Below are 72,089 nucleotides of genomic sequence, written 5' to 3' on the forward strand. Positions count from 1 at the left end.
CTCAAAGTTTTGCATATTGAACTGTATATCATTCAAAGATAAGAGGGAACTCTTACCCAAAGAAGATGAAACATGTCCAAGTTTTGCATTGAAAGTAATTGACACCTTGGAGGAATTGAACACGTTGCAGAATAATGCTGACAGGGAGAAAAAACGTTAATGGAGCAAAATTAAATTTGTGCAAAGACAAGATGAATTGTGGGTTTCAGAAGAGAGTCAATTGGTTTTGCCAAATAGTCTGTTGTCTCAAATGGCTAGGTATTACCATGGTCAAGCACATGTTGGGAGGGATGCCATGATTCGGTTGTTCAAACATGACTGGTTCAACCCAAGATTTAGCAGGTTGCTGAAGCAGTTTGCCATTGTTTTGTCATTTGCCAACAACTGAACGCGGGGAACAGGACAGTAGTTAATTTGAGCCACATTGGAGGAGCAGGAGGTCCATTCAGCAGAATGTAGATGGAGTTTATTGAGATGCCTGTGTGTGGAGGTTTGAGACATGCGTTGGTGATTGTTTGCATTGTTAGTCACTGGATTGAAGCTTACCCTACACGAAGAAATGATAGTCTCACAGTAGCAAAACTACTGCTCAGGGAACTGATACCGCATTTCGGGTTTCCAATCTCTTTAGAATCAGATAGGTGAAGTCACTTCAACAATGAAGTAATAAAATTACTGTGTGCAACATTGCACATTGAGCAGAAGTTGCATTGTAGTTACCACCCTGAAGCATCAGGACTAGTGGAACAGATGAATGGTACCTTGAAGTCAAGAGTTGCAGAGATCTGTGCATCCACAAATTTGAAATGGCCTTTAATTTTGATGTGCATGAGAACCACACCCGACAGGAAGTGGTTCAGAATTGTTACCGCATGAGATTGTTACCGCATGAGACCCTTATCGGCCGAGCCATGAGGTTGCCAGCGGTGCCCGCAAATGGACTTGTCAACATTACAGATGATATCGTGTTGGACTACTGCAAAGGTCTGGCTGATTTTGTTCGCTCTTTCTCTCAGCAAGTGGAAGCCACCCACTGCCACCGATCCATGACCCAGGGCACAACCTGAGAGCTGGAGACTGGTTTGTGGTCCCGAAACACGTGAGGAAAACATGTTTGAAACCTCATTGGAAAGGACCATTTGAGGTATTTCTAACAACTATTACAGCTGTTAAGTGCACTGGAATTCCGAATTGGATCAATGCTAGTCACACGAAAGAAAGTGGCATGTCCACTGGATCATGAGGAAAAAGAGTTGTTGAGAGTGCCAACAACAGTGAAACAAGTCTCAGGGTCGGAAAGAGAACAAAGAGGAACTGAGACCAGATCTAAGCCCTTTGAGGACGGTTCAGTCACTCCTGTGAGAGATGAAGGAGAAGACCTCCCAGAGGGTGATGGAGAGCCTTTCTCAATTGAGGCAGCAGTAGAGCCTAGTCAGAGGAGGTCTTTCCCAAATGCCGATGACCTTGAGAGACAAACAGAGCAAATGCCAGACCCAGGGGGGAAAGGAGTTGAGGTGGATCAAAGTCACTGTGATCTGACTCCTCCTCAACCTGTTGCAGGTCCGTCAAGAGAAAACACCGCAGAACAAGGGGAAGTTTCAAGTTCAACTCTGAAGAGAACACTGACAAAAGGTCCACTGAAAGGAGATAAGTGGCCAGAATTGCAAAAAAAAGGAAAGGAAGTGGTTGTTGAGACAACAATTTAGGAAGAAGTAAATACAACAAGGAGAGAAGATCTAAGTGAAGGAGAATTGAATAGTGATCAAAAGGTGAAGAGAAAGAGAATAGCAAGTCAAAGATGCACAGGTCCTGAATGGGCGTATGCAACTACAAGTGAATGGCAGCAAGAACGTTTGTCTTTTTGTTTTGATAGAGACATTCCGGGTCAGTTTTTTGGCCCTTGAAGGAAGCTGATGAACTGTTGAAACAATTTGAGAGAATTTATTTTTAGAAAGAGACTGTCGAAAGTAACTGGAAGAGACATTGATAACCTGATTTTACTTTTGAAACCTGATTTTGACAAGCTGGATTCTGGAAGTCAGACTGAAAGCTGTAAATTACTGCTGAAAGAAGAGTTGTTTGTTTTTGATTTGTCCTGCAGTTTTCCTAAATTTTCCTTCTGCTTTCTGATTCCTTACAGATCATGAGTAACATTAGCCAGCAGGGAAGGAATACTAGGCACTGTAAATATATGAGTATTGGTTTGGCGATTATGTGTGGGATATTGTTTGTGGTGTTGATTGTGGGTATGTCTGTTCTTGATAAGAGTGAAGCCAACCATACTTCTGCTTTTGAGGCAACTACTGCACTAACAGCAATAGAGAGGTTCAGGTTAGATGAGAAGGATTTGCATTGGAATACTAATGAGCAAGGAGAACTTTCCTCTAATGGCTTCTATCGCTTGTCGAGTGAGTATGTTGAGATGATGGCTGCGAGGCATTGTTATGTGCGTACGCAGATTCCTTCATCAGTTGAGGAAGGAGTTACATAGCATAATCTGTCTTTAACATCCGAAATAAGTTGTAGTCTGCTAATAACAAGATTTTTTAACCAGGAGTACATCCAGTACTTTTACTCTAATTATGATGTTGTGTTTTCGTTTGTCCCTATAATTAGGTATTTGAGTAGAGTAGCTAAGGATAATGACATAGTATTAGTTGGAGGTTTCTTTGAACCTAAATTGACATTTGGCACAGCTTATGCTCACAGGAATAATCTGACATGCTTGCTCACACCTTCAGAGAAAAGCTTCTTAGATCACACAGATGACAGGAGAAAGGCATTGAAGGAGAAGTTAGAAAAAGGCTTAGAGAAAAGGACTTACAGGAATGATTATGCTTATAGTGCAATTAAAACGCAAGGGAAACTTGCTTTAAATGGGCTACACACTGAGAAACTTTGTATATATAGGCCTAAATCATGCACTGACACTTTATTTGTGGGAACAAGTGAATGTAGACTTGTGTTTTTTGTTCAGGGTAACTGAACAGGACCCAGCTATTCCTGGTATTTATTACATCTGTGGTCTTAATGCTTATTACCGTCTTCCAAGAGGATGGCATGGGACAGGTTATTTGGGAATAGTTTTCCCAAAGATTTATCAAATGAAGGATTTGAAGAAGTTTATGAAAGTGACTGAATTACAACATATTAGACAGAGGAGGGGGTCTCCGTCTGGTATAGTGGGAGATATATTTGGAGCAATGATTCCTTCAGTGGGAGTCGTTCTGAATTTGAGAAAGATTCGAAAGTTGTCTACTATTGTGAATAACATGCTGAGAAGTTTTTCAGGAGCCATACTCCTGACAGATACTGAATTAGCTGCTGAAAGAGCAATGACTCTTCAGAATCATCTTGCTTTAGACATTCTTTTAGCGAAGGATGGTGGAGTTTGTAGAATTAATAATTCTATTCATTGCTGTTCGTATATTTCTAATATTAGTAAAGAAATTAGAGACTTAGGAGGTCATTACAACATTGACGGTAAAAGGCGCTTACCGCCGTGCAGAAAACCGCCAATACACCGCCGCGGCCGCGGAATTCCGACGCAGCTATTATGACACACATTCCGTGAAACGCCAAAATTCAGACACCCACACAAGTCCGCCACACCAAAGGTCAATGTTACACTGGCGAAAACAAAACCTCCACCGTCACACCATCATAAACATGCCCATGCTATCACGACCCACGAATCCACGCGGCGGTCTTTCAACCACGGTATTCCATTGGCGGTACACACCGCCGCTCTCAAAATACACACACATCTCCAAAACACCGCCACATTGGACAATTCAAAATACACACAACTGATACACATACAAACACCACTCCCACACACCCAACACAATATAAAACACACACCCACATCACCCACAAACCCCTATGACCCAAAATTTGGGACGAAGGTGACAGAGAGAGCACAGCAATAGACAACCGCACCACCCAGAGGCACACAACACCATCACCCACACAACATCCACGCACAAAACACCACACACCACTACACATCACCACACTCATCAACACATACATACATATCATCCGGGTTGAGCCACAGCTATTTGGCTCACAGGTGCAGCACACCTCCATAGCCAGGAAGATGGAGCTATGGCGCAGAATCGTGGACAGGGTCAACGCTGTGGGACAGCATCCAAGAAATCGGGAGGACATCAGGAAGAGGTGGAATGACCTACGGGGGAAGGTGTGTTCTGTGGTCTCCAGGCACAACATCGCGATTCAGCGGACTGGCGGCGGACCCGCACCTCCTCCCCCACAACTAACAACATTGGAGGAGCAAGTCTTGACCATCATGCATCCAGAGGGCCTCGGAGGAGTCAGTGGACGAATGGACACTGGTAAGTCAAATCTTAACTATCATATCCCCCACCCTACCTGCATGCTATCACACACACCCACCCTCACCCCCTCCCCATCACTCCAACTCCTCACTAATGTACTAATAACACAAACCACACATCCCAACACCAAGCCCTGCATGACACAACTAAGCATGGTCACCCTGTAGTGTGGTTAGTTTTACGTATACTTTGCGCATTAGCTTCAGGCTTTAGGCCTTTGTGCACTTTGCCCTGAATGTATTTTATTCATTTGCTGACAGCTTAGAGCCTCTGTGCACTTTGCTCTACATGCTTTTTATTAGGCTTCGTACTGTTATTTTTCAAATAGCCAGTTCTACAGTGTTGTTTTTTATTCATATCACACTGTTTTGCCTACTTCAGCACTGGAGTTCTTCATAACATATTCACTCTGTTCTTCAGTCAAGGATACAGTCTGGTACATTGCCGATAGACGTGGTAGGAGTTTAGATTTGGCATTCCTGCGTAGGGACATTTTGTGATCACGATGACATGTTAGTTATAAAATCACTTCCTTGTCCTAATACATGCAAGAGGGAGATTTCGACCAGAGACCCACAGCTAGACGCTGACTGCCTCGTTGCAGATGCTGAACCAGATCACAGGCCTTTGCTCAGGTATGAGGGCTTATGTCTCCCCGGTGATTCGGAAAGGCAAGCTAGAAGCTTAACATGCTGTGCTCTAAATAGAACAAGCAGAGGGAGAGTAGAAACTGTTAGGAAATATGATAGCTTTGTTCTTATGTTTTACTCTCCTGGTGACTATTTCAATCCTACTATGTTGTATTGGTCTGGTTATTGCGGCTCACGCCTTATTATCTAAAATACAGTCGTTTTATTAAAACATTATATAAAACCTATACTGTCTTTGTCATTTGTATATGAGACCATATTGTAAATGAGAGAGTTGGTTTGGATCTGAGTGACCACGATTTCCCTGAGAAGTTCCAAAGATGTCATGCGCTCGGCTGCCTAATCATTTCTTCCCCGTGGGAGAAATTAGGCACTGCTAGTTAGCCGGAGCAAAAACCGGATTTAGGGTGACAGAGTTCCTTACACGTGGGTCAGACTCAGTCCACCACACCGTTATCGATCCTGCTGCCTAGAAATCCAGTAGTCTCATTTACGATAATGAGAGCCCTCGCGACATGGCGCCGCCAACGATTGGTCTGGCTCTAATGTTTAGGTTCGACTGACTCTCTCGGTCTCATATATATTTTGACTCCTCGGTTCCGTACGCGGAGACGTCCGTGGGGCTGAGGGTTTCCGCCACCACAGGATAGGTACGTCCTATTGCTTAGTGGTTGGTTGTTCAAGCTTGAACTTTGAAAGGAAAAACCCCGATATTGGTGTGCCTTCTCTGACCTAGAGCTATTTTTTGCAAATGGCGAATCCTAATGTAGTGAATATAGCAATCAATATGCGTCACCCGCTCACAGGACATCTGATAGCACATGGACTGACAGTCCAGGGGGGTCCAGTCACTTTTGTGGTGGACGCCCATGCAGCCTATAGAACAGAACTTTTTTATTCTTGGGTCATATTTCCAGCAGCTGATGGGGGTACAAATACTTTTCACAAATACACTGTTGCGAATGTCCCTGGACAATACCAGGCTTACGCTTACTTAGAGATACCTCTATCTTATCAAGAACACCATAATTGGCTTGATGGCACCCTCCCACATACTGTAGCACAAGTGAGGTTAGGTCCGTTGAGTAATGATGGTCCGACCTGGCCTTTATTGGCTACTTACACACCATATTGCAAATTTGGCAGTGGCTGATGTGCTTCGTTTATATATAGACTTAGCTACAACATACAGAAGACTGGTTCAGTTTGTGATGCAGACATTAAATACTAATGCAGCGCGTGCTGCTCCGGCGCACCCACAAGCAGTGGTTCCGGGAATCAATCCTGCCACTGTACACTCAGTTATGGGCAAGGTACCGGCTAAACGTGAGGAGACTCCATTTTGGCTGTCGCAAAAAATTAATACGCTGGAAGCAGTATTTCCCCATACGGGACCTCAGGATAAACATAGAATTTTGACGATGTGTTTGCCGTATGGGATGGTTCCTCCGGTGGACCTTTATAATACCTGGGGCACGGTGTTTGCCACGCTCTACACTACAGCACACGGTACACCGACTTTAGCTAATTTACCGGAAATGCTTAAACAAATTCAAGATGAATATGGGGCTGCCCCTGCCTTAGATTTGGGCATGCAGTTAATGGGCAATTTTGCCGCAGTTTCTTCTATTATTTTGAGTAATCTCAAGGGAGAGGCAGTAGCACTAGCCGTGCGAATGCGTCTTCGGGATGTTCCGCAGATTAATCAAGAGCGGGAACTTCCGCGAATAATAGCTGAGTCATATTCAGGTATTGGTCACGATAGCCTAGGGGCTAGACCGCAGAAACCCCAATTGCAGGGTAAAAATAATAAAGATAATGCTAAGCAACAGCAACCTAAGGGTACAAAAAAGCGCTGGGAAAAGAAACAGCAAACACCTAAAAAAGATGGGGGACAGTCTCCGCAACCGGAGACCCCGCAAAATAGGTATAATCTCAGGAATAGGGATAATTTGAAGACGCCTGATAGATATCAATATACTGATACACGCCAATCTTGTTCCTTTCAGGACTCCTCAGAGAAGAGAAGTGAGAGAGGTGGGCGGTCAGAGCGGAGGACGGAGTACGTGAAACCGAGACAGGATTCACAACGCTCAGCGGAGGTTTCTGTTAAACAAGAAGAGAAACCGCTGCAACAAAACAGCAATTTGAAAAGAAAAAAGTGGCAGCAGTCTCAGTTAGACATGCCGCTCAAGAAGAGAGTTCTCTTGACGAACAAGACATGGGCGTTAGCACTGTTAGACAGCGCGACAGAGGTCACAATAGTTCGCCGGAGTCTTCTAGAGCATCTGGAGGTGAAAGCAACTGATGACTTCATACAAGTCGAAACGGCAGACATGCGCGTCTCTGATCCTGATAGAGTATATCAAGTGACTCTACGATTAGAAGGGGACATTGACCGCATTGTACACGCCATCTTTTGGGACCATGTGGTAAAATCATATGATGTTCTGTTGGCCGAACAAGATTGGCCACCTGACTTTGTTCGCGACTGTCCGGTTGGGAAGGATGTTATTGTACCTTCCTTCTCACCACTTGTTCCGAGAGAGCTAGCGGAGTCCTATGGTAAAACATGGGCTCTAGCACAGGCTCCCGCCCTATATAGAAATAATGTGGGGTGGGATAGACAATCACCTTATCATGTAATTCCAATAAAGGGCACTCCTCCGCCACAGCCGCTGTATCCTATTAAATTTGAGGCAAGGGCATCGGTTCGGAAAATTCTTAAACAATTGGAGTACCAGGGTGTAATTGAGCCCTGTGTCTCGCCGATGAATAATCCCTTATTTCCGGTTGCTAAACCGGACCATTCATATAGGATAGTGGTGGATTACAGACATTTGAATAGTCACACACGCACATATGCAATACAGAATTCACATAGCGCAGCGCTTATGAACAATACGTTGGATATCTCGAATGGATTTTTCTGCCAAAATATAGCGCCCGAAAGTCGGGACTATACCAGTTTCAGTGCGTTTGGCTCTCAGAAAAAATGTTGTTGTTTGCCTCAGGGATATAAGAATAGCCCAGGACTGTTTTCGGCTTGTGTGACTGAAATGCTGCACGAGTTGGACCCTGAAGCGTTATCATATGTTGATGACATATATCTGACAGACAATGAGATTCTGCAACATCTAAGGCACGTATCGCGCATTGTTGTGGGATTTGCTGATATTGGCTATAAGTTTAATTTTAAGAAATCAAAGATTGCCTTCCTCAGCGTCATTTTCCTGGGATATGAGTTGTTGAGTGAGGGCAAGACCTAGCGCCACATTTTTTGGAGAAATGTGCTTTATTGCAGCCTCCTAATACGGTTCGGAAGCTCCAGTCATTGTTGGGGTTTCTGAATTTTGGCAGAACTTACATTCCTGATTATGCTACGTGTATAAAACCCTTATACGAACTGATTCGCCCAAATTTTTCGAGTAGATTTTGGCCGATTGAGCATACACACATACTGCAAGAGTTACAGACTGATCTCTTAGCAGTTAAACACTTACACACACGGGACAATAAGACACATTTAGTCATCAGGGTGATACCTGGGGCTGTTGGGTTTACGTATGTCACCTTTAATGAGGGTGAGACAGTCCCGATTGCATACAAGTCCCACTTGTATTCTGCTGCAGAACAACGATTTGCACAGACTGAGAAAATACTCACTGCAGTACAGATGGCTGTGATTAAAGAAAGACCGCTTGCCCAGGGCCAACGCATCATTGTCGTTTCCCCGATTCCGGCCTTAGAGGCTGTTACAAAAGCGAGTGTTCCTAATTCGAAAGCTTTACACCCGCGATGGATACAATGGGCTACGTCTTTGACAGCCACTGATGTAGATTACATATTTGACCCTAAACTGCAGACTCAAGAATTTCTTCAATATGAAATAGAGTACCCAGTTCCGGCTGGCACATTGCCTATTGACCAATATCAAGTGGTCATGTATACCGATGGCTCTGTGCAACCAGCGGTTGGGACTAAACAACAGTATTCTGCTGCATGTGCGGTGGTGAGCGGCACTCTGGAGGGGGAAGTGTTCTGCCCTCGACATACTTATACTAAAACCTTGGGAGATTGCACGGCACAGCTGGCTGAGCTCAAAGCTCTATTGTTAGCGTTGGAGCACGCGGATCCGGCGATTTTGACCTTGCTGGTCTGTGACTCCTACTACTGTGTTCAGTCTTTCAATGAATATCTGCACTATTGGAAGTTGAATGGGTTCAGAGATTCTAAAGGCAACACCATTAAACATAAATTGTTGTGGGGTAAGGTTGCGGATCTGAAAGAAACGCTTCCTAAGGTCCATGTTGTGCATACACTTGGACACCAGCGCGTTGGAATACACGTTGCTGGGAATACTTTGGCTGATGAAGCCGCAAAGTCGGCAGTGGCTGTCGCCACTGTGGCCGCAGTGACTCGTTCGAGTTCCAAACCAGACACAGAGATTTCGGCTGCCATAAAAGCTACGGCTGATGGCACGCCGTTTCCTAAAGGATTTCCTTCTAAATATAGTTACTGCTTGAGTAGTGTGCTAAATGCTGTTGTTAATATTCCAGGCATTGGTGTACGTGAACTTCCCAATAGAATTGAGAGACCTCTATTAATTTCTGCAGCACATGAGGGGGTGGCATCTGCACATGCTGGTGTGGCTGCCACGATTTCACTTTTACAGGCTCGTTACTGGTGGCCTGGTCTCTATAAAGAGATGAAGCAGTATGTCCTTTGTTGGGACGTCTGTCAACAAATAAAAGCATTGTCGGCTAGACGCCCGCAGCAGACGCCCCTTCTGATTTCAAACAAACTGTTACAGTGTGTGTACTTGGATCATTGTGGTCCGCTGACACCAGATAGTGCATACAAATATATATTGGTTGCTGTAGATTCGTGCTCCAGATTTGTGTGGGTATGGCCTCAATGCTCGGCTGACGCTCAGACTGTTATTAAAGATTTGCGCATCTTTGTCGATACACTTGCAGTTGCGGCTTTTCATTCGGACCAGGGCCCTGCTTTCGCCTCTAAGGCATTCAGGGACACCATGGCTTTGTTGGGGGTCCAACTCCAATTCTTGTCTCCATTTCATCCCGAGGGAAATTCTGTCGTGGAGCATTTAAATCGTGATTTAAAGCAATCCTTAACGGCCAGGGTTATAGGTACGGGTCGTAGTTGGCTAGCCCACCTATATGGAGTACAGAGAGCACTTAATAACTTGCCTAGACGGTCACTGTGGGGTCGTACTTCATATGAGTGCCTGTTTGGAACACGAATGTATGTTCCTGATCTAGATGGTCCTGGTGTGGAGGCGGCAGTTACGCCCTTTGACATAAATGATCATGTCACTGTTTTGCAGGATTTACAACAATTCCGTGAAGATAACTCTTCTGCAAGTGCTGCCTCCTCAGGAATTAAGGATGAGCCAGTAACACCTACTGGTTGGATACCCAGGATTGGGGATCTAGTGCGTGAAAAGGTTGCAGTAAAGAAAGAATTTGGTCCTTCTTATCGAGCACCTGTCCCTGTGTTAGGGGTGAGCGGCACGAGAACTGTGATTTTACCGCCGCTGCAAGGGGCCAAAGGAAATCGCTTTGTTTCTATTGACAATGTCAAGTTACAACATGTGGCCGATTCTGCACAGCAGACCAAGAGGGACACCCAGTAGTTCCGGCATCCCTCTCACTACTGGGGAAGAAGTCCCGCTGCAGGTGAGTTACACCGACGCTGTTTCCTCTCCGAGCTTGGAGAGGGTGGAAGATGATCTTGCGATTGTTCCACAGACAACGATTAATATGGAATCTTTTGATCAAGTTGCTGTACGTTCTACTGATGTTTCTGAACATGTGGTTTATAGCGTGCCTAGGAGAGAGCCTCCATCTGCTTCTTTGTTCACAATTGTACCTTTTGCAAGAACTGCCTCTGGCTGCTTCAACGATGCTGATGAAGCAGTGTCCAGCTCCTCGTCCTCGATGTCTTCTGTCCGAGGTCCACGTAAGCTGCTGAGTTGGCTTAAACGCACATATTTTGTTTTTCCTTGGAACTATTTGTGGCTTTTTATGACTGTAATGACTCTTTTTTTATGGTTGGGATTTGTGGTTACTTTTTTTCTAGACATACATGGTCATTTTCTTCCTGATCAATCTGACATTGAGCACGTGGAGACTGTGTTGAGACCACATTTTTCGTCTCATCTGGTTCGAAGAGACTTGTCCAATATGAACATTTCTGCAATACCGATTCCGGATGGGATTGTGTGGGATAAAGTAATGTTTGATATATATGGTCCCACTGAATTGATTCAAATACCGTATGTCCTCAAGTTATCAATGAATGATATTGTTATACCAGGCATTGTTTCTGATGATTGGGATGTGAAGACAGTAGATTCTATGCTAACAGATTTGCAATATTATACTGTCTATGACGATGAAGATGCTTACCAATTTAGAGATAATCATGGTGACATGTTTTGCTACAACTATTAAGGACACCACTTTATTCATAAAGCTAGTAGCCCTAAGTCCATATTTAATTATGTGCAATGGGAACATTGCTCAACTCCTCCACAAGGGAGTTCGAAAACGTATTATGATAAATTTGCATATTTTTCTGGGCATGATCAGCAGAATGCTAAGTCTTACTATTTTAAAGTTGCACCGTATTCTAATAAGCAAATTTTATTGACCGATACTAAATTACTATATTCAAATTTGTTTGTATCTAAACTTTCGGTCGAGGGATATGAATACTGGTTAAAGACTGTTGACTTGAAAAGTGTTTGGGGTACGAAAAATTGGCAGATGCAAGGCAGGGATACATTATTTAGAGCATGTCTTATCCCTGTGCAGATGATTTTCCTCAATGACACGGTACAACAGACTAGCTGTTTGGGCTTGGCGACGATTAGAGAGTTGAATTTGGCTAGTATACCTGTCCCTTCCAAATTAAACAACTGGCAGCACTATGTGAATGCTACTTTTAGTGAATTTACGCATGGGGTCCAGAATGGTACGCTTAACACTTCATCGTTACATCCTGGCGGGTGGGTATTATGGCCTGTAGACACTAATCAGTGTCATCAACGTTTTGTCACCTCTTCAGGGGGGTTCAGGACTAGTAGGGCAGACCCTCGTTACATTTCACCAGAACATGCTGATATTATAACTACGTACAGCGTGGGGAAGCTTTGTCAACAATGGCTGAAGTCATCCATGCTGGATGCAGTTAAGTCACATCTCAAGTTACTGTCTAATGGTACTGATTTACAAGATTTTTTGTCAGGTCCCAAGGTACAACGGAAGAAAAGGTTTTTATATGAAGTTTATAATGAGATTTGGAAACTTTCACAACAGGAGGCTGCAGCCCGGTTGAGGCAGATTGATCAAGAAAATCTGATGCAGACTTTGGCCCTCATTCTGACCTTGGCGGGCGGCGGAGGCCGCCCGCCAAAGTCCCGCCGTCAGGTTACCGTTCCGCGGTCGAAAGACCGCGGCGGTAATTCTGACTTTCCCGCTGGGCTGGCGGGCGGTCGCCTTCAGACCGCCAGCCAGCCCAGCGGGAAAGAGGCTTCCACGATGAAGCCGGCTCGGAATCGAGCCGGCGGAGTGGAAGCTGTGCGACGGGTGCAGTTGCACCCGTCGCGTATTTCACTGTCTGCGCAGCAGATAGTGAAATACATGTAGGGGCCCTCTTACGGGGGGCCCTGCAATGCCCATGCCAGTGGCATGGGCACTGCAGGGGCCCCCAGGGGCCCCGCGACCCCCCCTACCGCCATCCGGATCTCGGCGGTCCGACCGCCGGGATCTGGATGGCGGTAGTGGGGGTCGGAATCCCCGCGGCGGTGCAGCAAGCTGCGCCGCCGCGGAGGATTCAATGGGGCCGCGGTACACTGGCGAGACCCCGCCAGTGGTGCCGGTCCGACCGCGGCTTTACCGCCGCGGTCGGAATCCCCATTGGAGCACCGCCGGCCTGTCGGCGGTGCTCCCGCGGTCCTCCGCCCTGGCGGTCAAAGACCGCCAGGGTCAGAATGAGGGCCTTTGTCTGTTGTTGATAATGGCATGCATACCCTTTCTGACCATGTTTACACGATTGACAGCATTGTTCCCTCTGCTATTGACATTATTAAATCGGACATGTCTTCTTTATATCATGGGCAGAGTCAGAGGCGGTCCATCATGCAGCTGGGTTGGACTCTTCAGACCTTGAAGGCAAGTCGCGTTCCATGGCAGCACATTCGTGCCAGAGAGATCTTTATCTCCTTTAATTTGACTCGTCAACAACAGTTGATGGCTAAAAGGGAAGCGACGTATGTTATGTAGAATATTGAGAAATTGGAGAAACTGCCTTTCACGGTGGCTGAGATTCCGTCAGCTGAGTGGTTGATTCATGGGGTTATTAATTTGCCTATCTCCACTCTGCAATTTACTTCTTGTTTGAAGCACATTCCGGTGGGTAGATATGAACTATTGGGAGACAGTTACATACACGAGGTGTGGGAGCTTCCCTTTCAATACAGATGTGTTAATGGTTTGAGGGACTTTTTTCTTAGCGGTAGCGAATGCGAAGCTTCTGTCAGCCATTCCAGGGTTTGTAAACAGCTGTCCTTGCACGGAGCGTGTAACGCTTCGATTGCTAACTTGGCTTGTTATTTAAAGGGTGTTCCAGTCCCGGTTATTAAAAACACTTTCCAGGTGCTTTCTAACGGCAGTTACGTTGTTCTTAACAGCGAACGCTGCTGTGGCATGCGTGCCGGAATAGTTTACGTTGTCGTTGTCAACAAGGCCGTTACGTGCTGCGGGAATGTGTTGTTTCCCCCCACTCAAATTAGGGAGGTAGCGGACATCTGGCCTCATATTGCTACTTCCAAGGTTGATTTCGACAAGTTGAGTCGGCTGAAAGCTTTATTGTTTCAAAAGCATGTGGCCCTTACATCTGCTAGCGAGACCTACGCACTTCAGGTGGCAAGGTCATCGGTGGAGATACAGTCCCTTTTGAATACTAACTTTCCAAGTCACTTCGGTGAACTTGTGGGACGTATATTTAATGCATCCAGCACTGCTGGTATTGCTAATTTTTTCAAAGCCGTTGGTGTTGGTTTCGCTCACACCTTCTCTTCCATATTCGGTTTGATACCTTCGGCTATACACTCTATTTTCGGAAGCATTTTTGGGGGTTTCCCGATAACTTTGGCTTTGTTGGCTGCTATTGTTGCTTTTTTTTCGCAATGGCTGTCCCGCCACGACGAGATCCTATATTGCTGCTCCTGTCAGCGCAGCTGTCTCGTGAACGCATGATGCAGCATTTTGGAGCTACACTCCTGGGCCATTTGGAGTGTGACTGGTCTCTGTCATTCAGACCGGTTTTGGATTGTGTGCAACCCGTGTTTCGGTGCCTTTGGTGCTCATTTGAACATGCACTGGCTTTCTGTTTCTCACTGCAGCGCCCTCCAGTAGTCGATCCTGATCTGTTGATGTTCCCGATTAGGGCTCATTCCCAGACTTGTGCACTACGGTTGCGTTTGCTTCGTGAGGTGGTTTATGAGATTCCCTTCCTGGAGGAAGATGGTATTGTCTCTTTCATTGGCCCTGCACGGGGTGCCGCCCTGAATGGTTTTGGGGCTTTCGAACACACCTGCTCCATGGTACTATGTGGCATGGATCTTCTGATATTAACATATATCGAAGTGGAGGAGCTCCTACGTTCTATTGCTTCTGTCTGACAATTGGATTTTTTTTTCTTCGGCAAAATTGACACTATATTGAATTTGGCCTTATCATCACATGTTTCCTAAATTTATGACTTTGTTGTCTTCTTACCTTGTCGAAATATATTGTTTATGTTTGGGGCATGTTTTTATGTTATTGGAACCACTTGCTACCGACAAGGGGAGGGTGTAGTGTGGTTAGTTTTACGTATACTTTGCGCATTAGCTTCAGGCATTAGGCCTTTGTGCACTTTGCCCTGAATGTATTTTATTCATTTGCTGACAGCTTAGAGCCTCTGTGCACTTTGCTCTACATGCTTTTTATTAGGCTTCGTACTGTTATTTTTCAAATAGCCAGTTCTACGGTGTTGTTTTTTATTCATATCACACTGTTTTGCCTACTTCAGCACTGGAGCTCTTCATAACATATTCACTCTGTTCTTCAGTCAAGGATACAGTCTGGTACATTGCCGATAGACGTGGTAGGAGTTTAGATTTGGCATTCCTGCGTAGGGACATTTTGTGATCACGATGACATGTTAGTTATAAAATCACTTCCTTGTCCCAATACATGCAAGAGGGAGATTCCGACCAGAGACCCACAGCTAGACGCTGACTGCCTCGTTGCAGATGTTGAACCAGATCACAGGCCTTTGCTCAGGTATGAGGGCTTAAGTCTCCCAGGTGATTCGGAAAGGCAAGCTAGAAGCTTAACATGCTGTGCTCTAAATAGAACAAGCAGAGGGAGAGTAGAAACTGTTAGGACATATGATAGCTTTGTTCTTATGTTTTACTCTCCTGGTGACTATTTCAATCCTACTATGTTGTATTGTTCTGGTTATTGCGGCTCACGCCTTATTATCTAAAATACAGTCATTTTATTAAAACATTATATAAAACCTATCCTGTCTTTGTCATTTGTATATGAGACCATATTGTAAATGAGAGAGTTGGTTTGGATCTGAGTGACCACGATTTCCCTGAGAAGTTCCAAAGATGTCATGTGCTCGGCTGCCTAATCATTTCTTCCCCGTGGGAGAAATGAGGCACTGCTAGTTAGCCGGAGCAAAAACCGATTTAGGGTGAAAGAGTTCCTTACACGTGGGTCAGACTCAGTCCCCCACACCGTTATCGATCCTGCTGCCTAGAAATCCAGTAGTCTCATTTAGGATAATGAGAGCCCACGCGACAACCCCTCACTAAAGCATGCTAACTGCACATACCCATAACAACCCCCCAACCATCATCATACAAACCCCCACACAGGAATGCTTGCACTGGGGTACACGCACACCCACCCATTGCACACCATGACACACACACATGCAATAATCATGCTCTTATACCCCTGCAGGACCACTATGGAACGTCACCACACAGGAGGGTCCAGATATCTCCACTCCACCCAAAGAAGAGGCCCACAGTGACGACAGCAGCTCTGGCCAACTGGATCCAGATGACCAGCCCAGACCATTGTGGGCCTCGGACAGTCGGTTCCCCTCGCACAGGCACAGCCCAACACTGACCTTCCACCCTCTGGTAACACCAGCACAGCAGCCACCCAGCGGGCCCATACCTCCGTACCCAAGACACGTCAATCAGCGGTGTGTCCACCACTACAGGGAACCCAGGTTAACCCACTACCCCAACAACAACAGGGACCTGGGGGCAGTGGTAGTGGGCACACGGTCCAGGGGACGGAGGAACAGGAACACAGGGGAGCTGGGAGGGCTGCTGTGCGACAGGGGGCGGACAGGCCAAGGGAACCCACCCTCCACGAGGCCCTCTCCTCCATCATGGTAGCATACCACCACTCCTAGGAGACGATGGCTACGGCCCTGGCCAAGTTTCAGGAGACCCAGCGCCTGCAGGAGGAACAGTATTTGGGGTTCAGGGAGGAGCTCAGAACCATCAGCTCCGCCCTGGGCACCATCGTAGGGGTGCTGAAGGACATACAAAAGACCATGAGGGACACCGTGGCACTCCAAGGGGCCCCTGACACTAGCATAGGGAAAAGTGTGGCTCAATGGTTAGAGCGGCAGACCCTGAAGCAGAGATCTGGCTCAAGACCAGGGTTCAAGTCCCGCTTTGGCAGGTCTTGGGCTCAATTCCCCTTGACCAGATAATTCTCGCCTCAGTGCCTAATCTAATTCATGGGTCCCACTCTGCAACTCTGGGCAATAGCTTGCTTAATCTCCACAACGGCCCCAACAGTGCTTGGATGCCTGGCTTCACCCTGGGGGTGCTCAGGAGTGGGCGCCTCACAGGGAAAAGCCAGGAGGGGTTCCATAGCGGTATGAGTACAGCGCCTTGAGACCCTAACGGGTGAGTAGTGCGCTATACAAGTGCTAATTTACATTTACATGGACGATGAACTGCCCACCACCTCCGCCGGCGCTAGTGGACAGGGCGCCCTGCCACAGGACCACCACACCAGCACCCCACCCCCTGCAGATGGACAACCACAAGCAGATGACACACATTGGTAACCACACCTGTGAAACCGTAATGGAAAGGTACAACTCAGTTACCAAATACTGCTACTAATTGACAGACAGGATAGAGGTAGAAGTGTGAAAGTGAATGTAATAGGAAATAAAAATTCTCACCTGTGTGTCACTGGAAATATTGCTGTATGACTTACTCCCTGTTGTCTATGTCTTCTTCCTCAGCTTCCTCCTCATCACTGTCCACAGACTCCACAGGCTCCACAGCTGCCACAACACCGTCATCTGGACCATCCTCCTGCAGAAAAGGCACCTGGCGTCGCAAAGCAAGATTGTGAAGCATTGAGCAGGCGATGATGATCTGGCATACCTTCCTTGGTGAGTAGAATAGTGAACCACCTGTCATATGGAGGCACCTGAACCTGGCCTTCAGGAGGCCAAAGGTGCGTTCGATCACCCTCCTAGTCCGCCCATGGGCCTCATTGTAGCGTTCCTCTGCCCTGGTCCTGGGATTCCTCACTGGGGTCAATAGCCATGACAGGTTGGGGTAACCAGAGTCCCCTAATAGCCACACACGGTGCCTCGGGAGTTGACCCATCATATAAGGGATGCTGCTATTCCGCAGGATGTAGGCGTCATGCACTGAGCCAGGGAACATAGCATTTACCTGGGAGATGTACTGGTCTGCCAAACATACCATCTCTACATTCATGGAATGATAACTCTTCTGGTTCCTGTACACCTGTTCACTCCTGTGGGGGGGGGGGGGGAGAGCTACATGGGTGCCATGAATAGCACCTATGATGTTGGGGATATGTCCAAGGACATAGAAGTCACCTTTCACTGTAGCCAAATCCTCCACCTGAGGGAAAACGATGTAGCTCCTTACGTGTTTCAGCAGGGCAGACAACACTCTGGACAACACGTTGGAAAACATAGGCTGGGACATCCCTGATGCCATGGCCACAGTTGTTTCAAATGATCCACTTGCAAGGAAATGGAGCACTGATAGCACCTGCACTTCAGGGGGTATTCCTGTGGGATGGCGGATTGGTGAGATCAGGTCTGGCTCCAACTGGGTACACAGTTCCTGGATTGTGGCACGGTCAAACCTGTAGGTGATGATTAAATGTCGCTCCTCCATTGTTAACAGGTCCACCAGCGGTCGGTACACCGGAGGATTCCGCCATTTCCTCAAATGTCCCAGCTGACGGTGCCTAAGAAGGACGACAGCGACCACAGAATCAACAAATTTCCAGGTATGTACCCACAGCTACACAGAACACGACACCAAATTCAAAACTCTTCCTGTATGTGTGTTGAGTTTCGGCCTAGGTATGTGTGACACAGTAGTAAATGAAGCCATGTGGGCCCCTGAAATGGCAGCTGCCTGACCTCTAAACTGGGACAATGAGATGTGAGGTATCTGCCCTGGCGTTGTACACCGTCGCGGTAGGTAGTCGTAGACCGCGGCGCAATGCTGCATTGGTTAAATTGGACCCTATGGGTCCCAGGAGCCAATGATCAAGTGCGCCGGCGGTGATGATACGCACCACCGCGGGCGTCACCGCCGTGGATGTGACCGACATTTTCTATCTGATCAATCACTGGATACCTGATCTTCGACAGGAGAGGACCTACACTGCAAGTGCTGCTGTGACCTCGGTCTGGAAGAGACAATGGCTGCTGCTTCTGGGGAAAGGGCCCCTGCCTTCACTGCTCAGGAGTTGGAGAAGCTAGTCGACGGGGTCCTCCCACAGTACACGCTACTCTACGGTCCTCCAGACCAACAGGTAAGTACACAGGGAACACGTTGTATGGGCTATGCCTGGGTGGAGAGGGCTGGATGTCAGTAGGAAGGGGGCAGAGTTCAGCGACCATGAAGGACTGTGAATGCATGTGCCACATGGCAATGGTAGGGATGTGGGCCACTCACTTCGATGGTGCAGTTGGTAATGACTTCTCTTCTTCCCCTGTACATGTCATGTAGGTCAGCGCCCACCAGAAGAAGGACATTTGGCGTGCCATCGCCAAGGACGTCCGGACCCTGGAGGTCCACCAGAGACGGGGCACCCACTGCCGTAAAAGATGGGAGGACATTCACCGCTGGAGCAAGAAGACGGCGAAGGCTCAGCTGGGATGGCCTCCCAACGTGGGAGGGGTGCCCGTCGCACCATGGCACCCCTGATGTGCCGGTTCCTGGCGGTGGCCTACCCGGAGTTGGATGGGCACTTGAGGGCATCACAGCATACACAAAGGGGTGAGTACACTCTCATTCTGCGGACTTTGCGCGCAGTGGAGGGGTCTGGGTGGGGGAGGAGGGATGTGGTTTCCCTAGGCCAGGGTGAGTTATGTAGGCTAGGCCCCTCCGGAATGCAGGCCATGTGGCACCCCACCCCACCTCTGTAGAGTGCCAATGACAGGTAGACATGCCCCTGTGTCAACTATGTGTGCAGATGACCACCATAGCCATGTAGGCCAGATCCGAGGAATTGCATCTGTAGAGGCCAAGAGCACGGCGTAGTGCAGGGGGCTGCTGTGTCTGTATTGTCCGCCAATATAATGCTCTCCCTGTTCGTGTGTGCATCAGCATCATCAGGCAGAGGTACAGTGGCACCGGAGCACGAGGGAGCTGCATCCCACATGGCCATGGAGGGCCACACCACAGACTCTGAATACACCAGTGGGACGGAGGGCGAGGGGAGCTTCACGTCGGTCACCGGATCACCAAACAGCGACACGGAATCGTCCGCCGATGGGAGCTCCCTTGTGGTGGCGGCACCATCTGTGCCCCCCACTTCTACAGGTACAGCCGCCACCTCCCCTACCAGCACTGCCCTCCCAGCAGCCCCTCAGCCTTTGCTCTGTGCCCGCTCACCCAGGAGGGTGGGCATCACCTTCGCCACAGGCACCTCAGCCCCTGCCCCAGTCACCCCTGCTGCCCTCAGTGAGGAGGCCATTGACCTCCTCAGGTCACTCACTGTTGGGCAGTCTACCATTGTGAATGCCATCCGGGGTGTAGAAAGGGAGTTGCAACACGGTAATGCATTCCTGGAGGGCATTCATTCTGGTCAGGCTGCCCTTCATCGAACCCTGCAATCTCTGGCCTCAGCACTGATGGCAGCCATTGTCCCTGTGTCTAGCCTCCCCCCTCCAACTTCCTCCACCCAGACCCAGTCCCCTGTACCCCAGCCTATCCCAAGCACACCATCAGACAAGCATGCATACACCTCAACACACAAAAGTAGCTCAGGCAAACTTAAGCACCACACAACCCACAGGCACTCACACAAGCATCACCCACATACAGACACAACAACATCCACTGCCTCCACTCTGTCCCCCTCCTCGTCGTCTCCCTCCTCCCTCCCAGTGTCTTCTACACTCTCACCTGCATGCACTACATCTACAGGCACTAGGACTTGCACCAGAACACCCAGCACCACACCCCGCTCACCTGCACTCACCACCCCCACTACCATTTACATGTCCCCTGTGTCCACTCCCAGTGTTTCTGTGACGCCCCTTCCCAAAGTACACAAATGCGGGCACCCACACACCCAACATCCATCCACCTCAAAACAGTCTCCAGTACCTGCACCTGCACCCAAATCACCTAGTGTTACACCTCCTACAACCACCTCCTCTTCCTCCACTCCCAGACCCCCTCCAGCTACCCATCCCAGTCTTTGTCAGAAACTCTTCCTCAGCAAAGTTTACCTCTTTGTCCCCACCCCCACCCCTCCAATTCATAGGTCCCGTGGTAGCACCTCAGCCAAAAAAAGTCCAGTACGAGTGGTGCGTGTTAAAGGTGTGTGGAGTGCACCGGCCACCAGGGCAGCCAGTGTGACACGGAGCCAAAGCACTGCCAGTCTACCCCCTGTAAAGCACCTTAAGTTGGAAAGTGGCCGACGGGACAGGGTGAAGACTCCTGCCGGCAAAACTGCTCACAAGGGTCCCGGGGGGAGTGCTGAGTCAGCTGTGACTCCTCCCAAGGTGGTGAAGGGGCAGAAGAAGTCTCCAAAGTCTGGTAAGAGCAGCACGGTGGAGAAGGGTGCCGTCCTACCCGGCGGCCGGGACGCCACCGCCAGCACTGTCATCACTGGTCCGGAGACCACCGCCAGAGTCAGTGCCCTGGAGGGCAGCAGTATCGTCACTGGTCTGGAGACCACCGCCAGAGTCAGTGCCCTGGAGGGCAGCAGTATCGTCACTGATCCGGAGACCACCGCCAGAGTCAGTGCCCTGGAGGGCCCCGGCAGCCACAGCCCCGCTGGGCAATGAGGGACCGTCATGCCACACACCAATGCACAGGTCAGAGACAGCAAAGTCAAGCACCGCTGAACAGGGCAAAGACCGCCATGGTGAAGACCGCTGAACAGGGCAAAGCACCGCTGAACAGGGCAGAGACCGCCATGGTGAAGACCGCTGAACAGGGCAAAGCACTGCTGAACAGGGCAAAGACCCCCATGGCAAAGCACCGCTGAACAGGGCAGAGACCGCCATGGTGAAGACCGCTGAACAGGGCAGAGACAGCAAAGGCAAACACCGCTGAACAGGGCAAAGACCGCCATGGCAAAGCACCGCTGAGCAGGGAAAAGACCGCCAAATAAAGCATTGTTAGCCCATGTGCAGCTGTGACAGTGACGGAACAGGGACCGTCACGGGGAGTGTGATGCACTCTGGGCAGCAGTCCCCCTCCAGAACCAGTGGAGACTGTTATCCACTTGAGAGACTGTGGCTTTGCACTCCCCAGGATGGTACATTGGGCAACCCACCCACTGTAGAGACTTGAGAGACTGTGGCTTTGCACTCCCCAGGATGGTACAGTGGGCAAACCACCCACTGTAGAGACTTGAGAGACTGTGGCTTTGCACTCCCCAGGATGGTACAGTGGGCAACCCACCCACTGTAGAGACTTGAGAGACTGTGGCTTTGCACTCCCCAGGATGGTATAGTGGGCAACCCACCCACTGTAGAGACTTGAGAGACTGTGGCTTTGCACTCCCCAGGATGGTACAGTGGGTAAACCACCCACTGTAGAGACTTGAGAGACTGTGGCTTTGCACTCCCCAGGATACATCAATGGGCATGGAGCCCTGTTGTGGATCTGGCGTGGTGCTGTAATCCGGCTGAGGGGCCCCCCCTTCCCTTCCCCTTGAGGTGCCTGTTGTATTTCTATCTGATGCCCCTGCAGTGTTCTCTCTGTTTGTGGACAGGTATCTAGTGTGGGCCTCGCCCATGCATTTTGGGCCCAGTAGTCCACGGACATTGATATGTGCATACCTGCACTACTAATCGTAATGTATAAATTCTGGAATGTGTATATATCTGTATATATTTGGTTACTGTAGTTTGATACATTACAATGGTTGAACTGATTTCCTTTTGTCTTTGCATTCTTCCGGGGGGGGTTGTAGGTTGTTACTGTGCTTTTGGAAATGCATTGGTGTGTGTGTTGTAGTGGGTGAGGGTCGGGGGTGGGGGTGTTGCGTGTGTGTGTCCCTGACTTTTGCCTCCCCTATGTCGTAGGTACAGTACTCACCATTGTCTTCGGCGCCTATGTTGCTGGTGATCGTAAAGGAGCAGGAAGACAAGCGCAGGGAGTATTTGTTGTTCGGGCTCCATGGTGGCCTCCTTCCTCGTGGAGTGTATTAAGGTGAGCGTTTTCCCATTGTAAAAGCTGTTCCCGCCGTGTTTTTATCCACGGTGAATCCGCCCTGGAAAAGGTGGCGGATTGGCGGGTTGTGATACTGTGGGTGGTACATTGTCTCCCGCCTGTCTGTAGGCGGTGACCGTCGCGCTGCTTGTCTGTACCGCCGTGGCGGGCGGAGTGTTAAAGTGGCTGTCTATGTTGGCGGTTTCCGCCACGGTCATAATTCCCTTTTTTTGTCCGCCGGCCTGTTTGTGGTATTACCGCAGCTTTAACACCATCCGCCAGGGTTGTAATGACCCCCTTAATTACTAATCTGACTAATGAAAGTGCTGATTTGAAATAATTGAAGGAACCAGGTGTTTGGGAAAAGATTGGCAAGGTTTTGCTGCAGTGGGAAATTGGCTCAGCAACATTTGCAGTGGGATTCTATTGAAAATCTTTTAGGGGATTTTAATTACTGTGGTTTGCCTAATTGGAATATGGGGATTGTGGGGACTATGGGGAATTATGCAAAAGAATTACATTAAAAATGTCAAAGAATAATCAGAGGAGGGAAGAAAAGAAAAGGGAAAAAGTTTACATCAAAAATTCAAAAAGGGAACAAAGGTATGAAGGGATTGAATTGACAGGATTTTAGCTGATGCAAAAATTTGTGGATGGTAGTTAGTGTGATGACACATTTAGTCATCAGAGGAGGGATTGCTAGCACAGGTGTTTTAATAAAAATTATTAATGAGTGTTCATGTAATCTGAGTAATGGGTTTGGGTAAAAAATATAATAACGTAGAAAAATAATGCACGCATTTGAAAATGTGATTACGATGAGTGGCTCCCAATGTTCACGAAGTGTACTTATTAATAGTTTAATGCTGTGAAATGTGGAGCATATGTTTGACTAATGTAGTAATATGTCATATTAATGGTTATGCATTATGTATTAGCTTTATTAGTTGTAGGCCTTAACTTAGTGAAGGTCTTGGCCTACTTGCCAGGCCTCATGTCAAGCTGTATTTCTTAATGTTTAATAAATGGCTGTCCTAGAGAGTTAAACTGTGATTTTCCATTGTATTGTGTAAATGTGCCCCCGATGAGAATTTTTTTTCATGAGAACTGACTGCTAGAAGATGCTGTTCTTGCTAAATGTAAAATTATGTGTTTAATGTATGTAAGACTGACTTTCTCAGGAGGAGAACAATGGAGACACTGACTGGAATAGAATCTGCAACAATATTGTTACCTGATGAGCCGAATGATGACAATGCAGGAAAAACCAATCAGCAACATGTGAATGGAGTAATGGTAGAATTCATAGATTTGGAGTTTTAGTTTCATTGGACAAAGTGTGAACATGCGCTCCCTTGACCAATAGAGATTTGGGAAGTAGTTTTAGGGAATTTAACTTAACAAGACTGCCCATGGCCCATTTTCTTGCTGGCCGGAAGGTCAATATTTTCTTGTCCATCTTAACAAGAGACTTGCTCAGTTTTAATGCTTAAAGACTTTGCGTTTTCTGAACTTTGGTGCTGAATCCTGATGGTTTGCTGATTGAATGATGTCCTGATGATGAAGACTATCTTGTCTTGGTGATCCAATTGAGGAGAGGTATTAATTGTACCCATGTGTCTGTTATGCATATTTGCTTTTTCTTTCTAGGTACCAACCCACTATTTTGCGAGAGCCATACTTAGATGTTTTTCCAAATTTGTGATACTGAATTGTTTTGCATGAAACCCAACATGCTGATGCTTCTCTGGTGTTAGTTATGGATCTTCACTAATGACAATCTGCTAATAAGGAATGATGCTTGATAAATTTCTTTGCTGAAGCTACCTGTATGTGATCTTGTAACAAAATTGTTCTTATTATTAATTTGCACCGTAACCTTTAAATGTGTAATAGTTCAAGGTTATAGGGATCAATAGGGTGCAATACCACGGACCTGATCAGTGAACTGCTCTGCCTTCCCTAGCTCCACTTGTAAGAAGAGCCCACGTTCCTCTGAACGCCTGACCCCTGTCAGGAGCTCGAGGCCCTCCTCCACCCCCAAGCCTCTGCCTGACCTCACCCCTGGTGTCTAGTGGGAGAGCTCTGCTTTCCTACTAGGCTGCCCTCTGCCTCTCTCCTCCTTTTTTCTGCTTCACTCTCTGTGTGCTCTCTCTTCAGTGTCTGCCCCCTTGTGCCCATTTTGCCATTCGCTACCCAAAGTGATCCCTTTGCTTTTCACTCTTTCTTCGCTTTTCCCTCCACTCCGTTCTCCCGCTCTCCCTCTCTCTCTCTCTCCCCACTGCTGCTGCTCCTGCGGCCCCACCCCTTCCTCACTCCTCGCTGTATTCCCACCACTGCTGCCCCCGCAGCCTCGCCCCCTTTTTTCACCTCGTATTTGCCCCTGCTCCCGCCTCCCAGCTGTCCTCTCCTCCCCCCTACTTAATGGCGACCACTTTGAGGCTGTGCCTCTGGTGCGCCAAAGGCAAGCCTGTCTACGCCCGAACCCCGCCCAGTGCCGCAACACTTAGTTCTTACCCCTCCACCGCCACTACACCCGACTCCGCTACGACGCCACCACAGTCCATACAGTCATCACCGGCCGCTCATCCACCTGCCATCAAGCCACCCTGCAGCTATCCCGCAGACCCTTCTCCTGCTGGAACTGCACCTTCACCAGCATCCACACTGATGACCCCCCCACCAAGGTAGGACGCAACCATCTCAGATCCATCCTACTCAACACCCACGCCATCCACAAGCATGGCGTCGGAATTTGGAATCTACTCGTCTCAGCTTCCCCAGACGTTGCTTTCCTGACCAAGACCTGGATGGACCCCACCTCAGCGCCTGACATCACCATAGCCATCCCGGAAGGCTACAATATCACCCGCAGGGACTGCACCAACAAACCAGGAGGAGGCATCACCATCATTCACAAGAAAACCCTCAGAATCACGACCAGCACCGAAGACGCCCTTGGTACTTCCAAACACCTGCACTTCCAGATCCACACAGACCCAAACACCACCCTCAGAAGAACCCTCATTTACAGACCCCCCGGTCTCCAACAGCAATTTAGTGACTCCATCACCAACGTCGTCAGCACACATGCTCTTGCTTCCACAGACTACATACTCCTCGGGGACTTGAACTTCCACCTTGAAAACACCAATGACAACAACTCTACCACCCTGCTCGCCAACCTCGCCAACCTTGGCCTCATGCAGCTTGTCAAGACACCCACCCCCTCCACAACACACCATCACCCGCAACGGATTCCCCACCACAGATGGAACAAGGTCACCAAAGACCAACTGATCACTGCCTTCTGCCGGAACCCACCTATCGACACCACGGACACTGACACAGCAGCCCGCAACCTCAGGCAATGGATCAACGACTGTGCCAACACTCTCGCCCCAATCAAGAATCCCTCCAGCAGACGCGCCGACAGAAAGGCCTTCGGTTTACTGCTGACCTCCAAGAATCTAAGCAATCATGCAGAAGACTTGAAAAGAGGTGGCCTCAAGATCAGACACTGGACAACCATACAGCCTTCAAGAACGCCATCTGCAGACATCACTAACTCATCAGAACTGTCAAAGAACCGCCTTCAAAGAACGCATCGACAACAATGCACACAGCCACAAGGAGCTCTTCACCATCGTGAAAGAGCTCTTCAACCCTGGCTTCAACGTCAATGACATCCCGCCATCACAAGACCTCTGCGACTCCTAGCCACTTTCTTCTACCACACAACCACAGACATCCATGACGGCTTCATTATTCAGACCCCCCCAACAAAGCAAGCTCCGTCATCGCACCCCAACTCCGGAAGATCATCAACAGTTCCTTCAAGACTGCCACCTTCCCGGAGAGCAGGAAACATGCCGAGATCAACGCCCTCTTCAAGAAACCCAAGGCGGACCCAAAGGACCTCAAGAACTTGTGGCCTATCTCCCTGCTCCCCTTCCCGGCAAAAATCATAGAGAAAATTGTCAACAAACAACTGACCTGTTTCCTTGATTAGAACACTACTCTGGACCCATCCCAATCCTGATCCAGCAACCAAACTGCACTCATCACTGCCACTGACGATAACAGGACTATACTGGACAACGGCGAAACCACGGCCCTCATCCTCCTGGACCTCTCTGCCACATTGGACACCGTCTGCCACCACACCCTACACACATGCCTCAACGATGCAGGAATCCGTGACAGAGCCCTGGACTGGATCACCTCCTTCGTCACTGGCAGAACTCAGAGAGTCCGCCTCACTCCATTCTGCTGTGAAGCCACCAAGATCATCTGCAGCGTACCCCAGGGTTCATCCCTCAGCCCGACCCTCTCTAACGTCTAGATGGTTCTGCTCGCTAACATCGCCCGATCTCATAACCTCAACATCATCTCATACAACGATGACATCCAACTGATCCTCTCCCTCACCAAGGACCCCGCCTCCGCCAAGACCAACCTCACCGAATGGATGAAGAACAGTTGCCTGAAACTGAATTCTGACACTCCTGAAGTCTTCATCTTCGGCTCCACCCCCTCCACTTGGGATGACTCCTGGTGGTCTGCCACACTGGGAACTGCACCGACACCCACCGACCACGCATGCAACCTGGGATTCATCCTGGACTCTTCACTATCAATGACCAAGCAAGTCAACGCCATCACCTCCTCCTGCTTCAACACCCTCTGCATGCTTCGGAAGATCTACAAATGGATCCCCACAGAAATCATAAGAACGGTCACCCAAGTCCTCGTGAGCAGCAAGCTGGACTACGTCAATGCCCTCTATGCAGGAACCACGGACAAACTACAGAAAAGACTGCACTGCATCCAGAACGCCTCCGCACGCCTCATCCTGGACATCCCCCGCCACTGCCACATCACAGCCCACCTGAGAGACCTACACTGGCTCCACATCAACAAGCGAATCACGTTCATATTCCTCATCCACACTCACAAGGCACTGCTCAACACTGGACCAAAATCTCCCAACAGACGACTCTCCTTCTACACCCTGACCCGACAGCTTTGCACCTCCGACCTTGACCTCGCCACTGTCCCATGCATCCACAGATCGTTCTCCCACCTCGCCGCCAAGACATGGAACATTCTTCCCACCCACCTGCGCCAGACTAAGGACCTACTTACCTTCAGAAGAGATCTCAAGGTATGGCTGTTCGAGCAGTAGCAGCCACCCCCCCCCCCCTCAGAGCCTAGAGACCCTCACAGGTGCGTAGTGCGCTTTACAAATTCTTTGATTGGTTGATTGACTGAAGCTTTGATTAGATTACGTTTTCCGCCGCTTTTGACAGCCAGTGTTGTTTCTGTGTGCATATCATTTGATTTTGAGGTTAATTTACATGACTTTAGCATTGTTAATACAGGGAAATAAATATTCTAACTTTCACTAAAAGGTGTGGTTATTCATGGCTGAAAGGTCATGGTGTGTGACAATTACTGATTCTATTGATTATTAATGTTATTGATTATTGTTGATTATTGATATTGTGTATTGATTATTGATTATTGATGTGCATGTACTGGAATTATGGTTGGATCATCTTATTTGCAAGCCAAAAGGTTCATCGACCTATTTGCGTCCCCTTGTCAGTTTACTTATTAAGGTCCGACTCGCTGACACTTTCATTGACAAAGTTGCATTCCATTATTAATCTTGCGGCAGCAGATCATACATCCATTATGAGACGTAGAATAACTTGTTGAAGTTTGTTAATTGAAATACTTTCATAGGAGATGAATAAAAGTCTCTTAAAAAGTTGTCCTGCCCACCCAAAAGTAGGAGTTTTGTGAGGCAAACAAGGGTCGTCAAAGTTTGGAACAAGTTTACATCAGTACAAAAAATAACCTTTTGAGGTAAAGTTTCAGTTTGATTTTTATTTAGTGAACTATACAGCATTCTCTGTATCGGCGCTTTGAAACACAGAGAGATAGAGAAGAAAAATATTATTTAATCATCATAAAATTGATATGGCCGTCTGCTTTCATGAATAAAGAAGTGTTATTAAAAAGGAGCATTAAACCTTTACAATATAAAAGTGTTTATCATTATTTTAAGACTGAAAGGAACCTCTGACTACCGCCTCTGTCTTAAAATATTGTAACAGACAAAATTAAACAATATCTCTTTATTTATTTATTGCGCTTGTAAAACGCTTAATGAGTAAGTGGTTCCTAGAGGCATGTAGTCGAGATATAAACTATCCGCACAAGAACAAAATTATACAGTGCGGCAATCGGACTAAATTAGTTACATTTATTTAAATAATGGCTGGAGAAGTAATAATAAATCAACTGAAGTTCTCGCAAAAATTGTTTACTGAACATCTTGCAGTTTGCTTAAGAGAGGACAAGGAGACTTTGCTCTCAGCTACACTTACCAGTGAACAGTCTATTATCAGATCAGCTATTAATGAGTGTTTGGAATATCAGGGCCTAATGCCAGCGGTGAGAAAGCATGTCTGTGCGCCTTCTCGGCTCCTTCTTCCGTAGTCATTACTGCCAGCTCTACATGACACGCGCGGCACAGGTTCATTCTAACAAGCAGTCGGTCATAGGCTTCTAATTAAAACCGTGGCATGTTAAGAACTCTTTCACCATTCCAGGAAAAAAAAGAAAACCTTTGAAAGGCCAGATACACATTATCCCATCCTCACTGCTTTTTAAAGAACTCTATCCGCGCTGGGCTGAACATGAGCAGACGTGGATAGGAGGAGCTCCGGTGCTGAACCTGTGATGTATTCATAAATCAGTGCTTTCAGAACCTGTCATGGGCTCCATAATGAGGGTCATTATTCAGGCAGAGTGTCAAAACTACTATCAAAGGACCTTCTCGGATTCACAATCATTCTGTTTCTTGTTAAATAAGCAACGCAGTACACAAAAATGGCAAACAAGAAGCAGGTCAACTTGATACAGTATGAGGGCACCGAGACCTCTAGAGTAATTTACCCTCTGGGAATTCTGATGGCTGGCGAGATAAATTATATTCGCCCTCTGAAAAGATTAATGGTAATAAAATCCCTTGGATATTTTCTGAAAATGTCCACGGTACTCATGACAACTTTGGTAACTAAGACATTTTCAGACTTGGACACATTTTTTTATTGTGCCTGCCGGCCGTCTTCAGTACATTGGTAGGGTGAAATTGGCACTTCTCAGGGGCAAGGTCTAGTCGTCCTAGTCAGTGCATAACCCACAACCTACTCCATGCACATTTCCCTCTGTGGCCTGTTTGCGGCAATACAATTAACAATTTCAAGAGAGAGTAAAGGCAATTTAGAAATAATGGCGGAGCGCGCGGAAGTTCCCGTTGTTCACAGGACTGCAAGTAGGAAGAATTGGTGTTTTTTTCTAATCGGGAAATTTCGTCCTGCTGTTTTCTAGTCATCTCATTACGAAGCACATTCATTTATAAGAGTCACAGTAATACGTATCCAAGCTTCAAATGGAATAGCAAAACCTGGACGACCTCTCAATCGTCTTAAATCAATAAAACGTACATAGAATTTAACATGCTCAAGTATGTGATATAAAACGAAGAACAATCCAGAGCGTACAAAACCTTTTGCCCTTGACATGCGCAACACATTTTGCTTTCCAGCCCAATGAACTAGCAACAGTTATTTTTTCTATTAAAAGTTTATTTATTAGCTGTTTTATATACAAGTAGAAAATTACACGCGGAATAAAGAAAACTGCTAAATATTGGCACAAGGCCCAATTCGTACAGAAATATTATGGGCATGTTTATGTTAGGTGTGCAAAAAAAGGCATATAATTTTTTTAATTCAAAATTTTAAAATTTTGCAATTGTAAAGTGCACCTATGTTATTAGGAAACCTGTCATAAGATTGTTTTTTCTGATGTAACTTTACTGATGGAGTGGGAGTGTCAGGCTCCTGGCCATAAAGCATCCAAGGAATACTGGCAAACTTCAAAGATTTTGGATTTGATTTCTGCAAATAATTTTCATAGCCGGGTAAGTTTGCCATCTTAACCTACAAGATAGGCTACCTCGTATTTATAAGTGATGCATGCAAGCATTCGGTATGTGCACACAGTGACTAGCCCTCAGAAACCTTTTTTCTCTGCAAATGGCTTGAACTATTTTTATGAGCAATACTTTAGACTTCAGATTAACTAATAATCCTACTTTTGTGATTATGAATAGGCAACCGAGATGATTCCAGGGCTATTTTTATTAGTTTTGTCTGACTGAACGTTCAGTAGAATAAGTAGCATTAGTCTACCAACAAACAGGCACTGTCAGTCCTTCCCTTTGTTGCTCGAATGTGAACTTAACTTGAAGAAAAAAAACAAAAGACAAGAGGCGTTTGGCAAAACAGGAAAAGTTTGTTTCATTAAACATTAGGGTTGGCGGAACAGTTACAGAACTGGGATCTGAGGAGTGTCTCAAGGTACAGTTGACTGATAAGTGTTTTATACATTTCTCTGAGGACCATAAAACAAGTACAGCATTCCATTTTAGGGTAAAGAATGTGAACAGTTGTCTTGCAAGGACACAATGAGTGCCAGTGGTTAACATGTCCAGATGTCTGGCCTGAGGGGTGCATGATTGCAACCTGTGTAACTGAGCATGCTGTGTTCTGATTGATTGCGTGTCCCTATCTACATGTGGCTTCTGGCTTTATGTTGTTTTAGAAATGCATGCACCTCTCTGCAATGTGTGCTTTATTGGGGACAATCTTCTGGGACCACTGTGGTGTCACTGCAGTTATTTGTGGGACTGACCTTGAGTTTCCTGTTCACGCATTTGTCTGCTGGCTACATGCTGGCTACATGCTGCCCCACCTGTGACCTGTCAATCAATAACCTCAGGCCAGGGTCTCAGAGCCTGCCTGACCACATACTTCTGTGTCAGAGTTGTCAGAGAGTTCATGACAGGTGAATTCAGCAAAAGTGATGCACATTCATTTTTATATGTGAACTTATCATGGTGCACATCAACATTGATTTTTCCAATTTTAACACCTTATTGAGGTATGAAATCTGCTCATAGAAAAGAAACAATGGTTTAGAATTTTTGCCAGGAAGACCTGTGTGTGAGGTATATGACACTTCTTGTTTTAGGAATGGCAGCTGGAGAGGGCTCAGGAATTTCACTACCTTGAAAGGTACCGGAGTGAGGCTTGCCCATTCATTGTTATGTGTAATGAAAGTCCAGGGTTTCCTGGGCAATCTGCATCTTGGTACTAGCCAAGTGTGGGGGCAAGTCCTTTAATCAGTTTGGTGTAGTTGAGTAGGAAAGGACTGCTCATTTCCCCAAGGGTACACCCGTCTGGCACCTCAGAAACCTCAATGGGCATATTGGATTTGCCTCAGAATAATGCATTGTGGGATAATTTGCGATACGGCAAATTGCTACAAAGATGGGACGGGTTGTCCATGAAACAGTATTTTCATTAGAAAGAGAGTTTCAAGGGGCAAACATCCACTGGCTAGTTAAGGCTAGAAAAGTGCCTCCTCACCCACAACCCATCAGAACACATCTGGACCTGAGGAAGAATCAAAGAGGACTAAACCGCATTTCTGTGATTTGTGCGAAGAACTGAGGGACTAAGGAGTGGACATCAATGGTCAATTGGCTGGCCTCCTGTGTGCCTACAGAGACACAAAAAAGCTGCAAAAATGTTTTGCTGGAGTGTCTAGCTCTCCAATAGCAACCGGACCAGGACTGAACTCTAATGATAGTCTGCTGAAGTGAGTTCTGGCTCCTAAGTGCTAAGTATGATGTCCTGGGAGCCTTAGAATGGATCAGGAAGAATTTCTTTAGAAAAAGTATATGTACTCCTGTAACTCTATGGCTGTGTATTTCTGGGTCTGGACTACTCTGTTATTGTAATGGCATGAAGTTCCAAAATCCCCTACAAATATAAATTATAACCAAAAGGTGAAGATGTCTCAGGTTTAAAAATGTTTTTTCAAATCTGGGTCCTGTAATGAAAATGGCCATGACAACAATGTACTTTCAGGATTAGAGCATGGATCCTCTCTCAGGTAGACTTGAAAGAGAGGCCAGTATAAATATTTTAGAAAATATTGAAAAAAAACAGAAAAGAATTTGCTTAATTTCTCATCATCTTCTTTCTTCCACTGGAACACCATTATTCTTCTGGCTTACCTTATACTGTCATTCTCCTATTTACACATAAACATAGCACACAAAGGCCCACATTTATACTTTTTTAGCGCCGCATTTGTGGCACTTTTTGATGCAAAAACGGTGCAAACTTACAAAATTCAATTGTATTTTGGAAGTTTGCGCCGCTTTTGCTTCAAAAAATGACTCAAATGCGGCACTAAAAAAGTATAAATATGGGCCAAAGTTTTTTATCATTTGACCCAAACTTTCCAAATCTCATAGGATGGCCTGTAACAGTCCTAAAGCTTTGCTTCAAAGATAGTGCCTTTTTGCCCAAAAGGGTATCATAAATAATTGACACTGTCACAATGGACTATTTAAACGTTGCATGTTTTTAATGCTTCATGTACACTTTGCATTACAATGGTTATTCTTCTGAACCTGTGAGTATGGTTAACAAAGTTTCTTCAACTCTCAGCACCCAAGCATTAGTTTTGAAATTCCTTATAATCATAATTAGCTAACACTTTTTTTTAAATGTATACATTTTAGATAATAAATCATTGCCTATTTGGCTTATGCTAATTGCAATTTGGAAAACTCTCTCACCTCCAATAAGTATAATGAGCGGAATTTAGTGGACGACAACTGTAGGAATTTCCGAAAACAACACACCCTTCTACTAGAGAGAAAAGGTAATGTAGGTAAACAGCTTAGCACCAAACTTAGAGTTCGGTGGACAGAGTACACTGCCCCAAACACTCGGTTTGACCACCTTATTTAGAGATAGGTGGACATTGAAATTACCCTCGATAGTGCTTCTTTTAGATTCATTGAAGAGAAATGCCCTCCGTTGGCTCAGTGAAATGGAGACTGTCAGAGGGAGAACATTACACTGCCTGCCCTCCTAATGGTGGATGGAGTAATGCCTATTTTTTTCTGTCAGTCACCGTCAGGAAAAGCCTGGTGCTGACGGGCATGAAAAACAACATGACTTCACATCCTGGGAAAAAGCTCCCCAAACAAAAAAGCTCCATGGGTGGTGGGGTAATTAAATTATAGAAACAAACTCCTTTTAGACCTGTCAGCTTTAGGATGGTCTTTCCCCAAACTTTTTACCTTTACCCTCCCCTTTTTGCTGTAATTAGTTTTTTTTGCCTCCAGCATTCTGTTCACTTTACCGCTGCTAACCTCTGCTATAGTGCTTGTGATATCTCCTGTAAAAATGGCTAAAAACGTCTTACACCTGATTGGTATATCAAATCAAACACTTTATTCAGTATAAAAATTTGCAGCTATAAAAAGACGTACATATATATCTCATTGGCATATTTATTTACTTATAAGTCCCCTGTATGGTGGTATACCATATCCCCAGGGTCTGTAAATAAAAAAATTAAATGCTATTAGTGGGTCTGCAGCACTTATCAGTCCATCCCCTTAAATAACTGCTTGAAGCATGTCCCAGATATGCCATTTCTACCTGAATGCAGTTTTAAAATGACAATTCAATGTGGCTATATAACTCAATAGCCAAGCTGTAAACTCCTTTCTTCGTATATAATTCACCCCTAAGGAAGGCCCTACTTACTTTGAGGCCTACCCCTCCCAAAGGATAATATTGGGTTGCCTTGTTACATTTAATAATGCTAACTTTTGATTGGGGGCAATTGAACATTTAATGGTTGGTGTCTGAGAAATCATAATTAAAAATCCTGTTTAATAGTATAGATGGATTTTTAAGTTACAATTTAAAAAATACCACTTCAAGAAAGTTGACATTTCTGTGTCCTAAGAATTTGATGCCTGCAGTCAGTTCCTGAGTGTAGTTGGTGCTTGGACTTTGTTTAGTCCTCCCAGACAGCCACACAACATAGTGATTTGGTGTGCATGGATGGACCGTCATCTCACATAGAGGGGGCTGAGCTGGGTACAGCCCCATTTACACACAAATAGGCTGTGTTCTGCCTTCAACAAAAGACTTGTCACCCCATTAAATTGCTCATGTAGACAGTCAGGGGCCAGGACAGATAAAGCAGGAAAGTTCAAGCAATTCATAGGGAATTCTCTAGAAACTTCTTCTACTTCAAAGAAGGTACCAGGTATAAAAATAGGACCATAGGACCCAGGCATCATTACACATTCTGGACCTGCAGAAGGACTGTCAGAGTCCTGCTGCGGCTGTAGCCTGCTGCATACTCAACATGACTGCTTTTCTGTACCTTGAAGTACTGCTTTGCTGCCTGAAGTCTGCATTGAACCCTCAGAGGGTTGCCCTGCTGCTTCAGCCTGTTCCACTGCCTGAACCCAGGACTACCAGAGTCACTCCAAGGATTATTTGGCTGGCCTCCTGATGAGAGCCTCAGGGACAGAAAATGCTCCAACCATCTTGGACCCACACCTGGGCCAAGCCTGACTGAGTACTAACATTTCAAGTGGTGCTCCTCCTGTCCTGGACCCTTGTTAGTGGTGCTAAAGGTGCCCAGAATGCTGGCAGCCAAAATGAGGGACTTAAATATTTTTGGCTGCAAATGCTTTGAGAATTGACGGAAGAGCTTGTCTATCTGCCCAAGGTGCATTGCAGGTCAGCCTGACATTGCAGCACTTCCTTCTGTGTTCTTCTCCACAGCACCAAATCCTATTTAGTGTTCCTTTCACGAAAGGGTTATCTGGCCTCTCAGAACTCTCTTCATCTATAGCCTCCTTCTTTGTCCCACTGGAGGTTGTTCACTTCCAAAAAAGAGACTTAGGGCCTCTAGGTGCCCAGATTGCTGAAAGCCATAATGAGGGACTTAACTTTCTTTGCCTGCAAATGCTTTGAGAACTGAGGAAGAGCTTGCCTATCTGCCTAAGGTGCATCGCAGGTCAGCATCACATTGCGGCACTTCCTGTTATGCTCTTCTCCACAGCACCAAATCCTATTTAGTGTTCCTTCACCAAAGGGTTATCTATCCTTCCACAACTCTCTTCGTCTAAAGCCTTCTGCTATGTCCCACTGGAGGTTTTTGACTTCCAAAAAAGAGACTTAGGGCCCTCATTACGAGTTTGATAGTTGGAGTGGCAACAGGCACATTCACACTGCACTGTGTACATCGTGGCTTAAGTTACATATACAACAAAGTCCTGGGTCTGCCTGCATCACACTTAACTAGGTGTCCAAATGAGCAAAGCCATATTTTGCCCAGCCACTGTTTTGCCTGCACTGTTGGCAAGATGGCATTTTCAGGCCACCCTCCTTAGTGCTAATGATCTGGACAGTTTAACAGCAGTTTGAGTGAACATAGATTGGCATGTTTTACACATGGCATGTCAATACACTCAATACCATGACTACAAGACAAAGTGGCTGTGCATAGGGCTTGCACCGCCTATACATAAGTATACTGTAGTAAGACAGCCAGTGTCCATATGTTGCAAAGGGTGCTGAAGAGGGTGCCAAATGGGTAAGCACCCAACCACTTAGGATGCAGTGGTGTCCGTTGAAAAATCAAATGACACTTAGAAATTCCATACTGTTATACCAAGGCTTACTGTAACACTAAACCATTAGAGGTAGATTTCACAATACAACCAATAACATTGTACATTTTACATCAACAGGTCAAGCTGCTTCTGGGTACACACAGGCCACAGAACTGACTGTCACTACCCCTTGGATGAAGCCCTCAGTGACGTCTGGATGTGGAGGACTGTTCTGCCCATTTGGGCAACCTGGTCAGACAGCAACAGTGAGTCTCACTGTGGCCACTAGATCACCTCCCAACCTTGTTGCCTTAACATCACAGGCAGCCATTCACCCCTAACCTGTGTCCAGAACACAGTGTCTACCATTGTGTGCTCCCCAGTCCTGGATCCTGAGTTGCAGTGAAACATTTCTAACAATAAAGGACCAGGAACAAGTTAGAGAGGGCACCCTGTGACAAGGGCACAGGCTCATGGGGGTAGGGTGCATGAGAGGGATGCTGTGGGCCAGAAGGGTGAGGCCACTGCTGCTGATATTGACCAGGACACCATCAGCCATATCTTGGGGGTCTATCAGGTCAATCAGGAGTCCCAAGGAGTGATAGGCCAGGTGTTGACCGAACTCTGGGAAATCAAGCAGCTACAGAGGGACATGGACAAAGACATGCGGGAACAGATGGAGGCCCACAATACCAACATGTCCTCCCTAACAGTGGTGCTAAGGGGCATTCACATCACCCTGTCCTGGGCTTTCAACAACAGTCTACCTTTTTCTTTGGCTCATCAACACCAGATTCACATGGTTGACAGTCACTGGAAGGGAGGCCCTGCCAGAGTAAGAACCAGACCCGGACAACCCTGCCTCTGTAGCAGCACATCCCCCCGCAAGCGTGGATGTCTAGCAAAGAATCCAGGAAATGCAGATGGCAAGACACCCACCACTACCAGTAAGTGACCTCTTTTTAAAGGCCCTCCTTTGTGTGCCACACATTCACTCTGTTGACTGCCAGTTCCAAAATGAGGTGTTCTCTGGACTTTGGACTCCCAGTGGTGTGACATCTACTCTAATGATTTCATTCACCATGACTGACCCCTTCAGTTTTCATCTTTTGTTTCTTACTGTCCATATTTTATTAGCAGAATTAGCATTGTAATAAATTCACTCATCACATTTCGCTATGTAGAGATGTAAAACTATGTGAACCATACAATGAAGACACAAGCCACTTGTGCAAGCAGGGATATGTTACAGGTTCACAGTGTCCAGCTCAGGATTACAAACATTACACACCAACAGATCAGTGCAAGTGTCTGATCAAACCAAAAATTATATTACTTTATACAGCACATAGGCTTTCAATACGTCTCAACACACTCAGTCAAACTTCATATTTCGAGGTACAGACCCAAAGGCAGTGGAAGGAAGGGATTTGTCAGACATTGTCCTGTAGAATAGGCAAACATTAAAGTTGTTGATGTCAGCAGCTTGAACCTTATCACCCACAACACCAAGGTAATCTAAGATCACGTAATCTAAGCAGACATTGCAATACAAACAGTCCCTCATCACAGGTCTATCATAATCCAATTCCCGTGTGTTGGAAATTGCCTTTTTTGCAAGGTTATCCCCAAACCTTTTGCATTCTTATTCCTATTTTTTTAGCTGTTTTGCTGGTTTATTGTCTCTGCACACTTGCACCACTGCAGTGCTAAAGTGCAAGTTCTCCCTGTTTAAATCGTATTGGTGATTGGTTTATCCATAATTGGCATACCTGATTTACTGCTAAGTCCCTAGTAAAGTGCACTTTGTGTGCCCAGGGACTGTAAATCCAATGTTGCTGTTGGGCCTGCAGCACTGATTATTCCCCCCACATGAGAAGCCATGTAACCATGTCTCAGACCTGCCACTGCAGTGTCCGTGGGGGTAGCTGTGCACTGCCAATTCGACCTAGCAAGTGCACCCACTTGCGAGGCCCAAACATTCCCGTTTACTACATGTAAGTCACCCCTAAGGTAGGTCCTAGGTAACCTCTTGGGCCGGGTGCACTCTATTTTAAAGGTAGGGCACGTACTGGTGTGTTTTACATGTCCTGATAGTGAAATACTGCCCAATTCATTTTCACTATTGCAAGGCCTATCTCTCCCATAGGTTAACATGAGGACTGTCTTTAAATATCTTTTAAGTAGAGAGATATGGAGTTTCAGATCTCTGAACTCACAATTTAAAAATACAACTTCTGGTAGAGTTGGTTTTTAGAGTGTCTGTTTGAAAATGCCACTTTTAGAAAGTGGGCATTTTCTTGCTGAAGTATTGTGTGTCTCTGCCTTCATGTGAAATCCATGTCTGTGTCAGTCTGACAGTTTGGTTGTTTGTAAATTCCCTCTAGACAGTGACAGAAAGGGAGCTAAGGTGTATCCTGCATATCCTGATGAGTATCCTGGGCCAGAGTGGAGAAAAAGGTGCTGACACCTACACCTGAAAGGGCTGTGCCTGTTCTCACACAGTGCAGTCTCTGAACCCCTGGAGTGTGTCTGGAGCCAGGCCTTGTCAATGCAGGATCTTGTGAAAAACAGAGGCTTTCCTTTGAAGTTTGGCTACTTCAAAGGCAGAAATGAGTATAAGTAATAGATCCAAAACACCAGACTTTTAGAACACTTCTGGATCGAGAGAATCCTTTGCCATGGATAAGAGCTGAAGGGCTGGAGGAGGAGTACTGCCCTTTTGCTGTTTGTGCTTTGATGGGTTGGTCTGTAATTGCTGCTTCTGCTTTAACGAGGGCAAAGACTGGACTTTGCGGTATATCCTGCAGGTGAAGTTTCTCTAAGGGCTTGAAGTAGAGCCTGCCTCCTGTTGAAAGTCTCAGGGATATCAAAGACTTCAGTTTTATCTACCTACAGCACTGGGAACTATGGCCCTCATTACAACCCTGGCAGTCGGTGATTATGACCATGGGGGAAACCGCTATGACAGCCACGTTAACACACCAACCACCAGGGCGGAATCAACACGCACCACAGCGGTAACCGCTTACAGCCAGGCGGAAGACAATGTTCCGCCCACTTTATTATGACACATCAATCTGCCTCCTTTTCCGGGGCAGCACCAACGATATAAAAAGCCTGGCAGAAACACGGCACAGAAGGGAAACGACTCACCTGTGGAAGTTCAGGGAACAACCATGCCACCATGGAGCCCGAGTTGCATGTTTTCCCCATGCTCTTCTACGTGCTACTCCCCTATGAACACCAACGACGGCAAAGACGATCACGGTGAGTACTGCCGCCTAGCACACAGGGGAGAGAGGAGGAAAAAGAGAGTGATACACACAGGCAACACCCCCATCCCCAAAACTATACACACAAGCAGATGCAGTAACATAACATATTTACCTCATACCCCTCAGGAATAATGCAAGGACAACCACAATAGAGTAAAAAGAGTGTAATAAGATAAATATCGTAGTAAAACTTGCATTCAAATCAAAAGGTCAATACATATTCACAAATCAAGGGACACTGCCCAGTCCTCAATGTTCGTGAGCCATAGGATCACATCACAAAGTCCAAGGCCCCACCTCACTCCTGCTACAACACGGATATAACACTGCAGGGGCATCAGGTCGAAAATAGCCAGGCACCTCAGGGGGGCAGGGAACGGGGAGGCACCTCAGCTGGAAGATGGTATAACGTCACTGGTCCTGGAGGGGGCAACATACCCATTACTTGGTCCTGGGGAGTGCAAGGCCACAGTCTCTCAAGTGGGTGACTTGCCCACATGCTCAAGAGGGGGCAACATGCGCTGTGCTTGATCCTGGCGGGTGCAAGGCCACAGTCTCTCAAGTAGGTGACTTGCCAACATGCTCTGGAGGGGTCAACATGCACTGTGTTCTGTCCTGGGGAGTGCAAGGCCACAGTCTCTCAAGTGGGTGACATGCCCACATTCTCTGGAGGGGGCATCGTGCCTAGTGAGCTTCATCTTGGGGAGGATGGGGTGAGTAGATGTCATCTCCACTGGTTCTGGAGGGGGCTTTGTGCCCAGTGAGCTTCATCCTGGGGAGGATGGGGTGAGTGGATGTCTTCTCCACTGGTTCTGGAGGGGGCATCGCACCCTGCGAGCTTCACCCTGGGGAGGATGGGGTCAGTGGATGTCTTCTCCACTGGTTATGGAGGGGGCATTGTGCCCAGTGAGCTTCATCCTGGGGAGGATGGGGTGAGTGGATGTCATCTCCACTGGTTCTGGGGGGGGCATCGTGCTCTGTGACGCAGATCGTGGGGAGTGCAAGGTCACAGTTTCTCAGCTGGGTGTCATACCCACAGGATTTGCATGGGCCAGGCCACACAACAGCCCATGGTCGCAGGACTATGCACTGTCCGCCGGTGGTGACGGCTGCTCAGTGGTGGCAATGGTGGTGCTGCTGGTGGAACTGGTAGTGTTGGGGTGAGGTTCTAGCTCATCCCCTGCAGCCTCAGACGGCTGCCCACTGGGGCTGCTGCTGTTGGTGGCGGTGCTGGTGGCGGTGCTCTTTGTGGAGCTGGCAGTGGTTGGGGGAGGTTCCAGCCCATCCCCTGCAGCCTCAGACGGCTGCCCACTGGGGCAGGTGGTGGTGCTGGTGGTGATGCTGCTTGTGGAGCTGGCAGTGGAAGGCGGAGGCTCCAGCCCTTCCCCGGCAGCCTCGGATGGCTGCCCACTGGGGCTGCTGCTGCTGGTGGCAGTACTGGTGGCAGTGCTGGTTTTGGTGCTGCTTGTGGAGCTGGCAGCGGTGGGGGGAGGCTCCAGCCCATCCCCTGTAGCCTCGGATTGCTGCCTACTGGGGCTACTGCTGCTGGTGGTGGTGTAGGTGCTGCTCGTGGTACTGGCAGTGGTGGGGGGAGGCTCCAGCCCATCCCCTGCAGCCTCGGACGGCTGCCCACTGGGGCTGCTGCTGCTGGTGGCGGTGCTGGTGGTAGTGCTGCTTGTGGAGCTGGCAGTGGAGGGGGGAGGCTCCAGCTCATCTCCTGCAGCCTCAGACAACTGCGCACTGGGGCTGCTGCTACTGGTGGTGGTGCTGGTGGCGGTGCTGCTTGTGGAGCTGGCAGTGGTGGGAGGAGGCTCCAGCCCCCCCCCTGCAGCTTCGGACGGCTGCACCACCATGGTTGGTGGTGGGGGCTCCAACTGAGTCCCAGCACCAGGCCCCTTGTCTCTACTGTCTACTGTTGCAGGCCCATTGCCCTTCCTTCCTGCAGCCGGGGCTGGCTCCTTACCCTTCCTGCAGCTGAGGGCTGGCTACTTACCCTTCCTTCCTGCAGCTGGGGCTGGCTCCTTGCCCTTCCTTCCTGCAGCTGAGGCTGGCTCCTTGCCCTTCCTTCCTGAATCTGGGGCTGGCTACTTGCCTCTCCTTCCTGCAACTGGGGCTGGCTCCTTACCCTTCCTTCCTGCAGCTGGGGCTGGCTCCTTGTCATTCCTTGAAGCACTTGGGGCAGGCACCCTTTCAGTATGGCTGGCTGGTGGCCAGGATCCTTTCCCACCTGTGCCCGTAGACTGGGTGGCTGAGGTGCTTGCCTGGGTTTTGACCACCCTGGCCTGATGTGAGGGACGGGGGTAGGGCTAGGGAAGAGGTCAATGGTGGCAAGGAAAAGCTTCTTAGGGACATTGGAGTGGGAAGAGGGAGATGGTTTGGGAGTAGAGGAAGAGGGAGTGGTGGCAGGGGGTGGCAGTCTGCTGTGTTTGGGTGCAGGTGCATGGGTTGGATGCTGTTGAGAGGTCGATGGCTGTTGGGTGTCTGAGTGCTTGCGGTTGTGTACTTTGGGAGAAGGGGGCACAGACACAGTGGGAGAGGACACAGGGGACTTGTGCATGGATGTGGGGTGGTGACTGCCAGTGAGGGGTGTGTACTTATAGGTGTGCTGGTGATGGTGGTAGTGGTTGAGAATGTAGTACATGCAGGTGTGAGTTGGGACGCAACTGGGAGGGAGATAGACGAGGAGGAGTAGGGGGCCACAGTGGAGGCAGTAGATGTTGGTTTGTCGGCTTCTGGATGGTGTTTGTGTGAGTGCCTGTGGGATGAAGTGTGGTGCTTGTGTTTGCCATGTCCACTCTTGTGTGTTGTCCTGGGTGCCTGCTCGTCTGACTGTGTGCTTGGGATAGGTTGGGGTTGAGGGGAATGGGATTGGGAAGAGGAAGTTGGAGGGGGGAGGGTAGAAACAGGGACAATGGCTGCCATCAGAGAGGAGGCCAGAGCCTGGATTGATCTCTGTTGGGCCGCCAAGCCAGTGTGAGTGCCCTCCAGAAATCCATTGGATTGTTGCATTTGGGCTGCCACAATGGTTGACTGCCCAACAGAGATGGATCGCGGGAGGTCAATAGCCTCCCGCACTCAGGGTGATTGGTTTATCCATAATTGGCATATTTGATTTACTGCTATGTCCCTAGTAAAGTGCACTTTGTGTGCCCAGGGACTGTAAATCCAATGTTGCTGTTGGGCCTGCAGCACTGATTATTCCCCCCACATGAGAAGCCATGTAACCATGTCTCAGACTTGCCACTGCAGTGTCTGTGGGGGTAGCTGTGCACTGCCAATTCGACCTAGCAAGTGCACCCACTTGTGAGGCCCAAACATTCCCTTTTACTACATGTAAGTCACCCCTAAGGTAGGTCCTAGGTAACCTCTTGGGCCAGGTGCACTCTATTTTAAAGGTAGGGCACGTACTGGTGTGTTTTACATGTCCTGATAGTGAAATACTGCCAAATTCATTTTCACTATTGCAAGGCCTATCTCTCCCATAGGTTAACATGAGGACTGTCTTTAAATATCTTTTAAGTAGAGAGATATGGAGTTTCAGATCTCTGAACTCACAATTTAAAAATACAACTTCTGGTAGAGTTGGTTTCTAGAGTGTCTGTTTGAAAATGCCACTTTTAGAAAGTGGGCATTTTCTTGCTGAAGTATTGTGTGTCTCTGCCTTCATGTGAAATCCATGTCTGTGTCAGTCTGACAGTTTGGTTGTTTGTAAATTCCCTCTAGACAGTGACAGAAAGGGAGCTAAGGTGTATCCTGCATATCCTGATGAGTATCCTGGGCCAGAGTGGAGAAAAAGGTGCTGACACCTACACCTGAAAGGGCTGTGCCTGTTCTCACACAGTGCAGTCTCTGACCCCCTGGAGTGTGTCTGGAGCCAGGCCTGGGCAATGCAGGATCTTGTGAAAAACAGAGGCTTTCTTTTGAAGTGTGGCTACTTCAAAGGCAGAAATGAGTATAAGTAATAGATCCAAAACACCAGACTTTTAGAACACTTCTGGATCGAGAGAATCCTCTGCCATGGAGAAGAGCTGAAGGGCTGGAGGAGGAGTACTGCCCTTTTGCTGTTTGTGCTTTGATGGGTTGGCCTGTAATTGCTGCTTCTGCTTTAACGAGGGCAAAGACTGGACTTTGCGGTATATCCTGCTTGTGAAGTTTCTCTAAGGGCTTGAAGTAGAGCCTGCCTCCTGTTGAAAGTCTCAGGGATATCAAAGACTTCAGTTTTATCTACCTACAGCACTGGGAACTATGGCCCTCATTACAACCCTGGCAGTCGGTGATTATGACCATGGGGGAAACCGCTAAGACAACCACGTTAACACACCAACCACCAGGGCGGAATCAACACGCACCACAGCGGTAACCGCTTACAGCCAAGCGGAAGACAATGTTCCACCCACTTTATTATGACACATCAATCTGCCTCCTTTTCCGGGGCAGTACCAACGATATAAAAAGCCTGGCAGAAACACTACACAGAAGGGAAACGACTCACCTGTGGAAGTTCAGGGAACAACCGCGCCACCATGGAGCCCGAGTTGCATGTTTTCCCCATGCTCTTCTACGTGCTACTCCCCTATGAACACCAACGACGGCAAAGACGATCACGGTGAGTACTGCCGCCTAGCACACAGGGGAGGGAGGAGGAAAAAGAGAGTGATACACACAGGCAACACCCCCATCCCCAAAACTATACACACAAGCAGATGCAGTAACATAACATATTTACCTCATACCCCTCAGGAATAATGCAAGGACAACCACAATAGAGTAAAAAGAGTGTAATAAGATAAATATCGTAGTAAAACTTGCATTCAAATCAAAAGGTCAATACATATTCACAAATCAAGGGACACTGCCCAGTCCTCAATGTTCGTGAGCCATAGGATCACATCACAAAGTCCAAGGCCCCACCTCACTCCTGCTACAACACGGATATAACACTGCAGGGGCATCAGGTCGAAAATAGCCAGGCACCTCAGGGGGGCAGGGAACGGGGAGGCACCTCAGCTGGAAGATGGTATAACGTCACTGGTCCTGGAGGGGGCAACATACCCATTACTTGGTCCTGGGGAGTGCAAGGCCACAGTCTCTCAAGTGGGTGACTTGCCCATATGCTCAAGAGGGGGCAACATGCGCTGTGCTTGATCCTGGCGGGTGCAAGGCCACAGTCTCTCAAGTGGGTGACTTGCCCACATGCTCTGGAGGGGTCAACATGCACTGTGTTCTGTCCTGGGGAGTGCAAGGCCACAGTCTCTCAAGTGGGTGACGTGCCCACATTCTCTGGAGGGGGCATCGTGCCCAGTGAGATTCATCTTGGGGAGGATGGGGTGAGTGGATGTCATCTCCACTGGTTCTGGAGGGGGCATTGTGCCCAGTGAGCTTCATCCTGGGGAGGATGGGGTGAGTGGATGTCTTCTCCACTGGTTCTGGAGGGGGCATCGCACCCTGCGAGCTTCACCCTGGGGAGGATGGGGTCAGTGGATGTCTTCTCCACTGGTTATGGAGGGGGCATTGTGCCCAGTGAGCTTCATCCTGGGGAGGATGGGGTGAGTGGATGTCATCTCCACTGGTTCTGGAGGGGGCATCGTGCCCTGTGACGCAGATCTTGGGGAGTGCAAGGTCACAGTTTCTCAGCTGGTGGTCATACCCACAGGATTTGCATGGGCCAGGCTGCACAACAGCCCATGGGCGCAGGACTATGCACTGTCCGCCGGTGGTGACGGCTGCTCAGTGGTGGCAGTGGTGGTGCTGCTGGTGGAACTGGTAGTGTTGGGGTGAGGCTCTAGCCCATCCCCTGCAGCCTCAGACGGCTGCCCACTGGGGCTGCTGCTGTTGGTGGCGGTGCTGGTGGTGGTGCTGTTTGTGGAGCTGGCAGTGGTTGGTGGAGGTTCTAGCCCATCCCCTGCAGCCTCAGACGGCTGCCCACTGGGGCGGTGGTGGTGCTGGTGGTGATGCTGCTTGTGGAGCTGGCAGTGGAAGGTGGAGGCTCCAGCCCTTCCCCGGCAGCCTCGGATGGCTGCCCACTGGGGCTGTTGCTGCTGGTGGCAGTACTGGTGGCAGTGCTGGTGTTGGTGCTGCTTGTGGAGCTGGCAGCGGTGGGGGGAGGCTCCAGCCCATCCCTGTAGCCTCGGATTGCTGCATACTGGGGCTACTGCTGCTGGTGGTGGTGTAGGTGCTGCTTGTGGTACTGGCAGTGGTGGGGGGAGGCTCCAGCCCATCCCCTGCAGCCTCGGACGGCTGCCCACTGGGGCTGCTGCTGCTGGTGGCGGTGCTGGTGGTAGTGCTGCTTGTGGAGCTGGCAGTGGAGGGGGGAGGCTCCAGCTCATCTCCTGCAGCCTCAGACAACTGCCCACTGGGGCTGCTGCTACTGGTGGTGGTGCTAGTGGCGGTGCTGCTTGTGGAGCGGGCAGTGGTGGGAGGAGGCTCCAGCCCCTCCCCTGCAGCTTCGGACGGCTGCACCACCATGGTTGGTGGTGGGGGCTCCAACTGAGTCCCAGCACCAGGCCCCTTGTCTCTACTGTCTACTGTTGCATGTCCATTGCCCTTCCTTCCTGCAGCTGGGGCTGGCTCCTTACCCTTCCTGCAGCTGAGGGCTGGCTCCTTACCCTTCCTTCCTGCAGTTGGGGCTAGCTCCTTGCCCTTCCTTCCTGCAGCTGAGGCTGGCTCCTTGCCCTTCCTTCCTGAAGCTGGGGCTGGCTACTTGCCTTTCCTTCCTGCAACTGGGGCTGGCTCCTTACCCTTCCTTCCTGCAGCTGGGGCTGGCTCCTTCTCATTCCTTGAAGCACTTGGGGCAGGCACCCTTTCAGTCTGGCTGGCTGGTGGCCAGGATCCTTTCCCACCTGTGCCCGGAGACTGGGTGGCTGAGGTGCTTGCCTGGGTTTTGACCACCCTGGCATGATGTGAGGGACGGGGGTAGGGCTAGGGAAGAGGTCAATGGTGGCAAGGAAAGGCTTCTTAGGGACATTGGGGTGGGAAGAGGGAGATGGTTTGGGAGTGGAGGAAGAGGGAGTGGTGGCAGGGGGTGGCAGTCTGCTGTGTTTGGGTGCAGGTGCATGGGTTGGATGCTGTTGAGAGGTCGATGGCTGTTGGGTGTCTGAGTGCTTGCGGTTGTGTACTTTGGGAGAAGGGGGCACAGACACAGTGGGAGAGGACACAGGGGACTTGTGCATGGATGTGGGGTGGTGACTGCCAGTGAGGGGTGTGTACTGATAGGTGTGCTGGTGATGGTGGTAGTGGTTGAGAATGTAGTACATGCTGGTGTGATTTGGGACGCAACTGGGAGGGAGATAGACGAGGAGGAGTAGGGGGCCACAGTGGAGGCAGTAGATGTTGGTATGTCTGCTTCTGGATGGTGTTTGTGTGAGTGCCTGTGGGATGAAGTGTGGTGCTTGTGTTTGCCATGTCCACTCTTGTGTGTTGTCCTGGGTGCCTGCTCGTCTGACTGTGTGCTTGGGATAGGTTGGGGTTGAGGGGAATGGGATTGGGAAGAGGAAGTTGGAGGGGGGAGGGTAGAAACAGGGACCATGGCTGCCATCAGAGAGGAGGCCAGAGACTGGATTGATCTCTGTTGGGCCGCCAAGCCAGTGTGAATGCCCTCCAGAAATCCATTGGACTGTTGCATTTGGGCTGCCAGAATGGTTGACTGCCCAACAGAGATGGATCGTGGGAGGTCAATAGCCTCCCGCACTCAGGGCAGCAGGGCTCACTGGGGCAGGGCCTGAGGTGCTTGGGGCGAAAAAGTTGACGAACCTCCTTGGTGAGTGGTCATGGTAAACTCTTTGAGGGGCTGCTGGGAGGGTGGTGCTGGTACAGGGGTTGACAGCTGTACCTATAGCTGGGGTGGGCACAGAGGTGTCCACCACCACCTGGGAGCTTCCATCGGAGGAGGTATCCGCTGTGCCCTTACTGTCAACGTATTTGGCCTCCGGGTTCCTGTGGGATGCAGCTCCCTCTGTCGCCGGTGCCACTGCTCCTCCACCAGATGATGCTAATGTGCATAAGGACAGAGAGACAAAACAAAAAGGGGGGGTGGGGAGACAAAGGATATACTTGGTCAATGGCGGCAACAGCACCACCTTTGTCGTACACAACACACTCACACACAGGGAATAGCCCTACATATTAGGCAATGAACTACCAGTCCCAATGCTAGTCACCAGCCCATGGATAGGGACACCTAAAACAAATTGCAGCATACCTGAGACCCACAGACCCCTGCCCAGTACTGGATGCCTACTAGCTTGGTTGGAGGACTTTCATATCAGAACCCTGCCCAACATGGGACCTACTCTGCAATTACAGACCTGGTCTAGCGGCACCCACAGGGTCCACAACCCCCCAACCAGGTACCACCCAACCAGGCGTAAGCTGTAAATTAGGACACTGTACTCACTCTCTTGTGGCTGCTGTGATGCCCCCAAGCACCCATCTAGCTCTGGATAGGCCACTGCCAGTATGCGGGCCATCAGGGGGGTCAGGGTTTGACATACACCGCTTCCTCATTGGGACGCCATTGCCAGCTGGGCCTCCTCCGTCTTCCGTGCCCAGCATCTCAGGTCCTCCCACCGTTTCTGACAGTGGATGCTCCACCTGCTGTAGACCTGCAGGATGCGTAAGTCCTTGGCGATGTCACACCATATACCCTTCTTTTGATTGGCACTGACCTGCAGGGAAATAGTCACAGGGAAAGGTATTAGTCTGACCGGCCTGTCTGTTACACTTATGGCCCACCATGCCCCTTCCCATCCCCATTAGCACAGACATGGCCCAGCATACATGCTGCACGCTGCCCTGGGCTCATCCACCAACCCCCCCTTACATGAGGCCTTCACACACAGCACTCCATGCATTGACACCCCATGCATCATACTCACGGTGTACTCATCCTGTTGGCCTGGAGGCCCATACAGCAGTCGGTACTGGGGTAGGACCGCATCCTCCAATTGCTCCAACTCCACCGAAGTGAAGGCAGGGGCCCTTTCCCCAGTCTCACTAGCCATGGTCGGTTCCAGACACAGGTCACAGCAGCACTTGCAGTGTAGGTCCTCTCCTGTTGAAGGTCAGGTAGTAAGTGAGTGAACAGATAGAAAATGGCGGTCACGTCCTCGGCGGTGTGTGCAGTCAGCGCCAGTGTACATCACCATTGGCCACTGTACCCCATAGGGCCCAATGATAACCAATGAGGAGTTGCACAGAAGTTCTCAACCGCCTCCTGCAACGGTACACAACGTCAGCGGAATTACCTCATTTCCACCTGTCGCTCCATACAGGACAGGCAGCCGCCATTTTGGGGGAGGGGGGCAGGCTATGGATCCTATCTGCGTCACAGCACACAAATTCACTATTTGGACACATCCCACCAAAATAATGTTACAATCACAATATTCATTTATCTGTAGTGGTTGGAATGTACAGATAATGACCATCTGCTCACTCTTTTGCCCCCAACCTCTCATGGCTACTGGCCCCTGTGAGTAATGCCAGGACAAGGGCAGAGGAACGTTACAATGAGGCACATGGGTGAACAAGAAGGATTATAGAAAGGACCTTTGGCCTCCTAAACGCCAGGTTTCTGTGCTTCCATCTAAGAGGTGGATCCCTGTGCTACTCACCAAAGAAGGTCTGCCAGATCATCGTGGCAGGCTGTATGTTGCACAACCTTTGCTTGCAACGCCATGTGCCTTTTCTGTAGGAGGAGGAGGCTGGAGATGGCCGTGTGGCAGCAGTGGATCCTGTGGACAGTGAAGATGAGGAGGCAGAGGATGTGGATGAGGACAACAGAAGTGCAATTCTTCCAATGAGACACAGGTAAGACAGTGTTATTTCACATAAAATTGACAGTATGATGTGTGACATTGTCACTGGCATGCTGTGAATTCCTACTTCTATGCCCACTCACTGTACCCTTTAGCATCTCTTTTTGCAGATGTTGGTGCCCCACTATTGCTCCAGGTGTGTTCAGTGCAGCCAACAACAGGTCTTTCCTATGTTAACATTCCTGTACAGTTGAATTGCAATTTTTGAACCTGTTTAAACGAATACATTTTGCAAACATTTGACATACACCATACTTGTATTTTATCAAAGTTTGTTTATTGCAGTGCTCTAAAGAAGAGGAGGTAGAGCAATGGGCTCTGGTGATGATGGAGGAAAGTCCAGGTTAGAGACCAGTCTATTTGTATCACAGGTGCATTTCCCAATGGGACATAGGAAGGGGAGCAATGGAAGTTTAAGGTGGACAGGGTGACAGAGTGGGACACAAGTGTGACAATCAGGAGAGTCTTATTTCCTGGCAGGGGTCTTGGCAATAGTCTCTGGCTTCTGCCTCGATTGCAGGGAACATTTGCGAGGTGGTTCTCCTTCTGCAAGGAGAGGGGTGCTGGTGGCCTGTTTGTCCTGTGGCGGGGCCTCCTGTTCACTAGTGGCAGCAGAGGTGGAGGACTGTTCAGTGGTTTGGCTAGTGTCAGGGGCCCAATGGTGTGCCACTGCCTCCCTCATACTGTTGGCCATGTCTGCCAGCACCCCTGCAATGGAGACCAATCAATCAATCAATCAACAAATTTATCAAGCGCGCTACTCACCCGGTAGGGTCTCAAGGCGCTGTGGGGGGGTGGTCCTGAGTTACAGTTCAAAAAACCATGTTTTGAGGTGTTTTCTGAAGGTCAGGAGGTCCTGGGTCTTGCATAGGTTGGTGGGGAGGGAGTTCCAGGTCTGGAGGCAAGGTAGGAGAAGGATCTTCCTCCGGAGGTGGTGCGACGGATGTGGGGGACTGTGGCGAGGGCGAGGTCAGCCAAACAGAGAAGACGAGTGGGTGTGTGGAAGTTCACTCTTTTGTTGAGGTAGACTGGTCCAGTGTTGTGGAGGGATTTGTGGGTGTGGATGAGGATTTTGAAGGAGATCCTTTTGCTGATGGGTAGCGAGTGAAGGAGTCTGAGGTGGGCAGAGATGTGTCCGTGGCGTGGGAGGTTAAGGATGAGCCGTGCGGCTGCGTTCTGGATACGCTCGAGTTTCTGTTGGAGCTTGTCTGTGGTGCCAGCGTACAGGGCATTTCCGTAGTCTAGTCTACTGCTGATGAGTGCATGGGTGACAGTTTTCCTGGTTTCTATGGGGATCCATTTGAAAGTCTTACGCAGCGTGTGCAGGGTGTTGAAACATGAGGAAGGTATAGAGTTGATTTGCTGGATCATGGAGAGAGAGGAGTCTAAGACGATGCTGAGATTGCGTGCGTGGGTGGAGAGTGTTGGGGGTGGTCCTAGGGCGGTGAGTCACCAGGAGTCATCCCATACTGTCCTGTTGGGTCAGAAGATGATGATTTCGATTTTGTTGGAGTTGATTTTGAGGTGGCTTGCTGTCATCCATTTGGCAGTGGTGAGGAGTCCGGCGTGGAGGTTTGTCTTGGCGGTGGTGGGGTTCCTGGTGAGGGAGATGATGAGCTAGGTGTCGTCTGCGTAGGATATGATGGTGATTCCGTGTGGGTGGAGGATGTTGGCGAGTGGGGCCATGTAAATGTTGAAGAGGGTGGGGCTGAGGGAGGATCCCTGGGGGACCCCGCAGATGATCTTCGTTGCTGGGGACTGGAATGGGTGAGGCAAACTTTCTGGGTTCTTTTGCAGAGGAAGGAGGTGAGCCAGTCCAGGGCCTTGTGTCGGATTCCTGCATTGAAGAGGCGTGTTCGGAGGATTTGTTGGCAGACAGTGTCGAAGGCTGCGGAGAGATCTATGAGGATGAATGCGACGGTCTCGCCCTTGTCCACTCTGGTCCTGATGTGGTCAGTGCAGTCGATGAGAGCGGTCTCAGTGCTGTGGTTCTTGCGGAATCCAGACTGGGAGGTGATGAGTGCATTGTTTTCCTTGAGGAAGTGAGACAGGCGGGCGTTCACTAGCTTCTCAGCGACCTTGGTGGGGAAAGGGAGTAGTGAAATGGGTCGGTAGTTTGTGATGTCATCCAGGTCTGCTTTGGGTTTTTTGAGGAGTGCGGTTACTTCAGCGTGTTTCCAGGATTCCGGGAAGGTGGCGGTGTTGAAGGAGCTGTTGATAACGGAGTGGAGCTGGGGAGTGATGATTGGGCTGGCCCTGTTAAAGACGTGATGGGGGCAGGGGTCCGTGGGGGAGCCCGAGTGGATGGAGTTCATGGATGTTTTGGTTTCTTCGTCATTGGTAGGGGCCCAGGTGTGCAAGTGGTTTTAGTAGGGGGGTGTTGTGTCGTCGATCGTGTCGGTGGGGGTGATAGTGGGAGCAGGTGGTGTGAAGCTGTTGTGTATGTCTAGGATTTTGAGGTGGAAGTGGTTGGAGAGGGAGTTGCATAGAGTTTGTGTGTGGGTGGGGTCGGTGTTGCAGGATTTGGGTTTGGTGAGCTCTTTGATAATTGTAAAGAGCTCCTTGCTGTTATGTGAGTTACTATCTATGCATTCTTTGTAATAGGCCCTTTTGGTGGTTCTGATTAGTTGGTGGTGATTGCGTATGGTGGTTTTGAGTGTGGAGAAGTTGGGTATGGAGGGTTCTTCTCGCCAAGCTTTCTTGGGCTTGCAGCATTCACACTTGGAGGTTTGAAGTTCAGTGGTGAACCAAGGTGCGGTCTTGATGTTGCAGGTGGTGTTGTTACTTTTCAGAGGGGCGAGAGAGTCTTCGCAGGTTGTGATCCACTTTGTGAGATTGTGGGCAGCGATGTTGGGGTCCTTGGTGAGGGGGGGTTTGTGAGAGTTTGGCGAGCAGGTGTTCTGTGGGGATCTTGTCCCACTAACGGTATGACGTGGTGTGCTGTCAGTAGTGGGTGGGGGGTTTCGTAAAGGAGAAGTGGACGCAGTGGTGGTCAGTCCAGTGGAGTTTGGTGGTGTGTGTGAATGTTATGTGGTTGCTGGCGGTGAAGATTGCATCTAGTGTGTGTCCTACTGACTGTGTGGGTGAGGTGACCAATTGTTTGAGTCCTAGGTTGTTGAGGTTGCCAGGGTGGTGTTGATGGCCTTCAAGTCCTCCCTGATCGCCAAGTACTGTCCCTCCTGGAGCCGCATGTTCTCCTGCAACTTGTCCAGGATCTGGCCCAGCGTGTCCTGGGAATGTTGGTATGCTTCCAGGATTGCGGTGAGTGCCTCCTGGAGAGTTGGTTCCCTGGGCCTGTCTTCCTCCTGTCGCACAGCAGTCCTCCCAGCTTCCCTGTTGTCCTGTGCCTCTATTCCCAGAACCGTGTGCCCACTGCCACTGACCCCAGGTCCCGGATTGTCCTGTGTTTGTGGGTTGACCTGGGGTCCCTGTAGTGGTGGACACAATGCTGAATGTCATGTCCTGGGGACAGAGGTCTGGGCCTGCTGGGTGGGTGCAGTGGTGGTATTTCCTGAGGGGGAGGCTCTCTGGTGGTGTGATAGTGTGCATGGGTAACCGACTGTCCGGAGGTCCCTGATGCGCCAGGTTGGTCATCCAGATCCAGGTGACCAGAGCTGCTGTCATCACTCTGGGCCTCTTCTGGGGGGGACTGGATGTTGCTGGCACCTCTTCGCTGGTGACATTGAGTGGGTTACCTGTAGGGATGTAAATGCAGTGTTATTGTTTCTGCGTGTGACATATTGTGCATGGGTGTGTTCCCTCTATGGTTGTCATTGCCCTGGTGGCTTTGCCTTGTGTGAGTTGTTATTTGATGGACTAGGTGATTCTCTCTAGTGTGCGTGCTGTGGTGATAGGTGTCCATGCAGGTCTGTGAGGGGTGTCCATGCATTGGTGTTGCATGCAGGGTTTGGCATTGGGATGAGTGGGTTGTGATGGTGGGGTATGTGTGAGGTGGTGGAGTGATGGGTGTGGGGGTGAGGGTTGGGGTATGTGATGGCACGCAGGTAGGGGGGTGATAGTAATAGGGCATTGACTTACCAGAGTCCAGTCCTCCTCCTACTCCTGCCAGGCCCTCAGGATGCATAATTGCCAAGACTTGCTCCTCCCATGTTGTTAGTAGTGGGGGAGGAGGTGGGGGTCCACCACCAGTCCTCTGTACAGCGAGTTGGTGTCTTTCTGCTATGGAATGCACCTTCCCACGTTGCTTGTTCCACCTCTTCCTGATGTCATCCCTTGTTCTGGGGTGCTGCCCCACGGCGTTGACACTGTCCACGATTCTCCACCATAGCTCCATCTTCCTAGCAATGGATATCTGCTGCACCTGTGATCCAAATAACTGTGGCTCTACTTGGATGATTTCCTCCACATTGACCCTTAGCTCCTCCTGAGAGAACCTGGGGTATCGTTGTGGTGCCATGAGTGTGGTGTGAGTGATGTGGGTGAGGGTGTGTAGGGTGATGTGTTGGGGTGTGTGATATGAGGTACCTGGGTGGTGTGCAGGTGATGGTGGTATGTGGCTCTGGTTGTGTGAGTGACCTGCTGTCTCTCTCTGTTGGCAATGGTTTGTAGTCGTAAAGGGTTGTGGGGAGTGTGGGTGTTTGTTTTATGGTGGTGTGTTTGTGTGGGTGTGGTGTGTGTGTCAGGTGTGTGTAGTTTGAATTGTCCAATGTGGTGTTGTTTTGTATGTGTGTGTATTTTGAGCGCGGTGGTATGTATCGCCAATGGTTTACCGCCATTGAATGTCTGCCCTGGTGATTCGTGGGTCATAATGTTGTGGGTGTTGTTCTGTTGGCGTAACAGTGTGGGTTTTGCTACCACCGGTTTATCACTGACCTTTGGGCTGGTGAGCTTGTGCGTGTGGCTGTACAGTGACGGATTGGTATGTGTGTCATAATAGGTTATCGGATATCCACCGCAGCTGCGGTATGTTGGCAGCAGTTGGCATGGCAGTAAGTGGGATTTACCACCAATATCATAATGAGGGCCTATGTGTTTTGTGCTGCAACAGAAGAAAAACCACCATAACATCATCAATGATGCCGCTGCTTGTACCGTGACCTGACGATGCCACACGGAGCTGTGCCCCACTTTGCACCACAACCCTGGTCTCACTGATAGCTGCACCTGATGACATCACCGAGCCGCTACTTTCACTATGATCCTTGGATCCCACATTCCGCATTGCCGTGCTCACACTGCAGCCTTGGTATCCCAGATAACAATGCTCGGTGCTGACACCGACGCTGTTGCCTGCACTGTGGTGTCAGGACACTGCTTGTTAGGTACATGAAACTCCATCCTGTCCCGTGCCTCAGCCCCAGCCTGCACCGCAGTCCCAGTCCACCAACACCAGAGCCATTGACTCCAGCATTGTCAACAGATTCCCCTGTCTTCACCGAGACCCAAGGGCACCGCACGAATCCCGCCCCGCGTCATACTCCCACCTTGGGCCTACTGACGACAGTGCTTTGGCAACAACAATAACACTGCCTGCACCGTGGCCTGGGGACACTTCACGTCCCACCGCCCTGCTTCACACCGCAGCCCTGGTCTCGCCGACACCACAGGATGCCGTCACTGAGCTGCTGTCTGCATTGTGACCTGTGGGCACCGCACGTCACATCATCCCACTTCGCACCACAGCCCCAACGCCATCAATGCCAGCAACCCTGACTTAATCATCACCCCAGATTTTGATCTGCAATGCATGTGACTTCAAAGGTCCGACAACCCCTATATGGACCTCCAGAACCAACTCCCACCAGCACCTGCCAATGCCAGCGAAGTCGCACCCCCGATCTCATTGCGAAGACCAAGGATCTTTACATTTCCAAGGTACTCTTTGCGGGTCTTTCCGACACTGTAGCTGGTTCACAACCCCTTAGTCAGCCTTAACTGTCAGATTTGTTGTTCATGATGCCATGATAGCCCCAGACAGAGCTATCGACTTCAAGGAACTGCATTTTTAAGTTAGTTCTTGCAAAATTCATAACTTTATTATTGTATGTTGGATTTTTCTTGTTTTGGTCTTGTTTTACATAGGTACATATTGCGTATTTTTCTAAAACTGGTGTGGTGTCCTTTTGTAGTGTTTTCACTCTACTACTGTGTGTTATTTGCAAATGCCTTACACATTGCTTCTGAAATAAGTCGGACTGCTCATGCCAAGCTACCAAACGGGTGAGCATTGGTTATCTGAGCTGGCTATTTCCTTTGCCCTGGCTAGAGTGTGGGTCCCTACTTGACAGGGTGTAAACCAACTGCCAACTAGAGACCCCAATTCTAACCCCATGCATCTAATAGTATGACAGAAACATATGTCAGTGTTGTGGCACAGGCACTGAGGCCTGCAATGATGAAACACATCGACAGCTCTGTACAGGTCATACAAAAAGAGTGTTTAGCCAATTTGAAGGAAAAATGACTTGATTAAAAGCTAGGACTACATTTATTCAGACCACATGATGAGAAAAAGATCCATCAGGCCTACTGCAAGACACAAAACAAGTGCTCTGGGCACTTCTTTACCTCCATCCAAACATTGTGCCAACTGTCTTGCTACAAATCACATACATCCAAACTCTGTGACCTACATTACCTGGAACAGTCCATGCCAACTTTGTATTTCAGAACAGCATCAGATACACTGCCTATCTCACAAACTCTGAAATGCCCACAGAAGGATGTTTGGGTGAAGGTACCTGTGCAAAGAACAAAACAAGGAGTATAGTCTTGAAACCATACCTATGACACAAGTCACAGAGCAGGCAAATGGAAAATAAAGTACATTGCAAGGAAACTGGCCCGAACAATGCAACATCATCAAGGTGGGGATGTGTCAAAAGTTATCTTATCAAGCAGCTTTTTGATGAATATTAGAGAGTATCAGTTCCCTAGCTGTTTCTAAATCACTCAACTTCATACATTGTCATAACTACAGTTCATCATACAGTCATTACATAAGATGGCATACACTCATGAGAATAGTAGCTGTTGATGAGATCTTCCCACAAGTCAGCTGCTTCCATTTCACCACTGTCATCCTCACTTAGCATTTCAGGATTCTCACCCAGTTGAACTGCAAGCTCCCCCTCCTCTGAGATGTATTGGACATTTCTCTGCAGGGTGATGTTGTGGATCATGCTGCATGCCACAGTGATCTGACACACTTTCCCGGGTGAATAGAGGAGGTCTCCACTAGTCCAGTCCAGACAGCAGAATCTGGCCTTCAGGAACCCAAAAGCCCACTCCTCTGGCTGCCGTGTCATTCCATGGGACTCATCGAGGCGGACTTCCCCTAGCGTAGTTGGATTCCTCAGCGACCTCCATAACCAAGGACGGTTTTGATATGCTGAGTCTCCTGCCAAGGAACGAGACAGAAATGCAACAATGAGTCCCTCACTTCATGATTGCAGCACCTGACATAGCACATATACAATCAGGACAGCTGTGACTTACCAATCAGACAGGCCCTCTTTTGGTGCAATTGTGATATCAGTTGGGGCATGGTGCTGTTCTGCATTATGAAGGAATCATGGTCTGAACCTGGATTACAGGCACGGATGTGAGATGTAGAGATCTGCCAAATAGACACCTTGCACGGTGATGGAATGTAAGTTATTTCTGTTGTGATAAACTTTTTTCAGGGGCCTGTGGTTGCACCAAGTCAATATGTGTACCGTAATTGGCCCCCACCACATGTGGGAGGCGTCCAAATCCATAAAAGTTAGCCTTCACATTGACTAAATCCTCACGTTGTGAGAACCAGATATAGCTGTCAATGTGTTTCACCACTGCTGAGAAGAAATCCTTCAACACCAGACTGAACAAAGGTTGGGACATACCAGCAGATAGGGCCACTGTAAGTTGGAAGGACCCTGTGGCTAGGAAGTGCAATACCAATATGATTTATACATTGATGGCATAAATCCACAATTGTTTACCTATTCAGATGGTAGTGTTGTATGACATGTCGTTCTTCCATAGCCTGAAGGTCTGGCAGTGGTAGGTAGACCGGAGGTTGTCACATTCTCCTTCTACCAGGGTTATTATGTGTGCCAAGACATGATTTGTAACATTAGTCAGTGTGTCCACTGCAACATACACAATGCATGCCAGCAATATCATGTGACAGAGCATTTCTGACTGGATAGACATGACACATAGTACACATTACAGCTGGCAACTACACAAGGGTTAAATGTGACCCCTGTAGCTTTTAAGACATGGATTTGGATATAACTCAAAGATTTGCTACACAATTGCCCCTCAAAATGTGACTGTATTTTCTGAATGTGGCAGTGGTGGTCCATGCACCGCTGTTAAATGCCATCTGTGCCCTGTAACACACTACAAAGGTGGCCAAATAGCCAAGACAGAATAAGGATGTTTGTGATGCAACTAAAAATATATTCTAGGTGTGACGCAGTTTATAAAGCCCAATACAGCATTTCAGGCCACCAAAATGGCGGCTGTCTTACCTAATCCACTGGACATTAGAAACCATCCGCATCTGCCGGCAGAAGCTGTTAGGGTAATAGGTGGTCCATACTACAGCAGACAAAGCCATAGGCTAATGTTGTTGCCTGTGGCAGTCATGACCCAATGGCTATGTCTGCCAGCAGTGATGACCATGTATGTGGCGGACATGACTGCCATGGTGTGCAGATTCACTTACTTAACTCCTGACACTGCTGCCAGCAAAACCTCCACAACCTGAGCTGTTGTGTGTTGCCGCTGAGAGCAATTATGCCATGTCTAGCAGGTGATAGGGCTCCTGCCTTCTCTTCTCATGAACAGCTCTACGGCTCACCAGAGGAGCAGGTCAGAATCTCATAGGCACAACTGATACTGTTAGTCACCATCCTTTCCCTCCTCACAGGATACAGTGTGCCCGTAAGCCAGTTAGACTTCATGTGTGTCTGTTGTTGCAGTCTGTGTGGCATCATGGGATGTACATGGTGCAGGTATTGGTGGCCAGTAACATATGTTAAATTCAGTCACATTGTGTTGTGTGAGTATTTTGGGGTCCTATATCCTCCTTGTGTTGGATATACAATAACTAGATAAGGACTCCTTTACTGACATTTTCTCATTACAATCATCATAAATGTTAGTACCACAGATCTTTCACCCCACATCTGGCCTTGCCAAATTGTAGTCTGGAAGGCATATCTTGACTCACCCTGACCTTCAGGTTGGCACACAAACCCCATGCCAAATTGCTGATGGCCACATGATGTACTGTCATGCTTGGAAGTGATGGAAATGAAGTGTCATTTAGGTTATGTATGCTCAGCTTGCAGAGACCAGGGCCTGTCAAATGTATCTCTCAGTATGGGACATTGTCCAGGCTGTGGTAGAGTCACTGTGACTATGCCACTGTGGCACTGTGCTCACTCCCTGTAAAACTGCAGATCCTACCATGTGGCCAGTAAGATGTTCTAGTTACAACACTTGCCATGAATGCCTCAGTCCATTGACTAGGTTAAGAATGGGTAGTGATGTTAATCCATGATCTAGTCCATAAGTGCATTTAGCATCATTGTCAATGTGTGTCTTTGACTCATGACAGGTCCCTTACTCCCACAACTCTGTTGTCACCTTCACATAAGTCGTATTTGTCATGTACAGGCTTATTGCACTGATGACAGTCTCACAATGCAGGCAGTGTGTTGATTCCTGGGAGGCCATGAAATGTGACTCAGGAGCTTGGTCACATTTTAGAAATTGTACAATGCATAGCTTTGTATGTTGGATGACATCTCTTTGGGATAGATTCATATGTCAGAAGGAGTGTTTTGTGGTACAGGTACATACCACAGAACCCACCCCCTGAAGTGGCATGTGTCTGCATTTTGTAGGTCACATGTCCACACATGCACAAGGAAAACTCTTTCTGCACCACACCACGCCAATTCATTCATTGTCATTGTCACTGTAAAAGAAAGTGCCATATTCTTCTCGGGAGAAAGGAAAGAGAAGGGAATGTATGGAAGGATGAGAAAAAAGAAGAAGAGGTAAAGGCTGTGCAAGAGGGAGAGTTGATGCTAAAAACCCTCTTGGGAGGCAAGACAGCTGCGGAAGTGGAAGAAGGACAGGAGTTCAGAAAAATGCTGTTCCATCCACTGGAGGGTCTTCTGAGAGCGGAAACCAATGGAGTGGCCCTCATACCCGCCACGATCCTGAAGGAGTGTGGCTAGCACAGGTGCTTGGGAAAGTACAGGGGTTGAGGGCAGGGGCTGGGGAAAAATCTAATGGAAAATAATAATGTAAGATCGAAGGCAAATAAGGAACTGGGATTCAAGCATATCTTTTGCCTACAGATATTACAGGAGAATGGTACCTCCCACTTTAGGGGAGGATAAGAGGAAGATAATACAGGAAAGGATAAAGAGCAAAGAGGAAAAGATACTATGGTCCTCATTACGAGTCTAGTGGCGGTGGGTGTGTCTGCCGCCAGTTTGGTGGTCTGACTGCCAAATTAAGAGTTTGGTGGTTGGACCGTCAAATGCCCACCATCTCTGCCGGGAACAATGTTCCTCGAGGGTTGACAGTGGTGCAGGTCGTAATCATCCTGGGCAGAGGTGAAATCAGCACCACCATGCTGATTATGACCTGGTTCTCCACCAGCCTTTTCATGGTGGTTTCACCCCCATGAAAAGACTGGTGGAGAACAGGTGTAGGGGACCCCCCTGCCAGCACCCTTGTAATGTGCACTGTCTGCTGTGCCACTTTCCTACTTGGCTGATAGGCGGAAACCTTGTTTTCCGTCCTTCAGCACAGCAGGAAAGTAGAAATAAGGCCGGTGGGGAGGTGGCCAGTAAGGCGGCAACCTTCCCGTCCACTGAACTCATAACGAGGCCCTTACTGCTGAACAGTTAATTTTTTGGTTCTTTTGCGTCCTTGCATTTAGTGGATTTATTTTTTCAACCATTACCAGCTCACACTTTTTAGGAGGACCACCTCAGAGATACACAGAAGCTGAGAAAAGCTAAATATAGGAGGGCACAATGAGGAGAAAGGTTGCAGCTACATCCTGAAAGGAGAGCATTAAAAAGGAAATTAAATAGAAGAGAAAGGAAAGAGTGATAAAGGAAGGCCATCAATAGGAAAGAGTTTAAAAACATATATAATCCTCAGAGTAAATAACTTACCTGTGCCTTTATTCTTTGAAACGTTTCTGGAAGAGAAGCTTTATCTGGAAAAGAGAAATCCAAAGGGAGAAACTATTACCACTTTGTCAGACTATCTTCGCTTCTGACCCCAAAGGAAGCTTTGAAAGAAATAACAGATAACGACATAAGAAGGAGACTAGAATACAGCTAATAAAGTAAAGTTAGACTGAGCTGTCATTTTTAAAAATATTTTACCTTTTAGGAGCATGATATGTGGTATGTAGTTATGTAGGGTCATTAGGTGGAGAGTAACATTTATTATATAATTTTTCAATCATTTGTGTAGTTTTGTAACATATTTTTTAAATATCATACACAATATGATCTATATCGAAAATATTGTTACTTTGGAATATATATATTTTTTAAATTAAAGAGTTTTAGGAGTGGATCAAGGGCTTATAACAAAATTGGTTGGGCAGTTTTTAAAATTAGATGTTTCTATTTATTTAAGTTGTATTTTTACAATATTTAACATATTTTAAGCATTTGTTTGTTTTTTTAAATGTATTGATAGTTTGTTTTATAAATTAAAATACTTTTGTTCACAATCATTTATTTATTATTATTATTATGTATATAGCTCTAATTGTTTCTAAAGTATAATTTCATTTCTATTTCTTTTTAATTTGTTTTGTAAGTTTATTTTTTATTTTTAATATTTTTTTAATTTATGATTTTTAGCACAAAACATTTTCTATTGTTCTAATATGAAATTTCATAAAACATATTTGTGTGTGTACATTTTGTTGTGATTAAATAATATATTTTCAATTCGTAACATCAAAATTGTTGTAATGTTTGCTTACAATCTCTGATTTTTTTATTGTATGGTGTTTTTATCAATATGTTTTGCATTTGATGGGAAATATTGAATTCAGATTTTAGGTTGCAGTGGGAATTGTAAGTTTACCCCCTTAAAAAGTCAAGGAGGCTTTTACAGGAGTGGGAATAGTAAATCTATGCTCATTAAATGCCCAGCAACACTTTCCCCAATGTGTTCAGACTGGAGTGTGAAGAGTAAACCTACACCCCTCAATGGCCAACACCTTCTCCAACATGGCTTAGATTGGAGTGGGAATATAAAATGTACCACTAATAAAGTAGGACACTTTCCCTAATATGGCTAAGATTGGAGTGGGAATAGTAAATTTACGCAACAAGGACTACAGTGACCAGGGGCCAGATGAAGGAACCCAAAAAATAGCGAGTCGGAAATAGCGACTCCATGCAAATCACTATTTCCGACTCGAAAACGAGATGCCAGAAAAAAACGCTATACCAAATAGCGATTTGGTGCGGAGTCGCACTGCAATTTGTGACCTTGCATTTTGCGAGGTCGCTACTTCCGACCTCGCAATTTGCGAGGTCGCAAATTGCACAAGGGTGTGGTCCGGTGTCGCAAATTGCGACTGACTCGCAAATTGCACGCAAGTGCAAATTAAACTTTTGAAAAACCCACTTCCTGGTTCTGAGTGATGCCATCAGAACCAGGAAGTAATCCCACGGAACAGGGAGGAGCCCACCCAGCCCAAACTTCAGAGTCACACCCAGGTGAGAGGACCTGCAGCAACAATGTCTACACAGGAGAAGGAGACACCCAGTGCAGGCAGAAAATGAAAACTTACGTTTTCAGAGAAGGAGTTGGAGGTGCTCACAGAGGAGTGCTGCCTGCACCATGATGAGGTATTTGGAAAGGCAGCAATGAGTGTCCCTGACAGCCACAAAAACTAAATCTGGCAGGACATCCTCAATAAAATAAATGCCATCGGAGTCAGCCACCGCACCCTGGATGAAGTCCGCAAAAGGTGGTATGACCTTCGTTCCAGGACCAAGGAAAGGGTGGCGGAGCGCATGAAGGAGATGCATGTCACTGGAGGAGGGCTATCTACTGTACCACCCCCTACAGCCATCAAAACCATGGTGGAGACCACTCTGGAGCCGGAGGCTGTACTTGGCATCGGAGACCTAGATAGTTCAGCACCAGGAACATCCAAAAGTGAGTACCAAAATTAACGTATTTACACCAGCCTATGCACCATGCACACAATCACAGTACACATCAGCATGCACCTCCAGATTAGCTCCATTCCCAGTTTTGCAACCTATAGAACAGTGCATTATGGGCAATGTAGTACAGTAGTCCAAATAAAGGGAAATGTTTCTTCTGAGGCATCTAACATGTGAGACACTGACAGTGTATCCCCTAACGTCCCACAGGTCTCCCACAAGGACCCCCCAACAGCACCACTGTGCAGGGAGAGGATCAAGGCACTGACACACAGGAGAAGGCTGCCACAGACACTGCAGGGGAGTGCAGGACAACACCACCCGTCCAATCAGCACAAGAGGATATGGATGATCCTGCTCTGGGTTTAGAGGCAGCCATTGTGACACCGGGGCCAATGCCTAGGGAGAGTTAACCACAGAGATCAGCTGGCTCTGTGCATAGACGATGACGCCCAATGCAGTCTGTGCGTAGGGAGGATGTTACCGATGAGGATTTGTTGGAACTGGAGGCATCCTTACTGCAGAGTCACCGGCTGCAAAATAGACAAATGCGGTTAATGAACCGTAACCTTACAAGACTGCAGAACACACTCACACATGGGTTTGCAAGTGTGGACAACCAGTTCACTACAATGAGCGCTCACATGGCTAACCTGACCACCTCCATAGACAACTTGGTCAGGGAAATGGTGGCCAACAGGGCACAAGCACGGCGCAGGGAGTGCAACACTGCTGCCCATTTAGACAGGCTAAGTGTGTCTATAGGGCACCTGGCTACCACTACAACCTGCCTGTCAAGGCGCACAGTCAGCCTGCAAGTGGAACTAGGCTTTTTTGCAGGAGATGTGGCTAGAGGACTTGGGCGCATCAGCCATGCAGTGGACCTGCTGGAGACTAAACAGGCAGCAAGGGGCATTGGGGATACCCCGCAGGACAGTGAGGAGGCCTCAAGTGTCAGTAGTGTGTCTGCCACTGATGCACATGTGTTGCGGAGTAGCAGTTCCCACCAGGGATCAGGGAACCAACCTGGAGTGAGCCATGGTGGCCGCAGTCGCAGGAGGCTGTGAGCTACTAATATGTGGTGTGACAGAGGCACATGCACTTAATGTGTCAGACTCCACTTTTGTCATTCATTATGTAGTATAGTTGACTATTGTTTCAACATTATAGTCCTGCAATAAAAGGGTTAATTTGTTGAACTACACAACTGGGCAATATGTGTCTTACATTAGTGAGTTTTGTCGTGGATGCTACGTACCTGCCAAAGTAGTGGGTTGCTATTTGGTTCCGTCTCTGTCTGCCCTTAATTGCGATGCTTCGGTGTGGTAGCTCTTGCTCCTCATCCTCCGAATCTGTGTCGTCAGGGGTGAGATATAGCCCACGTCTGGTGGCAATGTTGTGTAGGATGGCACAAGAGGCAACTATCTTGCATGCTGTTTCTGGGGCATACTGAAGTGCTCCTCCACTTTTGTGCAGGCATCTGAATCGTGACTTCAACAAGCCGAACGTCCTCTCAATTACAGCTCTGGTCTGCCAGTGTCCAATGTTGTATCACCTCACATTCTTATTGCCAGGTGTTAGGTATGGGGTGAGTATCCATGGTCTCAGGGCATATGCACTGTCACCTGTTTGACAAAAGAGGCAAATTTAGCAGGGCATCACAGGGTTACGCAGTAACATGTATGTAAGGCTTCATTGTGTACTCGCCAGTACCTAATAAATATCCTTCTCCAAACTCCCCACGTTCTAGGCGTTGGTGTATCCCACCTTGCCTGAATATGTATGCATCATGTGTACTCCCTGGATATTTAGCCACAATGTCAGTAATGACATTATGGGCGTCACATACCACCTAAATGTTTAGTGAGTGGGTACATTTCCTATTGCGGAACACATATTCCAGATTTGCTGGTGGGCAAATTGGTATATGTGTCCCGTCCACACACCCTATTACATGGGGGAAGCTGGCAATTCTGTAGAAGTTCAACTTGGTGCTGTTAATTTCTGCCTCATTCCTAAGAAGGTATATATATCTGGACATGTGTGCGTGTATGGCATCTAGGAAACATCTGAAGAATCTTGAGAGGGCACTTTGGGATACCCCACCTGCCACTGCAATCACCCCCTGATAGCTACCCGAGGCCAAGAGGTGCAGTGAGCATAGCACATGCACATGTGTGGGGACGGCGCTGCCACGCATTGTTTGGCATTCTAGCTGAGGTTTCAGCAGTTCAATGATCTCTAGGATGACAGTGCTGCTCAGTCTGTATTTATCATAAATCTTGTCCTCAGTTTGTAGGAATAGTGTCTGCCTGGTTCGGTATATCCTCTCCTGTCTCTTCCTCCTCCTCCTCTGCTGGGCAGCCTGGACTCTCCTCCTCCATGCAATCACGTATGGTGCAGCCATTTTGAGTAACCCGGATGCCTTTTGGGTCTCTTTTTATACTTTGGTTCTGGCTACCACCTGTTCTGAATCAGTGGTAACCTGGATGTGCAAAACAAGCTTTTTGCAACTAGTCGCCATTTGCGATTGGCTTTTACATACGGTTTGCGACTCGCAATTTGCGACTTCGTAATTCGCAAAATCAGGTCGCAATTTTTGCGAGTCGGTAATGGGTCGCATCGCTATTTGATACTCCGAAATGGGATTTGTACATCCCATTTCGCATTTTGCGAGGTCACAAATAGCGCTGCGACCCATTTGCGACTCGCAAACGTTTACTACATCTGGCCCCAGGTTTCTTAGTGGCAGGAGTCCCCACTTCATGCCCGCAGGTGCAGCACAGTGCACATCACTACAAATCGCGCCACTTGTCCAACAGCATGGTGGAAGCAACAAGGACTCCAGTGACCAGGTTCCCTAGTGGCATGTTGCCGCTTCTTCTCACCTACAGGTGTAGCAGTGCACACAACACATACAAATAGCACTACTTGTCCTGCAGCCAAGGGGAGCAACAAGGACTCCAGTGACCAGGTTCCCTAGTAGCAGAGCTGCCTCTTCATGCCAGCAGGTGCAGCAGTACACACAGTGCTATACAAATAGTGCCAATTGTCATACAGGGTGGGGGAGCAACAATAACTCTAGTGGCCAGGTTTTCTGGCAGCAGGAGCCGCCTCTTCATGTCTGCAGATGCAGCAGCACTCACAGAACTATACAAATAGTGCCACTTGTCCCTTAGCATGGGATGTGAGCTGGACATTAAATAAATTGGAAAAAAGGGCTGCAGAACAAGGCATGTGTTTTTTCCCCTGAAAATGGCATCCACAAAGAGTTTGCGGTTCTAAAATCAACATCTTCCCAGCTTTCAGGAAAAGGCAGACTTGAATCAAAAAACACTACAATTTTCAACACAATTTTGGCATTTTACTGGGGCATACCCCATTTTAATTATTTTTTGTGCTTTCAGGCTCCTTCCAGTTAGTGACAGAAGTCGGTGTGAAACCAATGCTGGATCCCGGAACGCTAAACATATCTGAAAAATAGACAAAGTTCTGAATTCAGCAAGGGGTCATTTGTGTAGATCCTACAAGGTTTTCCTACAGAAAATAGCAGCTAAAAAAACAAATATTGAAATTGAGGTGGAAAAAATAGTCATTTTGTACCATGTTTCACTCTGTAACTTTTTCCTTCGATGTCAGATTTTTTAAAGCAATATACTGTTACATCTACTGGACACTTCTCATTGCGGGGATATATAGAGCTTGTAGGTTCATCAAGAACCCTAGGTGCCCAGACCCAATAAATGAGCTGCACCTTGCAATGGGTTTTCATTCTATACCGGGTATACAGCAATTCATTTGGTGAAATATAAAGAGTGAAAAATGGGTATCAAGAAAACCTTTGCATTTCTGAAATGGACACAAGATAAGGTGTTGAAAAGCAGTGGTTATTTGCACATCTATGAATTCTGGGTTCCCCATGTTAGCATGTGAATTACAGGGCATTTCTCAAATAGACATCTTTTTTACACACTGTCTTACATTTGGAAGGAACAAATGTAGAGAAAGACAAGAGGCAATAACACTTGTTCTGCTATTCTGTGTTCCCCCAAGTCTCCCGATACAAATGGTACCTCACTTGCGTGGGTAGGCCTAATGTCCATGACAGGAAACACAACATGGACACATCACATTTCTACATTGAAAACGGGCGTGTTTTTTGGAAAGTGCCTAGCTGTGGATTTTGATCTCTAGCTCAGACGGCACCTAGGACAACTACCAAACCTTTGCATTTTTTAAAACTGGACACCTAGAGAAAACCAGTATGGGTGACATGTGGGGCTCTCACCAGGTTCTGTTACCCAGAATCCTTTGCAAACTTCAAAATTTGGCCCCAAAAATTCTTCTTTCTCACATTTCGGTGACAGAAAGTTCTGAAATCTGAGAGAAGCCACAAATTCACTTCTAACCAACATTTCCCCAAGTCTGTCAATAAAAATGGTAACTCACTTTTGTGGGTCGGCCTAGTGCCCGTGACAGGAAATGCCCCAAAACACTATCTGGACACATCAAAATTCTCAAATACAAAACTACCTGTTTTTGCGGGACGGGACACCTGCGTTTTTGGTCCTGGGTTCAGCAGCCATGTAGGGAAACCTACCAAATCCAGACATTTCTGAAAACTAGACATCCAAGGGAGTCCAGGGAGGTGTGACTTGCGTGGATCCCCTAGTGTTTTCTTACCCAGAATCCTCAGCAAACCTCAAATTTTGATTATAAAATAAAAAAAAATCCCACATTTTTGTGTGGGATCACTGCACAGGGACAAATTTCCTACCACCCAATGTTCCCCTCAGTCTCCCGGTAAAAATTATACCTCACTTGTGTAGCTGGGCCAAGTGCCTGTGACAGGGAAGAGCCAAAAAAAATTTGAAATTGAGGGGGAACCAAAGCAGGTCCAAAAGGGCATTTTGCAAAAAATAGAAATTTAGATGAGACAATGCTGGGCGGTAGGAATTTTGTGGATCCCTGCACATTCTGGAAGGTTCCATCACAAAAATGTGGGAAAAATGTGAGATTTCCAGTAAAGTTGGAGGTTTGCAGGGCATTGTTGGTAAGAAAATGGTGCTGGGTGCATGTAAAGCACACCACCCTGGACTTACCCAGATGTTTAGTTGATGTGTCTAGGTCTTGTGGATTTTTCTACATGGCAGCGTCCCAAAGTCCAAAAAGTGCAGCCCTCACCATTCCAGGTGGGACAAATTTTGAGAGTTAGCCAAGCTCTCATGGCTCAAATGTAAATCCAAAACCCAAAATAATCAAAGTCCTCTTGTTTGCCGTGGGATAAGATGTTTTAGTGTATGGGGGAGAGCTCAAAAACTGTTACCCCCTTCAGTTGGGGTAGGGGCATAACCATGCCCTTACTGGTTGGTAGCCACCACCCCACCCTTGCCTAAGTGGTCGCTCCCCACATGTAAAACATAAAATAAACAAAACAAAATAATCCCTGGTGTCTATGGGTTTCTGCCTCTCCTGGGGGCAGATTGGCCTAATTATAATAGGCTGCACTGCCCCCAGGGGGGCCAGAAAAGGCCTTTACACATTTTTTTTTTATTTTTTCAAATCCCTGGTGTCCAGTGGGCATTTCTGCTGCCCAATCGCATCAAGGGGGTGGGAGTGGAAGGGGAAGCGATTCCCCTTCCATCCCTGCCCAGGGGAGGGGGTGCTCAGCCCTTGAGAGGAGCTCTAGCCCCTGGGGGCCTACAGCAGGACGAGCTGGTCTCGTCCTCTGCACCAGGCAACCATGGCCTAGACCAGCTCACGTGGGCACCGTAGGGGTTAACATGGCAGTGTTCTCAATCTCCGTATTGGTTAACTGGGTGGTTCGGCTTTAGTACGCACAAGCATCAAGTAGGTTGACAAGGTACTGGGAACAGATTTTCATGCATACGCAGTTGGACAAAGGTCAGTTATTTGGCTACAGTTGACACTTAGGACTTCATTATGAGTTTGGCAGTCTGTAGACCACCATGGCGGCACTGGCACTCCGACTGCCATCGGGTTGGTGGTTGGACCGCCACATTATGAGTTATGTGGGCCTATGGAGCAAAGACCATCACGGTCCTACCAGAAGCACAGGCTACCGTGGTCACAAGGCAGTACAAACAGACCAGAGGAGCCTGTGTTGCCGCCTGACACATTATAAGGTTGCACTCGGCCAATGGCAGCATTACATTTCATGTGATGCCATGGACCCCATCAAACACGTCTTGCCACTGCTTCTGATCATTAGCGAAGCCCAAAATCCACACTGCTGTAAGCACACACACCTACCGTGCCATGAAGCAGAAAAATAGATTGTTGCACCAGCAGCCACATCATTTGGGGGTCACACTATGGGCACCAAGTACACATGCAATTGTGTCTTGCATTGGAATCAGACACAAAGAAGGACGCATTTGTAGTCACAATACGCCCCCTTTGGGCAGGTCAATCACGCTGCACCACAACACTACACAAAAACACATGTCTGCTCATCTCAGGTACAGGGACAGTGCAGTGTACACAGCATTGTGTCACACACCACCAACAACACACCAACATCACATCTACAAATACTACTCACACACTCACATTCCTCACATGACATGGACTGTCATCACATTCAACACACATATGTGTGGATGCTGAATGGAACACAAGCACTGCTCCCAGTAAACAGCCCTGCAATGGACACACACATCACCCACATTGCAACACAATGAAAGGGCAATGGGATGCACAATAGACAAAGAGACAACTATACAAAGATCACTACGCAAACAATACCTGCACAATAGGGATGGGGGCCTCAGGAACACTCAGGGAAGGAGACTTTCCTGGGACACATATTACTTTGCACATGCCCCTTAAACAAAATTTGCACAGGAACTGGCCCTACATGTATCTCAGTGAACAAACAATACTAGAGCCAAATGACATGCCTATCTGCACAATGTGGATGTGCAATTCAACAAAGCACATTCAACTCTAACTGCATGGGACATACCTCTACATGAAGTAACTGGAAAGTGCACACAGCTAAATGGACACATACACAGTCAAATGCAAGCAAAGATAGCACAATAACATACTCTATGCCTGTACGAAACAAAACTCAAGCAGCCCCACATTAGATGAACCCATATCCATATCAGAAGGACAAGTTCAATACCATAAATGCTCCATTTTGTGAGCCCGGCTTTATTCCTGTGCCCTAATACAGCCCAGTGATCAAGGGATCCTAGGAGACTTAGATGAGGAGCCGAAGACTTTCTGGGAAATCTTGTTATTTGCTAAAACTTATTTTTTACTGCTACCCATGCCTGTTTACTGTACGCTCCCTGTGAGTCAGGCAGCTTGGCCTTTTTAAACTGCTGTTTTTTTAGCTGTGACTTTTTGAAATTTCCCTCCTAGTTTGTGGCAAAAGACTGCATAAAGCCACCCCCCTCTTTTTTAAGTAAGAAGGTTATATACATCTCAGTGGCTATCCATAGTGTGTTTAGGAGACTGCTTAATCTGTTTCTGTGATTTAAATTGTGTTTAGAAACTGTCTGCATCACCTGTTTTTGGCTTGAAAAAGCCATATATCTGAGTGTATGACAAGCAGTATTTCAGTGTTTTTACAATCCATCCCTTACCTGGAAAGTAGAGTCTGCTAGCTTGGAACGGTGGGCTCAGCCTGCCAGTATCCAATGAAATTCTGAATAGAGCAGCAGCTCCCTCCTACCTCCCCACAGGGGCTTGGGCTTGATGATTGCCTCTTTAACTCCAAGGCAACCTGAGCCCTCCTCTCTCACACCTGCACTGGTCCTTTACGTTTGTGGAGGGAACCCAAAGACAGCCACCTCCATTTTGTGAGCCCCGCTTTTTCCCTGTGCCCTATTACAGCCCAGTTATCATGCAATCCTAGGAGACCTATGTAAGGGCCCCAGAGTTTCCGGGAAATCTTAATGTTTACTAAAAAGTGTTTTGTACTGCTACCAGTGCTTGTTTATTGTAGGCTCCCTGTGTTTCAGGCAGTTTGGCCTTATAAACTGTTGTTTTTTTAGCCATGACTGTTTGAAATTTCCCTCCTGGTTTGTCGCAAAAGACTGCTTAAAGCTCCCCCCCCCCTCTTTTTTAAGTAAAAAGTCTACATTCACCTCAGTGGCTAACCAGAGAGTGTATAGGAGACTGCTTCATCAATTTCTGTGGTTTAAATTGTGTTTAGAAACTGTCTGTTTCACCTGTTTTTGCCTTGAAAAAGTCACATATCTGAGTGTGCAATAAGCACTATTTCAGTGTTTTTATAATCTCTCCCTTACCTGGAAAGTATATTCTGCTAGCTTAGAAGTGTGGATTCAGCCTGTCTGTATCCAAGGAGATTCTGAGTAGAGCAGCATCTCTCCTCCCTCCCCATAAGGGCTTGATGATTGGCTTTCTAATTCCCAGGCAACCAGAGCCCTCCTCTCTCATACCTGCACTGGTCCTTTAAGTTTGTGGGGGAACCCCAAGACAGCCACCTCCATTTTGCGATCCCAGCTTTTTTCGTGTGACCTAATACAGCCCAGTGATCAAGGAATCCTAGGAGACCTAGGCAAGGAGCCCCAGACTTTCTGGAAAATCTTGTCATTTATTAAAAAGTGTTTTGTACTGCTACCTGTGTCTGTTTACTGTACGCTCCCTGTGTTTCAGTCAACTTGGACTTTTTAAACTGCTGTTTTTTTAGCCATGACTGTTTGAAATTCCCCTCTTAGTTTGTGGCAAAAGACTGCTTAAAGCCCCACCCCTCTTTTTTAAGTGAAAAGGCTACATACGCCTCAGAGGCTAACCAGAGTGTGTTTAGGAGACTGATTAATCTGTTTCCATGATTTAAATTGTGTTTTTAAACTGTCTGCATCAACTGATTTTGCCTTGAAAAAGCCACATATCTGAGTGCATGACAAGCAATATTTCAGTGTTTTTAAAATATCTCCCTTACCTGGAAAGTATACTCTGCTAGCTTGGAAGTGTGGATTCAGACTTTCTGTATCCAAGGAGATTCTGAATAGAGCAACAGCTCCCTCCTACCTCCCCACAGGGACCTGGGCTTCAGTTGACTTAGCCCTTATAAACATTTCTATAGGTTGTTGCATATGTTGTTGTGATTGGTTGTTGGGATCTGTATTTCTATTGGCTTATGGATTAGGGTTGGTGTTGTGATTGGTACTAGGGTTGAGATTCCTATTGGTTCATGTTTTTCGGTTTGGGGTTGTGATTGTTACTAGGATTGAGATTCCTACTGATTCATGATTTTAGGGTTTGGGTTGTGATTGGTACTAGGGTTGGGATTCTTAATGGTTTGTGGTTTTATGGTTTGGGATGTGATTGAGCGAGGTTTATGATTGGTGAATAATGTTGGGTCTCCCATTGGTTTTGGGGTTTAGGGTTATAAATCTGATTGTTTAGGGTTA

This window comes from Pleurodeles waltl, chromosome 4_1 (genome assembly GCF_031143425.1).
Source record: "Pleurodeles waltl isolate 20211129_DDA chromosome 4_1, aPleWal1.hap1.20221129, whole genome shotgun sequence".
Lineage (NCBI taxonomy): Eukaryota > Metazoa > Chordata > Amphibia > Caudata > Salamandridae > Pleurodeles > Pleurodeles waltl.